At 38.3% G+C, this 72,089-nt stretch overlaps 2 long non-coding RNA genes and 1 pseudogene across 2 annotated transcripts in view; 1 reads left to right on the forward strand and 2 right to left on the reverse strand.

Moving 5' to 3' along the window:
* Positions 1-29,443: 29,443 nt before the first annotated feature.
* LOC145114276 (putative mitochondrial protein AtMg00300 pseudogene) lies at positions 29,444-30,001 on the forward strand (annotated as a pseudogene).
* A 38,161-nt stretch (positions 30,002-68,162) lies between these two features.
* On the reverse strand, positions 68,163-69,465 carry LOC145116214 (uncharacterized). The gene is made up of 2 exons (XR_013711924.1): positions 69,033-69,465; positions 68,163-68,564 (listed from the first exon to the last, which is right to left on the reverse strand). It is a non-coding gene; the product is annotated as an uncharacterized LOC145116214 (long non-coding RNA).
* A 1,981-nt stretch (positions 69,466-71,446) lies between these two features.
* LOC145116806 (uncharacterized) overlaps positions 71,447-72,089 on the reverse strand; it is an 800-nt gene continuing 157 nt past the window's right edge. The window contains exons 1-3 of the long non-coding RNA XR_013712316.1: positions 72,036-72,089; positions 71,810-71,913; positions 71,447-71,703 (exon numbers count right to left, since the gene is read on the reverse strand). The exon at positions 72,036-72,089 is cut by the window's right edge and continues 157 nt beyond it. This is a non-coding gene — a long non-coding RNA (uncharacterized LOC145116806). The remainder of the gene's footprint in view (positions 71,704-71,809; positions 71,914-72,035) is intronic.

The raw sequence follows: 72,089 nt of genomic DNA on the forward strand, positions 1-72,089 counted from the left end.
CCATAACTTGATGACAAGTTATGGAAGACTTTAAACTAATTAATAAAAAAAAATAACTTTTTTTTATTGTAACTTATGGAACTAATTAAGGTTACACTTTTTTTTTTAATTTAATGAAGAGACTCTTGAACCTCCATAACTTGAGGACAAGTTATGGAGTCATAAAACCATTTAATTAGAACTAGACTCTTCATTTTGTAACCTTTGCCAACTTTTATGAGTTTTATGATTCTTAAATGTGACTTTTCATATAACTTGAGGATAAGTTACAAAAACACACTTTGGAATCAACTCTTAGATTAAAATGGATTGAAAACAACTATTTCACACAACTTTTCTATTAATCTAAGAACCTCATAAGAACAAGATAATTCAAATCATCAATCTTCAAGAAATTAGCATGAACATACAAACTAATACAAATCTTGAAATTATGACAATTATCTTAGAAATTGGATTAGCATGAACATTACCACATCAAAAACAAGTTTATAAGTCCAAAAACATCTTAGGGTAATGTTCCTAGTCCAATTCCAGCCAAAACAATCGAATATATGCATCCAACTCGATTTTTCAGCTACTTTTGCAAGTATAACAAGAAAACAAGCCTAGGCTCTGATACCACTGTTGGGTTATGAGCATTCTAACACTCTTAAGTGTACATGCAACCCTAAATACCTTGGATCTATGTTTTCTCTATTATACATACAATTATGAACATCCAAGGTATTATCCTAATCTAGCATACAAAATAATAAATATAACAAGATAGAATACATACCTCTTTGATGTAGAATGTCTTCATGAAGCTTGAGTGCCTAGTGCCCCAAGTGTGACACCTCAAATGGTTCACACAACACCAAATACACTTGGAATGACTTGAGAGAAACTTGAACACACCTTGAAATCGTCTAGCCCTCACACTCACACATTAGTGCACGATTTCTTGAGCCATGGGATTCTTTTATATGGTGGCTATTAGGGTTACAGCATGTAACTCATAACTTTACCCATTCCTTATGCTCCATGGATTTTAACCTCCATGGAGTATCCATGGGTCACCCCATGGACTTAGTCCAACATAAGGAATCTTGGATCACAAGCCCACATATATAAGAATGAATGATTTACACAATCAACCTATATATTTAATTACTCTCCTTTTGATCACTTAATTAATTCCAAATTAATTCTTGATCAATACTAATTAAATAACCTTATTAATATATTAGAACTTATAATATATTAACCAAACTTAAGTGTTATTTCTCTCATTATAGTCTATCCAAATGCATGATGCCACGCAACCCAAATGGACCATGCCGGGTCGGGTCAAGTCTTACCAATTATAGTTATGGACTTAGACATTAATCCAACATGCAGTTAAACCTGGGCAGTTATATAATCATGTCTAGGGTCAATATAGCCTGATAAACTATATTCATTCGAGACATGACCAACATGTGCTTCGGAGTGACTGTGGTGTTGCAGCAAGCCTAAAACTTACCTAGATACCAGAGGAGTTCTAGAGCCAAACATAAGGATTAAAATACTATAGGAGTATTTTAGGATGCTATAACGACTAAGCCGGAAACTTACCCAAGAATCCATTATTCAAGGATCAATCATGTAGCTATAATACATTGGAAGTATTATTAGATTCGATGCCTATTAACTATTCCTTTACCATCACCTCGCGAAGATAGCATGGCTGGATTCCATCTTCCTGGCGACCCGTACTTTCCCAACCAAGGAGATGGTGGATGGATCGAGCCAGAGCCAGAAGGAAACCATGAAATCCCTTTGGACGATGGCTTTGCCGAACCCTTTCCTGAAGAGACTGACTCGGAACCCGAAGTCGAGAACTTACCCCCAGTGGCCCCAATACCAAATCCTAACCCTCGAGTTGAGTTCCAAGGTCCAACGCCTATGTGGGTCGGGAGTTTGAATAGGTGGAGCCACGAGTAAGACCAACCCCTCCCATACAACGGAAACCACAACTTCTACAATCTGAACGAAGGAGGACCCGCAGACAGAGCTCTTCCAATCCTGATACGCCGTTTGGCTCGCAATGTGGAGCTAGGTATGGCAACCCTTCAGCGAACTGTGGGGCTTGAAGCAGATTCGGACACCAGCACGGACCGCATTCGTCGCCTCGAGATTGCTCATGCGAGAGCTGCAAGGCACAATGAAGCTCTGCAACGAGAGTTAGCTACGACCCAAGCCGAAGTCACAGACCTCGGAGCACGCCAGTCAGTGTACGAGAGACGCCTGCTTCGTGTGTAACGCCAGCTGGCCGAATTAAGGTTTCACTTGAGGAGTACCCGTCGCCGATAAAGGAATACTCTACTCGTTCTTCCTTTTTGGTCTAAGGAATAACTTTCATGTTTATGTTCTGAGTAGCCCTTTTCCGTAGACATCTTTTCTAGATTCTATTATGTGAGGATAATTTAGACCTATTCTTAGGTCGAGGGTTCCGAAATATGTAATCTCAGTTTCAGCTGTTATGGCTACAATCACTTTTCGATTAAAGATTATCATTGTCAAAGTATATCTTAGATCGGTAACACGCAAATTAAGCAAATTTATCAAAGTCCTGCTGCTGTTTGCCTTTAAAGCATGTATTATAGGAGGTACTCCTACCTGAGACGATCATCCCTTTTTCTCCATCGATTTCATATCAGTCTCTATGAAAAGCTTCGATGTCCTAATCGGCATGGGACGATTGAGCCTCCCATCGTGTCGATGTCCTTTGCTTCGAGAAAGCGATTCGTCTCAACCATTCCTACAACGCGGTACTCACTAGTTTCAGTGATAAGACTGTTCGAACCTTCGTATCATTTCCTGCGCCAAAGCCCAGAAGTGTTGGCGAAAGGGATGCTATGCAATCCTGGCTCATGTTAAAGACCTCGAGAGCATCTCCAAAGTCTGTAACTTTCCCGATGTCATTCTCAAAGACATTCCAGGGATTCCTCCCGAGCGTCAAGTTAAATCCCGAATCGACTTGATTCCCGGAGCTACTCTTATAGCTAACCCTCCATATCGTTGAGAGTCGGCGAGGATGTGATAGTTACCCAGCCAGCTCAATGAGCTGAGCGTCAGAGAGTTCGTAAGGGTGTTGTATGTGAACTTTATTGTGTTCAAATCTTTTCTATCCTTGCCAAGACCACATCATGGGGATGTGGGTCGAATCAATGAGAGTCAGATAGCAAAACGGGAAATCTTATTGCATAGATAAACATTTAGGATACATCTAGAGGCAACCATAGTTGCTCACAAGCTTCTTTTCTTGACGTGTAGTAGATCATGCCTCCGAAGAAACGTAACCAACCCAACGGTAAGACACCAATCCTCCAGATGGACTCAGCTACGTTCCAAGTTACTGTTACAGCAGCGGTAGCAGCCGCCCTAACTGTTCTTAACGCTAACAACACAAATGTGGGTGGAAGGGTTAATGGCAATCCAAATCTTGGTGTTAACCAATCTCAACAACAAGTGACTACTAGAAAGGAAACACTTGATCTCCAACCTAACATCCTGAAACGAAAGTTCCAAGGAAGCTGTTCAACCCAAGGACCTACTGAAATGCAACGAACTGGGGCATTTAACACCCCAGCCAACCCTGCTGTTCCAACCCCAAACACACCCTACTGTGGAAATCTCCCGCACTGCAACAAATGCAATTACCACCATCACGGAGTCTGCCGAGAGCTGCATTGCACTAGATGCAACAGGAAGGGGCACACCTGCAGCAGTTGTAGGACCTTAGTCAAGTTCATCACTCCGACTACAAAAGTTGGGACAAGTCCAACCTGTTGCCTATGTGGTAGTGTAGGACATTTCAAAAGAAATTGTCCAATGGGCTAAGGATAGCCAGGAAGCTAGCTTTGCAAAGACCCTGACTCAACACATCACTTCCACTACCAACGCTAGCATGATTCGAGTGTGCTGTACATGTGGCGAAATGGGACATTTCAAAAGAGACTGCCCAACAGAGAAGAACAATGAGGAAACAGGAGGAGTCTGACCTCAGGGAATGAGGAAACATCAAAGAACCCTACTATGTTTTGGTACATTTTCAAAAACCTCAATAATTGTTCATAACTGTGATTACTTTCTCGTCGGGATTAAATCACAAAATCCTTATAAGTTTTAAGGCCCTAATGAACAAATTATGATAACTTAGTGAATACATTAGGGTCAGTTGTAGTTATACATGGCTTGTATACACCGAACGATCATAGAGAGATCTAGTAAGAACCATTTCATAAGAGTTCATAGTTTCAAAACGTCAGGACCCTCGTGTTAGTAGTACCCACCAATTTCGAATCAAACACAGAAAACACCAGAGACATTCATCCAGGGAGCCAATGTTCGAACAAAACGATCCTCCCGGACTAACTTAACGCGCGATTCTACGACGTCATCCTGTCTAGTTCGACTGAGTCTATGTTATACCAAACCCTTTTGTCTTAAATCATTCGATCGCGAAATTCCCGTCGCTCGTAACGACAAACTAGATGCGAACTTCGAAAGTTCATCTCTCTTCGAAACCCAAAAGTATTCATGCGAAGAGTATGAATCGGGACCAGCGAATACAACAGTGAAGATCCGCTGAAACATCTAGTGAGAGCCCGAATACAAAAAGGAGAGACTCACCTGTGTATACCTTCGAGAAGTAATCCGTTTTCATGAGATACCTGTAATCCTTACCTCCGACCGGGTTAGCAAGTTACCTCGACAACTTAGCAACGTACATCCTGTATTTCACATCTCGAACCTAAAGAAGTATCTGTCCGACGAGACACTTGTCATTCCCCTTGATGAGATCGAACTAGACGGAAGTCTACACTTCGTAGAGGAACCAGTTGAAATCATGGACCGGGAAGTCAAACGAACGAAACAAAGTCGCATCCCGATAGTGAAGGTTCGCTGGAATGCCAAGCGGGGACCTGAATTCATTTGGGAGCGTGAGGATTCAATGAAACAGAAGTACCCTCATCTTTTTCCAAGTCCATAATTTGTATCTCTATTCTTGATTTTCGGGACGAAATTCCCTCTAACGGAGGGATGATGTGACAACCCGAAACTTTTCCGTTTCCATTATGCGATTTTCGTTAATAAAATTTGAATTTTATTAATCTTCCATCGAACCTTTGATTTAGAAAATCATCTGGTGTTATATAATTAAACTTATATTCGCAAGTCAGAACCAAAACCGCGCGAAACTCGAATTATCCTCGGAAAAAAAATCATGTTCACGGCCTGACTGGAGTTCACGGCCGTAAACTTGTTTACGACCGTTAACTCGTTTGCGGCCAGCGTCGGGTGGACCCCACCCACCGACCACAAAACCCCTATAAATATGAGACCCCCACCCTCATTTGAACACCTTTGACCGGAAACTCTCTCTTTCTCTCTCTAAAACTCTTGACCGTAAGTACCTAGAAGGCCTTCAATCTTCGAGAAAACACCGAGAAACACCGTTTAGAGTTATTTCGTGGCATCTGGAACACATTTCTCTTCGAAATCAGCACCCTTGTTCTTGAGTTTACGGCCCATCTTCAAAGACCGTAAACCCGTTTACGGCCCATCTTCAAAGACCGTAAACCCAGTTCACGGCCGTAAACTCTTCACGGCCGCAAACTCTTCCTAAGTGGTGAAAGCTCGTTTTCTCGATTCAAGCAGGATTCCGTTAAGTGCCACGTACAACAACCCGAGGAATCTTCGTTTCGAGTGGACGTTTCCACACAACCACGGTGAGTTCATACCCCTACGCTTTTTCCGAGTTTTTCATGTTTTCAGGGGGGAATACAAGCAAAAGTACAAGGAAACTTGTGCTCAAAAAATATTATTTTGTTTAAGATAATTATATTTCCAGTATGTTTTTTTTACATGGAAAACAGTTTTTACCAAACGATTAAGAAATCAACTCATAGAAACAGTTTTCAAAACTAGGGTAACGAACTTGTGAATCATTTCGTAAAATGTAACATTTTATAAAGGATCCCTGCAAATCATAATTTTTTTTTCCATATTATTACTTGTAAATTTGTTAGTCTAGTTGGAGACACGTCCTTGGTAACACTCACCACCGAAACAGAATGTAGGACTAGCACTTATGACCAGAATCTCTTGTAGGGAGAGCGTGACTGTTGTGTATAGATCTATACGGGACTGACTATCCCGCACCTCGCTCCTAGCTACAGTAGGACCGACAGGTCTACGGGTGACAAAGTCATAAAGGATACTGGCCCCGATACGGGCCATATCAAGTTAATGTATGGTTATAAAACTCACAATGTAGATAACAGAGATTTACTTTTGTAATAATGAATAAAGTGAACTAACCTCAAAGTAATAACCGATTTGATTACTGGAGGGTATTAATAGTACCTTCAGGATTTAGTTCATCACGTTTTCTTTTATTAGTTTTATTTATGTAATAGGGCTAATATACCTCACTGGGAGTAACCAGGGTTTTTTTAAAAGAAAACTACGTTTATCGATATAAGTATGGTTGATACTTGTACACCTCAGTTTAGAACAGATAACCAACCACCAACTTTTAGGGAAGATATAGGATTTTCCCGGGATAACTCGGCCTTTCATAAACGGATTGTTTAACAAGTAACCAACGGATATTCATATTCATTTCACGACACCTTGGATTGTACATATATTGTATGAATCTGGAAGTCATGGAAGGAATGATTTTTCAAACACGTCTTTTATAAGAAAATATAGGATTTTCTTGAGGAACACTTTTCAAAAGGATTCAAAGAACATTTTTCCACCAAAACTAAATGCTTATGAACTCACCAGCTTTATGCTGATATTCTTTCAAAACTGCTTGTATTCTCAGGGAATTAGTAGACAGGTACTTCCAGGAATTTGGAGAAGTCGGAGCGTTAGAGTCACGTCTTTCCATTTTACTTTTGATATGAACAAAACTATGTATTAAACAATGTAAACCTTTTTCATATATGTATTCAATGTCTGGTTGTGTTTACTATGCTTGCTATGATACAATTGTTGTGATACTACGCATGACGTCAACCACCCCCGAACGTTTCCGTCGTTCTGGTTTGGGGGCATGACAGATTGGTATCAGAGCCCTTGTTTATAGCGAACTAAGTATACCGAACCTTACATGGTATACAATTATAAATACTAAAGGGCCTAAGTGCTCTAAACTAAAAGTATACTTTCAAAAATATAAGTATTTTATTAAAAAGTATACGAACATACATACATAACAGAACCAGAGTCGTATATAGAACAACACAAAAGTATTTGGATGTTAGGACACTGCGGTTAAACCTGGGCAGTTATGTAATCATGTCTAGGGTCAATATAGCCTGATAAACTATATTCATTCGAGACATGACCAACATGTGCTTCGGAGTGACTGTGGTGTTGCAGCAAGCCTAAAACTTACCTAGATACCAGAGGAGTTCTAGAGCCAAACATAAGGATTAAAATACTATAGGAGTATTTTAGGATGCTATAACGACTAAGCTGGAAACTTACCCAAGAATCCATTATTCAAGGATCAATCATGTAGCTATAATACATTAGAAGTATTATTAGATTCGATGCCTATTAACTATTCCTATACCATCACCTCGCGTAGATATCATGGCTGGATTCCATCTTCCTGGCGACCCGTATTTCCCAACCAAGGAGATGGTGGATGGATCGAGCCAGAGCCAGAAGGAAACCATGAAATCCCTTTGGACGATGGCTTTGCCGAACCCTTTCCTGAAGAGACTGACTCGGAACCCGAAGTCGAGAACTTACCCCCAGTGGCCCCAATACCAAATAGCTCAATCTCAAATCCCTCTTCATACACGACCACCAATAGCTCAATCTCAAATCCCAATACATCTTGGTGGACCCCGAATGAATAGAAAAATGTGACTTATGAGCCTCCTCCAACATAATCTGCCTGATCCCACCTGAAACTTGAACCCAGACCCGATCACACCGAGTCAATAACCCTCGACTATCCGTGAAAAATCTGTCAATCTCTTCTGGGTCCTCTCTTGCTTCCAGTTTTCCTTCCGAACTCCCTAGGCCTGAACCTCCCTGATCCATCCCAAAAGCGGAGAATCAATTGATATCCTCATACATGTCACCCTATCTAAAGACCCAGACGACTTGCGGCTAAATGTATCCACTACCACATTCGCTTTTCCCGAATGGTAAAGGATCTCGCAGTCATAATCCTTTACTACATCCAGCCACCTACGCTGCCTCACGTTCAAGTTCAGCTGATGCATAATGTGCCTCAGACTCTTGTGATTCATGTATACAGTACAACAGACCCCATATATATATAGTGTTTCCAAATCTTGAGGGCAAACACCACCGCCCCCAACTTCAGATCGTGCATTGGATACCGTGACTCATGTGGCTTTAGCTGCCGTGAAGCATAAGCAATTACCCATCCTTTCTCCATGAGGACCGCCCCTAAACTAGTGATGGATGCATCACAGAATACCACAAAATCCTCGAATTCCTCCGGGAGGGTCAATACCGGGGCCTCGCATAGCCTCTATCGAAGAGTCTCAAATGCCTACTGCTGCTCAGGGCCCCATCGAAAATCCACCATTTCCTTGTAACGCCCTGTTCCAAATTGACTCCTAGTCTGAGGCTGTGACCCGAAGGTCGGTAATTATAAGGATTATGGCTTTTGATAAGGTAAGATCTAGGCCTATTTGGGTGCGGTTGATGTATTAGAAGTGATCTGGGTGTTCGGTTCGTGTTTTGAGGCCTAGGGGTATTTCGGTAAAGTGGCCGTTTGGGATTTTGTGGAAAATGGACTTTTTTGGAAGGTCTTAAGGAAGGTATGATTTGATAGAAGTGCAGGGCTTCTCGTTACCTTTCCGTGGATATAAGGATCGTCGGAATCAGGTTTATAATGAAGAAGTTATGGCCTTCGGAAGTTTCATGGTTTTCAGGCTTAGCTGAGTGCACGGGGTGTACACAAAGCGTACGTGGGGCGTACTAGTGAAGAAGGCAGTATGCGGGGCGTACCTTGGAGTACGATGGGCGTACTGACCAGGATGGTCGCGAAGGTTCCCAGGAGTACATTGGGCGTACTCCAGTCAAATCAGAACCATACTTTAGGGTCTTGGACCCTATTTAAGCTCCTTATCTCATAACCTAACCCTAATATCTTCAGCCTCCACCCTCTAAAACCATAGAAATCGTCATATATCCTTCATGGTGACATTTTGAGCTTATGGAGTCCATTTTTGGGATGTTTGGCCCATTTTCAAGAAGATGGAGCTTGTTGCAAAGATGGGAATCAAGGAGAAGCTTATGGATCTGGACTTTGGGACTCATTCTCAGCTTGATGAAGGTATAAAGCTTTGAACTTGGTAATTCATCTCTTAGATCTACCATTTGTGAGTTTTAGTTCATTTTGGTCCCAAGGATGAAACTTTATGGTTAAAATCTGATTCTTAGGCTTAGAGTTGCCACTCTCAGTGTTAAATGAGTCCTTAAGGCAGAAAGTTACCATCTTGGAGGTCTTAATGGGTTCATGCATGAGTTAAGACCATTTTCATGGAAGTAAATTATCATTTTTGGAGTTTGAGCTTATGTGGGACATGCAAAGTCACCAAGTCCGTGACTTTATAGATTTAGACGTTAGGAGGAACTCAGATCTGTGGTTTGGACTTATGGCTTAAGGCATTAAGTGCTTAATGGCAGAAGTGAGACTAGAGGGTAGTACGTTGGGCGTACAAGCCAGTATGTGCAACGTACAAGCCATTATGTGAGTACGCGCAGCGTACTGCTGGGTACGCCCTGCGTACTCAGCCAAGTTTGATTTCGGACTTTGGGCTTCGGGTTGGGGCTATCTGTTTGGGCCTAGATTCTTGGGCCCTAATGAACCATCAGAGTGATTGTGTTCTGGACTAATTAAAGAATTAGATCTTAGGTTAAGGCCCAATAAGGAACGTGGGCCCAATTTGGAAAATTGGGCCATTCATGGGCCTTTTATGGATTTTATGGTTTTGGACTATGTGTTTTGGGCCCTGTTGTGTAACGCCCGTAGATCCGGGCTAGTCAATTTAGAGACGATAAACATCAAAAATGACTTTTTGATGGAAGATTATTTAGAAGGATTAATCTTAACCAAGTTGTAGTATATGTCTCAAGGTTTCCGAAAATATAAAGAATGCCGAAATCCGAGTTATAACGAAAAAGTTATGACCTGTCGAAGTTTCGCGACAGAACCGGCACGACACAGCGCGACGTAAATAGTGAATTTACGATAGAGCGATATTTGGATTTAGCAATCTAAATGAAAGTCGTAGAATACGTTAAACTGAGAGCGTGCATAAAAAGAACGTTTAAATCTGACTTCGTATGAGGAAGTTATGATTTTTCTAAGTTTCAGCTTAAAAGTATGCAGCCCGAAGTTCGATTTTGAGATCGAGTGATTTCTAGCCGAAACAATCTAAACGAGAATCGAAGATCTCGTCAATATTAGTGCAACGGTAAAAAGACAGACGAAAACGGACGTCGGATGAAGAAGTTATGGATTTATAACGGAGTTTTCCTATCCCGACCTACTAAAAATAATATAATAAAAATAAAGTCAAAATTAACCAACGGAGTCTAAACGAGAGTTATAGAGCATGATCTCACCTACGCGTGGATATAAAGAACGTCGAAAACGGAGCTCGTATGCGAAAGATATGAATTTATGAAGTTCGGAACACATTATTCGAGGCTGTGTCAGAACTCACGAGGTGAGCACGGTGCTCACGACTTGAGAACAGACTGGACGTTCTCCAGAGCAAGTGGACGAATGACGAACGCAGTGACCTACTGTGCTCACGACATGAACACTTAAAACTCATGACGTGAGTACAGAATGCTGGCCCTATAAATAGAATTCAAGGGGCAGTCGAGTTTGGTTGCTCAATCTCTTCTCTCTCACTCCCGATACTCTCTCTAAGCCCTATTTTAACCCCCCCCCCCCCCCCCCCCCCCCGAAGCCCCGGTATCATACCGAGACCCGAAGCAAGTCCCGAAGCACCGAAGATCCCGAAAAGAAAAGAGTTTCTGAGCCGAAGCCCTACCCGCAAGAAGCCCGGTGCGTGAAGATCTCCCGGTTTCGCCGAAGAACACTACTCTTAGAGTCGTAGTGCTGTCCGATCATCTTCTGACCAAGTGAGTGTATATTCATTTTCTTCTAACACATAGATATGAAGTATTCTTTATAAAATACGTGCTATGTGTTTATATATTATTTGTTTATTTGAACTAGTTGTTGAACGGATGTTTTGTACAGGTTTTAAGTTGTATATAAATGTATATATTTTATCTGTTGATATGTTGGGTAGACAGTTGGTGTGTGATAAATAAAATTATGAGAGGCCTCGATGTCGTTGTTGATCTAGTCATCTAGCAGAGTATGGATGACGACCACGGACTCATTCTAGACAGTCCAATGGAACACTAGCAGGCTCATAACCTGTAGGTGTTGTGAACGATGTGTTCACCGGTGTACTCTATCCCCCTCATGGTTGCCTTTAGGACATCTATTGCTAAGGAAGCCCCTTTGCAGTAATGTCCGTCCCAATGAAAATCCTAGATTAGGTCCCTTGTAATAGTTGTTGTTTTAGGGACATAAAGTGAGGATAACGGGAATGGGTAATCGGGTTATTGTTGGTTGGTGAAATTTAATATAACTATTTATTGTGGGTTGAAAGCCCTATATGCTCACCAGGCTCCCAAGCCTGACCCACTCAGTTTCTTTGTATTACAGGTAGTGGCACGAGAGCATAAGTTGGATGACTTATCAAGATCTTTTGATATTAGACCAGTTGTTATATGTAACTGTTGTATGGTCTATCTTTTGTTGTTTATGCTTTTGGTCTGTTTATCGGAACATGACATCCCGAATATTGTTATATAATGAAAATGCATCTCTTGATGAAATGCTCTGATAAACTTTATTTTATCATATTTTGTTTTGGGAACAAATTCCGCAACTCTTTTAAATCAATGGATTTACTCTGAAACTATTTTAAAAGCATAAATGAAACCGGTCTTTTCTGGCCGTGATTTTGGGGATGTCACAGTTGGTATCAGAGCATTAGTTTAAGCGAACTAGGAATATGGATTTATTTCTAGACTTAAACTTAGAATGCTAAGCGATGATTGTGAGTTGAGTGTGTCCATTATATTTTTGGTAGTACACCTAAATTGACACAGGCACTAGTTTATTTTAGGAGAGATGCCTAAAATACCTTTAAGTGCTAAATGTTATATGTTTGCCATATATGATATTATTTGTTCGGATCTATGGTCTATTGCCGACCGGGTCTGGAAACCTTATGTGTTCAGGATTCTAAGCGTACGACTACGATATTAGAACTAGCATGTAAACGTTTCGGAGTGATAAGGAGATTTATACGTCTATAGTAAATAAAGCTTTCTTATCTTAAAATTCTCGCCTAAGTACACCGAACGTCTGCTTGGATGTACAAAAGTTATGGTAAAGACTCGTAGAGAATTGAGTAAATGAAGGAAAGGAAAGGGTGATAGTGAATGACACCTATCGGAAGATATCGTAAGAGTGGTATCTTGCCTTTAGTTTATGTCTGATAAAATAACGGAACGTTTAGAGGAGTACGGTACGTCTGAGGTACACCTTCGATTGGCAGGATGGTGGGACGATTGGTGTAATTCTTGAAGTTGTCCCATCGTCTGGAATTTCCATCACCAACCGAGTTGAAGTAGAATTGATGATTGAAGATACGCATGGAAGAAGTCCTAGTAGAGTCTACGAAAATTTTTATGATTAATTGCACACGTTTGTATGTGTTAAATTTTTTTGTGATTCTAGGACTTGGGGACTGCGAGACAATACTTGGGACGAGTATGAGTAGGTGTGAATAGTAGTAGAGATCTATACTACTGGAAGCACAGGACTCACGCTTGGATCAGGGAAAGTCACAAGGTTACCAAGAAGCTAGTGATTGGTCTCGTTTTATTCAAGTATGTTGTTACCATTGTTTCGGTAGTGACTAAGAAGATGATTGATATTCTGACCCTAGCGGTCATATCAAATTGAGTCTGACTACGATGAGTTTGTTACGTGGTTCATAGAACCAAGTTCGAGGTAGCATCTGACTCAAGTCAGAAGATTGAAATCAATGCGATCGATAGCATCGCACTCGTTGTTAAGGAAGCTTGTAGCTAGAAATGCTACATGTAAAAATGTGATTATATCACATTGGAATATGAAGGAAGGCATATTCCATTCTGGAATTTGACTCTAAGAGACTTGAGTCTAAGCGTTGCATAATACGATGAGAGGTCATTAGAACACGACCCATCGGTCTATTACAATAGATAAAGGAAAGTACTTATTCTAAGAAGAAGAAGGAGTCCTCAGTAAGGATTTATTTTGTAACTTGAAGGTTACGATTGAAAGTCCAACATAGTACGAAGAGCAGATGCAGGATTGAGCACTACCTGCTATCGAGAAGTCCAAGAGTTAGATACTCTTTCGAGGAAACATAGAACTTACAGTTATTACCTAGGATGAAGAGATAACGTATGGAATCATTATACAAGTCATATTTCGTTGATGAATCCGGGACGTAATCATCCTAAGGGGGAGATAATTGTAACGCCCGTAGATCCGGGCTAGTCAATTTAGAGACGATAAGCATCAAAACTGACTTTTTGATGGAAGATTATTTAGAAAGATTAATCTTAACCAAGTTGTATTATATGTCTCAAGGTTTCCGAAAATATAAAGAATGCCGAAATCCGAGTTATAACGAAGAAGTTATGACTTGTCGAAGTTTCGCGACAGAACCGGCACGACACAGCGCGACGTAAATAGTGAATTTACGATAGAGCGATATTTGGATTTAGTGATCTAAATGAAAGTCGTAGAATACGTTAAACCGAGAGCGTGCATAAAAAGAACGTCTAAATCTGACTTCGTATGAGAAAGTTATGATTTTTCTAAGTTTCAACTTAGCAGTATGCAGCCCGAAGTTCGATTTTGAGATCGAGTGATTTCTAGCCGAAACAATCTAAACGAGAATTGAAGATCTCGTCAATATTAGTGCAACGGTAAAAAGACAGACGAAAACGGACGTTGGATGAAGAAGTTATGGATTTATAACGGAGTTTTCCTGTCCCGACCTACTAAAAATAATATAATAAAAATAAAGTCAAAATTAGCCAACGGAGTCTAAACAAGAGTTGTAGAGCATGATCTCACCTACGCGTGGATATAAAGAACGTCGAAAACGGAGCTCGTATGCGAAAGATATGAATTTCTGAAGTTCGGAACACATTATTCGAGGCTGTGTCAGAACTCACGAGGTGAGCACAGTGCTCACGACGTGAGAACAGGCTGGACGTCCTCCAGAGCAAGTGGACGAATGACGAACGCAGTGACCTACTGTGCTCACGACGTGAACACTTAAAACTCACGACGTGAGTACAGAATGCTGGCCCTATAAATAGAATTCAAGGGGCAGCCGAGTTTGGTTGCTCAATCTCTTCTCTCTCACTCCCGATACTCTCTCTAAGCCCTATTTTAACCCCCCACCCCCCGAAGCCCCGGTATCATCCCGAGACCCGAAGCGAGTCCCGAAGCACCGAAGATCCCGAAAAGAAAAGAGTTTCCGAGCCGAAGCCCTGCCCGCGAGAAGCCCGGTGCGTGAAGATCTCCCAGTTTCGCCGAAGAACACTACTCTTAAAGTCGTAGTGCTGTCCGATCATCTTCTGACCAAGTGAGTGTATATTCGTTTTCTTCTAACACATAGATATGAAGTATTCTTTATAAAATACATGCTATGTGTTTATATATTATTTGTTTATTTGAACTAGTTGTTGAACGGATGTTTTGTACAGGTTTTAAGCTGTATATAAAATGATAAGAGGCCTCGATGTCATTGTTGATCTAGTCATCTAGTAGAGTATGGATGACGACCACGGACTCATTCTAGACAGTCCAGTGGAACACTAGCAGGCTCATAACCTATAGGTGTTGTGAACGATGTGTTCACCGGTGTACTGTATCCCCCTCATAGTTGCCTTTAGGACATCTAATACTAAGGAAGCCCCTTTGCAGTAATGTCCGTCCCGATGAAAATGCTAGATTAGGTCCCTTGTAATAGTTGTTGTTTTAGGGACATAAAGTGAGGATAACGGGAATGGGTAATCGGGTTATTGTTGGTTGGTGAAATTAAATATAATTATTTATTGTGAGTTGAAAGCCCTATATGCTCACCAGGCTCCCAAGCCTGACCCACTCAGTTTCTTTGTATTACAGGTAGTTGCGTGAGAGCATAAGTTGGATGACTTATCAAGATCTTTTGATATTAGACCAGTTGTTATATATAACTGTTGTATGGTCTATCTTTTGTTGTTTATGCTTTTGGTCTGTTTATCGGAACATGACATCCCGAATATTGTTATATAATGAAAATGCATCTCTTGATGAAATGCTTTGATAAACTTTATTTTATCATATTTTGTTTTGGGAACAAATTCCGCAACTCTTTTAAATCAATGGATTTACACTGAAACTATTTTAAAAGCATAAATGAAACCGGTCTTTTTTTGCTGTGATTTTGGGGATGTCACATGTTGGGCCATCAGGTTTTGGGTTGATATTTATTTGTGGAGGCCCATTGTGGTTATGAGCCTAAATTGGAAAATTGGGCCATTGATTGGGTCTTAGGGAATTTTTGGTAATTGGGCCTTGTGGACTATTGGGTTTGGCCCCAATTTGGAAATTGGGCCATTAAAGGACTTATAGACATTATAATGTCGTGCTTTTGTTTTGGGATTGGGCCTTAGTTTTGGATCATACTGGGCCAGGGGTAGAATGTTCATTTTACCCCATGCATGGATTAAGGATTATGGTATGGGACCCAATTGCTAATTGGGTATATTGATTGGTAGTGGCAGCTCGGGAAGCTGGTGGGGCAGCAGCTAAGGAATTCATATGGAAAGCTTCTGCAGTGCGAGGTGAGTCTTCTCACCATACCAATGGGTATAAGGCACCAAGGCCGGCCTATTTATTTAGTTGTGATGATTGTTGTGGATGTGCTATTGATACATTATGTATTTATGTGAAGACCATGTGGGGGTTCCTATGGAAAATAGTTATATATGCAGTATGATAGTTGATTGTGTGGTATTTGGTATGCTAGTTTTCTTTGTGATACTTACATGGAAGACCCCGGGGGGTTCCCGAGGCAGTTGGACATAAGACCATGTGGGGGTTCCCATGGCTTCCAGGCTAAGACCATGTGGGGGTTCCCATGGCAGAGGGCTAAGACCACGTGGGGGTTCCAGTGGCACCCGATGTAAGACCGATAGTGGAAAACTCTCCCAGTACCAACCCCAGCAACGACAACGGCTGCGGTAGCTTTGGCATCAACAGCCTCAGTCAAATCAACATAACGCTCATCAAAGAACTCTACCATGGCAGTCTTAATAGACCCAAACATCTCTGGCAACTGAGATCGAAAGTGAGCAACAACCTCCTCCTGAAGGATTTCTTTTATCTTGTCCTCGCACACAACTGGCCCACCCTGACTGCCAGCTCCTGATCCCGATCCGAATCCAGCCTCAAATTGTCTCGTCATGACCATACTGAAAATAAACCAGGGAGGTATCAGATAACACACATATCATAACAGGGGAACCAACTCCCAACAAGGCCCTATGGGTTGTGAATTCCCCGTTACGCGTACGGGTCTTATGATTTCAGTAGTACGGGCCCATACTACCTTCTACACCTACCCGTATTTTTCTTAGAGGAGCATCACAAAAACCATAACAATACATACTAGCATACTCATACACTCAATCCTCACTCCCTAGAGGAAGGCTAAACATCACGAGACTGGCCGGCTAACCCCAAACATCTCATCCATGAAACTTCCACCAACCCTGTAGCACTCGTGTATGCTAGTCATACATAACCCTGGACCCTATAGACAGTCGAATATCTGATCCTACCCTAAGCCCTTCATCAAACAAGAACAGGAAATAAGGTCAAACCAAACATTCTCAGGCTATAGAATCTTAGTTATGTATAACCATGATGCATACACTAAGCAACTACAGTAATGATGTCAATTTCATATAAAGAAGAATCCTAAGCTATCAAGCATCATGTAATAATGCAATTCTATCATGCAATTCCTGAAGATCCCTAGCCTATCTCTAGCATGTTTTTCTAACATATCACAATAGCAAATAACAGTGTGGTAATTTGGGGTCTACTTACTGGCTCTGACTGATTGTACACATCACATCCTATTATTTGAAAAATACTTTGAAAATCATTTTTAAAATCTTTTCCTTAGTTTGAGACTGGATTCACACAAGTGGTCCTCCAATTCACTCAAACCAAGGTTCTGATACCAACTTGTAACATCCATAAAAATCATGAAAAATTTAAACTTTTAGAAACCGACCACTTTCACAAATTGTTTACGAACATAGCTTTCAAAAGTATTTCAACATCAGAGATCCCAAAAGATAAGTGCAAAATATGAGGATGTGTACGGTCACGCCTTTGCCTTCCCGCGGTCCTCTGAAGTACCTGAAACATAACCCAAAACCGTAAGCCAACGCTTAGTGAGTTCTCCCAAAATACCAACCCATAAACAAATAACAATTACAATTAACAACATATTACGGGTCCAATCAACCATCGGGTTGGAATGCCAATACACTATGGGTCCAATCATCCTCGGGATGGAATACACTCGAGCCCTTTCAACAATCAGGTTGGTATGCCCCAGCCTGTTGGCTTACGCACAAAGCAGTGAAGCCTCAGCCACCGACCAAACATGTGCACATATAACAAATAATCATATAATAGTCTATAGTCAGTTAAACAGATATACAGATCACTAAGCATAACATTATCCTATATAACAGGATACCAATCTAGCAGATCACTACAGTACAATAGCATGCATAACAGGATATCAATTCAATGGGTCGACCTTGGTGCGTTCAACCCGCAAGTACCGTGAGGACAACTTACCTTGTAAACCCATACAGATAGCAGAAACGAATATTGCTCCACGAGTCAACTCTACAGGTCACCTATACATAGGAAGAGACCCATGCCTTAGGTTTCATAACAAAATACTCAAAATGCCCCTTAAGATCAAACTGGGTCAAAAGTCAACGAAATGTCAACCAAGCTGAGTACGCCCAGCGTACTCAACTCCTACTCCCCGCGTACTCCACCCTTGACCAAAAGCGGGCAGTTGACCACCTACACCCAACGTATGCCATGGTACACCTAACATACGTAGTGGCCATGCAAAACTTCCATTAAGTGCTTAATTCAACAAGTCCAAACGTCCAAATCTAGATCTAAGCCTAAAAATGTGCTCCAAACCATAAAGTTTCCTACTTTATGGTCATGCATGCCTTAATAAGTCCCGAAACCAAAACCCTAGTTTGTCTTAACCACTTAAGACCTATATAATTTGCATGCAATCACCAAACGAGTCAAGATAGCATTTTTACGACTTAATGCACCTCAAATCTTCTGAAAGGACAGCTCATTTGGTCTTAGAGTAACTCATACTCATTAAGTCCAAGAAAAGGGACTAAAAACTCACAAAAAATTTCATGGCAAGATCTTAAGGAAATACAAGTCAATATCAAAGCTTTATACCTTCTAGAGCTTCCCAAGGAGGCAAATATCCTAGATCTACAAGCTTGCTTCCAAACCATGACTCCTCAATGTATCTTCTTTCTTCCTTCAACACACCAAGAACACACACTTAATCTCAAAACACACACTCAAGGGTTAGGGTTTGCAAAAACGTCAAAAGGGGAGTGGAGGTTGGAGAGGTGAGGGAAAATGAGGTTATAAGGATGGTTATATAGAGGCTCAACCCTAAAATTTTGGGTTTCCAAACCTGCGCGAGTACGCCTCGCACACGCTGATGTACGCCCAACATACTAGGGCGCGACCTAGCATGCTAAGCGTACGCATGGCCTACTCCCATTCCTCCCAAATTACAATTTTGCCACTAGGGATTCCAATGGACACTTCCTTCTACTTAGGGACAAAAACGTGATATAATAAATTTATAGGGTTGAATTGGAAGTACCTTAACACTGGGATGTTACAATTTATCAAGTTCAAAATTTTATACCTTCTGGAGGTTTCTTGAAAGGTGAAAAGCTCAGATCCACAACGCTTGAAACTTCTTACTAGCTTTCCAATCACTTTCTTACTTTAAATATAAACACCAAACACCAAAATGAGCTCAATATCTCACTAAGGATGGTTAGGGTTTGCAAGGATTCGAATGGGAGAATGGAGTCGGAAGGTGGGAGGGTATCAAGGAAGATAATGACATTATATAGGACTCAAACCCTAAATATTTGGGTTTTCATTTCTGTTGAGTACGCCATGCGTACTCACCAACACCTGTGTCACCCATTTAAAGGATTACACCCAACGTACACCCCAAGTGCGTCGGGCATAAGGGAAATACCTTATTGGCTGGGTGTTACATATCATTTGTATATACCACCTACTGATATGAATGATATACTTTTATAATCTATTAATCATAACTTATATTAATACATCATGTTAAATAACACTGATTTAAGAAACCATATATCATGTAAAATCATTCTAAGAAAAACATTATAAGATTAACCATCTATTATGAACCCAATACCACCAATTCCGATTAAAAGTTTTTGTCTTCGCTCCTAATCCTAATCCTTTTGAAAATCCAGTCTTGTATCCAAGTTTTTATGAGATCTTTAATGCAGAAGAGTATGCTTGTGCCAACTTGTTAAATGTGACTTGAGAATTTGTAGCATTTCTATGGAGCATTTGAGATCAATGGAGCACTTGAAACTCAATGTAGCACTTGGGGTTCATGGAGCATGTAACAAAGGAACATATCATCTGAGAATAGAATGGATCTCCTGACAAAGGAATGAATCTTCTAAAAGGAGGTATGGAGCACCTAGAAGTGGAATGGAGCATCCTATGCTTGGATGTGCCACTTGAGTAAAACAACCCGAAATCCCAGGAGCTAATCCAAAATCACCTACTCGATTGACAAGCATAGCTTTTATATAAGTCAAGGTGTGTCACTATTGGAACTTGATATGCAACGAAGTAAATTGATATGCCACTTGCTTCCTTGATATCCAAGGTATCTCTTGATGAGCCATATGCTATGAAGTCCCCTATGATGCTCAAGATTGTTCAAGGAAGCTCAAAAGTTGAAGATGCTCAAGGAATATTGCTTGATGTGCCACCATGATGGTTGATATTCCATGGTGATCTTGATGTACCACTCTTACATCATGATATGCCACTATGGATCATGATGCTGCATCATGTGTGTTGTTCATGCTCATTCAAGGATGAATGTTTTAGAAGCTACTGCATGGCTGATTATGATTGGTTGACACCATTCATGGGACTATGGGCCAATGGGCTTGGCCCATTATGGTTTTAGGTCTAATCCCTCAAGTATAAATAGGGATCCAGGCTAAGTCATTTTGCATATTGAATTCTAGAGTGATAGGTGAATCTTTGTGAAATTGTACTTGTAACCTCTGTTTGAGACCTTTGAAATAAAGAATACTCCCATCCTTCCCATGGACGTAGGTCACCTTGACCAAACCACGTAAATATTGTGTCTTGTATGCCTTTAGTTTTGCAAGTTATTCGTTTTACTTCCTAACAAGTGGTATCAGAGATACAGTTTGTGTTTCTCTTGATTGAAGATGACATCTCACAAGTTTGATTTGGAGAAGTTCAATGGTTCAAAAGACTTCACTTTGTGGAAGGTGAAGACGAGGGCTCTTCTGGTTCAGCAAGGATGTGCAGCGACACTGGAAGGAGAGGCAAATTTTCCAAAAGACATGGCGGCTAAAAAGAAGGTGGCGTTTTGATGAAGGCACATTGTGCCATTCCGTTGATTTTGACAGATGAAGTACCGAGGGAGGTCGTGGATCAAATAATTGCTTCTAGGCTCTAGAATAAACTTTGTGACAAGTCCCAGAACAACTCTCTAACGAACAGGTTGTATCATAAGCAAAGGTTGTACACTCTCAGAATGTCTGAAAGTACCCAAGTGAAAGATCATCTGGATAACTTCAATCGCATCATATTGGATCTACAAGGGTTTGATGTGAAGATTGAAGATGAAGATTAGGCGCTCATTCTCTTATGTTCTCTTCCGAACTCATATGAGAATTTCGTTGATACCATGCTCTATGGTAGAAAAACGATTACTGTGAATAATGTGAAGGACTCTCAAATGTCCAAGGAACTAAAAAGAAAAGCTTTAGTTGGAGAGGATGTGTATAGTTCCGGATTGTTTGCATGGATTGGAAGTACAAAAGATAGGAAAGGGGGAAACGGGGGAGATCACGTTCAAAATCGAAGTCTAAAGGTTCATCGAATGCTAAATGTTATAATTGCAAGGAGAAGGGACACTTTAAGCAAAACTGTCCACAACTAAAGAATAAGTTCAAGAGTGAATCAAGTAGCAATAACGATGTTGTTGTGGTTCAAGAAAGTTTTGATGAAGGGAACGATGGCGAGGTACTGACTGTAAGTACATCAAGTTATGTTGATGCTTGGGTCTTGTATTCTGGAGCATCTTATCACATGACGTATAATCATGACTGGTTCGACTCCTTTAAAGAGTGGGATGGAACAGTCAAGATGGGTGATGACTGGGTGAGCAGTATCAAGGGTAGTGGCACGATGCAGATCAATATGCATAACGACATGGTCAGGAAGTTAGATTGCTGGTACATTCCGAAACTTTGGAATAATTTAATTTCTCTTGGCACATTGGCTAAGAATGGGATGAGGTACGCTGGTGAAGGTGAATGGGTTAAAGTTGTTGGGTTTTTGAGCATTCTAACACTCCTATGGTGTACATGCAACCCTATAAACCTTGGATCTATGTTTTCTCTATTATACATGTAAATATTAATTATTCCAAGGTTTCATCCTAACTAGCATATTATGAAGCACCTATACTACAAAGTTCTAGTTAGATGACATACCTTTTGATGTAGCTTGATGTCTTCAAGCTTTAAGAGCTTAGCCCCAATAGTGTGGAAGCCTCAAATGGAATCACAAATCACCAAAACACCTTGGAAGAACTTGAGAGAATATGTATGCACACTAAAATCGGCCCACTCTTATTTTCACACACTTGTGCCAATTTTGTGAGCCAAGGACCCCTTTATATATTATGGAGGATTAGGGTTACATCCATGTAAACCCTAATACCCATGACCTTTCATTTACATAGGATCCATGGGTTAAAAGCTCCATGGACCATCCATGAAAGCTTAGCCCAACCTAAATGAACTTGGCCCATTCCATATATATAAGAGTCCATATTTAATTAGTTCTTTTTGATCACTTAATTAATTCTAAATTAATTCTTGATCAATACTAATTAAATAATATGATTCCATATTAATATATTAGAACTTATAATATATTAATATAAATCATAAATATACTATTCTCAAAAGACTATCCATATAAATTGTGCCGGTGAAGTGCAACCCAAATGGACCATGTCGGGTCGGGTCAAGTACATACCAAATATAGTTATGGACTTATACATTAATCCAACAGTCTCCCACTTGCATAAGTCTAAAACTATTATTGAGTATGACTTCAAAACCTAACTGGCAATCGTAGCTCTTAAAGCCGCTGTCGAACTCTGACCTTGTCAATGACTTGTCCATTAGATAAGGGATCATATATTCCTCCATTCTAGATATCATATGGACTGAGACATGGATTATAATCATTCTCTCTGTCCATTTGTTGTTTCTCGATTTTCGATTTATGATGACTGACTGATTGAACAAATCAAATCAGTCCTGGCTTGGCTAAGCACTCACATGTGTCATCGCTAAATCGTCGAGGGGCCCACATATATCGCTTTTATCCCGAAGGTAAAAGGAATGGATAAACTTCGACTCATATGGCTTGTTCTACTACTTGTTGAATCATACACAAAGGCACGTTTTATAACATCGAGTTACCAAATGCGTTTTCGTGCAATCAATGTATAACCAACTCATAGTAACAACTCATATCTCTAGGTTTGAAGAATATAAGATATTATCGTCTCATGATCACTCGTGATAAAATCCATGAAGTGATTCAAATGAGCGCGGGTTGAATCCAATACTCAGAACTTATGAGCACTCATGAGTGTTGTAGCACCACTTTGTCCACCAACTTGGACCTCTACAAACCAACCCATGACAGTCTTCATTCATATCTACTTCCAACATATGACCGACTGTGGATGGTTTGAATAACTTAATCATTCAGGAAGAGCGACTTAGTTATTTTGGAAGTCAAAACATGCAAAGTGAAACACAAGAATAAATGAATCAAATATGGTATCAAACCCTATGAATATAAATAAACACTTTTATTTATCACCATACTGATTACTCATTATTCATTGTTTCGGTTTTATCAACTTTATACTTGAATTAAAAACACTAGTTGTCCCATGCTGCAAGCATGTACACTATGTTTTTCTTAAACAATAGCTTTGCCATACACGAAGTATGCACTCTATGTTTGTCTATGATCCTTACTTTGTGAAATAAACCAATTGAACATAATTTCAATGATTCTAATTTCACACTCCCAAATCCTTATCGAAAAATGTGAGAATTTCAAATTCCTATCATTTATCGAAATCTGTTTAGATTTTAAACTTATATGCACTGACCCTCCTGTAATGAATATGTACAAAGTCACAAAGACTTGTCAACAGTCATTATAAGGTATTCCAATGGAGATCAACTCCATGGAAACTAAGTCTCATATTCAAAGTACATTGCTTTGGACATGCTTCTTGCATTAAGTTTTCTAATCTTACACAGATAACTTCCACCTATGGAGACAACTCCATATTCTCATTTTGACTATCACTTCTGAATAAGAGATGCCTCTTTTCAGAATATGTCAATATGGTCCTTCCAAAATTAGCACTATACTTCCAACTGTCCCTGAGCAACCAATCTTTGGTAAACCTCAGATTGTCCTCGGCAATTGCTTAATCATTTTAGTCATATCCAATTCTAGACCTTTTCCCTTCTTAATGCCTCTGGGCATTTGGAAAAATTTAGAAATGACAAATATTATGGCACATGCAATCGATCCTGTACCCAAAGCAAATGGTACACGATTCATGATGTCTCACATAAAGACATGATTCTAGACCAGTCTTTTGCTACAATATTTTTATTTGCCATGTTTTCAAAATTTGACTATGAAGAGGGATGCCGTAATCATATTCGAATTTTGAGAACGCAATATATAGAATTTCCTTAAGTTGAACCAATCCAACATGAAATTCATATATATTCTTGACTAAAGATGATTAAGGTCTCAATCTAAGCCTTTAGAACTGAAATGAAGTATATCCTCTCCCTTAATTATAGCAAAACAACTTTTCCAATCCCTGCAGCCTCACGAATTGAAACTTTTGTTTTCTATAATTAACATTGCTAACTTGCAACACTAACAATAATTATCATGCTCCCACTAACATGATGATTATTAGCATAACACTTATGCTCCCACTAGCTTTGACATGTACTCAGAAATCAGCTGGACTTCTAGAAATCAATACTTTATTGACTTTCTTACCAAAGTTCAGATTTCTGATACGAGATGCTTTGATAAAACTTTATCAAAATCATACACCTTTCCTTAGATAGCATGCATGTGTGTCTAAACAGTTTCAGAACTATGAAAAGGGATGCCGTAATCATAGTCTCAATTGTTTAGACCTTTTGCCATCTGCTTCAAATCTACTTGGTGGAAGTGTTTCCTCACCATCATTTTCATGAATCGGAGAGAAACCTTATGACCCTTAGATTTTATGGTGTATGTGTTCTTATCCATGTGAATCGTCAAAACCATAGTCACAAGACAAGGATAATGACAAATCCAAACTCATATGGACTGAACTTATGCAATCTTAACTTCTTGCCACCTGGCAGTACAGGGCCTGCCATTTCTTCCAATTTATTATGCAACCAATTAAGAACTTTCAGAACTCCTATGCAAAGCCAACTTTAACTGGAATGGGCACAGAATATGTCAACACGATAGGTTATAAACCTCAAGTCGTGTGCTAGTGAAGAACCTCAGGTTTTATTCTTGATTAGTTCTTGAAATTCTTTTTAGGATCTTTAAGACTCCCACTATCCTCTTGACATATAAGACTATCTTGCCAAATATTCAAGAGATAGTGCGGATTCTTTATCAAGACAAACACTTCACACAATTGGCCTTAGTTGGTCTTTGTTTTATCCAAAACATCACAACTTACCAATTTCAAATGTACAAGAGTAGGACACTTTTACTCTTACATTTGACAAGTGTTTTAAACCTTTCTTTAAGATATGTTACTCAAGTTACAATCTTGGAGTATGACTCTAAGAATTGTTTTGGAACGAAGTATGACTCATCTTCCTGATCTAACCATTTCAACAATTCATGACTCCTCTTCTTAGTCATAATAATGCACTAAGATGACCTTTAGAGGACTAATTGTGATATGATTTCTAAATCATTAAGATGATCACAAACATGATACTAAAGTACTCTCCCATCTTTTCAGATTTGAAAAACTTTTATCTTTCTGCCTAATTTGATTCTTCCCATTCGTTCTGCCATACATTGAGACTTTTCCAATGTTTCAGAATTATACTTAAACTTGTAAGTATAACCATATTTACTAAACTTTAGTAAATCAAATAGTCTTAACGAGCTTTGTGGTGGACATGACCAGTGCACAAGAATGTGTACTCGATCCCTTTAGTCCTTCACTTGACTCACACATCCATGTGAACATGTAATTAGTCTTGATTTTCCAATTCTTGAAAGTTCTCATTCATCATACTATTCAACTTGCATGATTCCAAGTTTCGGTCCAATTGAAACTTGGGTGATGAGGAACTTTCCTGATTTGGTAAATTTAGACACTACCACAAATGAAAGAATCAAATCCATTTTCCAATATTGCTGTCAGCGGAATCATATAAGCAACAATTTTCCATAAATACCATTGTAAGGATACTTCAAATAAATAAAATTAAACAATTTTATTTTATTTTAAAACTTTGCGGAAAAACTTATCCTTACAATCCACATGGAAAATTGTTGTTATCTATTCCTTAGCAATATATCATAACTTCTTAAGCAACTGCTCAAAATTCTGATGCGATCGAAATCCACCTTCGCGATCAGAATCAGCATATACTTCCTTTAAGATTTCTCTCTATTCTTTGATTCTTAATACATCAACATGTGACCCAGTCACATCATGTAATGAGGATCTCAGAATAGAACTTAACAAAGTTAGATAATGGGCTCTACCTGATGTAGAGTCAAACTTATTGACTTTAACATCCTTAGGTAAATTTGGCAGCTTTGCAATCAACGCCCCTTCCTTTGGCAAAATAAACATACGGACCCTTTGGTAATGGGACTATCTCAGACTTAGCCTTTCTCTTTACCATTTGGTCAACCGGGTTGACTATGGTCAATCCCTTTCCATTGGGAAGAGAATGCTTTTTCTGGATTTCCAGTGTCACCATTGTCACTGTCCATAAAGTTTTTTGGGAAGTTGATCTTCTAATCAAATTTGCTTTACTATCGTTCCAAATCATTGCTGATTCAGCAGCACCAAGCAAATAGATATGATCATTAAGGTTCATGTCATAGTCTGTTTCATAGTAGTCCCAAAGGAACTCACTATGTGACTTAGAAAGTGATTGAACATCCAACTTTCTTAAGACTTTGACACCCAACTCTCCCGGCTTGTCAATATGTGACTTCATCTCTAAGATGTGATCACACATAGACCTTGCTTGCCATTAGGGCTTGAGTGACCTTGAACTTGTGGGTTAGGGAGAATAATTGGAGGAGGTGGAGGAAGAGAAGTATGACTTCCATGAGCCAAACTCGGGAAGTCATATTCATTAGGAAAGCTTGGTTTGGGAAGATCATTGTTGTCTAAACCAGACATCAACAATGGGAGAAATTCACGTAAAGTTGATTTAAGTCCTTAATATAACACCCAATATGATATATTAAGGCTAGGACCCAACAAACTATTTTATAACTTGGAAGAGGGATGTCGTAATCCAAGCTATAAAATATTTGAAGGTAGGTGAATGACAATTCACCAATTTCCACCAAGATAAACGGAATGTATTATTAGGTTTTAATTGGTTTTGAAACTCCTAGATTCTTTTGAGATTCATTGAACTTTTCAATGGCATGTTTCAATCTCGAGTGTGCCCTTCAGGTTTTGTGACTGGGATGCCGAGGATCACAAAACAAGGTGTGAAGTAACCATGCAAATATACTTGGTACCCTTAATATTTACCCCTCAATCGATGTGCCGGTTAACCACACACGCTCCAACGATACTATGATAAACATTAAGTTACCCTTTGCCTACCTTGTTAAGTCCAGGTTAGTGTGTCGGTTAACCACACACGCTCCACTAACAGCTTAAACAAAGTGCAAAGTGTAATTTCATGGATTAGCACCTTATTCACATTTTTCTAAGTAACTAAGATTGGGAATTTATAAAAGGTTTAGTTACTTAGTATTTATCATTAATACTTTTAATGAAGGGAGAATTATAGTCCTTGTCCTACCTGTTCGGCTAACGACCCTCCACCAGTCAAGGAAGCGGTGGGTGAGAGTGGACACCCATTAAACTTCCATTTTATAGGCAGTAACCTTATACCCCCCTTATAGACCAGCTTCGTGAATGAGGCCTACTAATGGTAAGACGACTTGCTCTTATACATATAATATATTAAACTTTTAATATTATAATAATATAAGGGTGTATTTTAGACATTTAAAATACTTGGTGGTTTAATCTATTAATTAAACTATACTCTTAATTTAATTAAATTTAAACCATGTCATTATGGAATTATTAATTCTCTTTTAATTAAACACTTTAATTATCTATTAATAAAGTCCATAAGAGTTAATTGAATTATTCAATAAAAACATCATAATTCCAATTATTAAATTCAAAATAAAAACCATTTAATTAATTGTTTAAGTTATGAACCCAAGAGTTTTAGAATTCAATTCTTTTTTTTATCATAAAAAAACTTTTTCCAAATTCCAAAACTTGAGGGCAAGTTTTGTAACTCTTGAAAACTTTTGGATTCCATAACTTATGGAGTTAAATACTTGTTTTATGATGAAACTTTTCATGTTCCATAACTTAAGAACAAGTTATGGAATTCTTTAAAACATTAAGACTAAGTTTTGTAACTCCATAAAAAACTTTGAATCAATTTTTTTAAAAACCTTTTCATATCCATAACTTATGGAGGTTTCAAAAAACTCTTTAGATCAAACTTTTAAAACTAATAAAATAATCATATCATTTTATCTTTTACTAAATTTGACCTAATTCAACTCATATACCAAATGATTCAAATTTTACAAATAATTAGTTTTTCACAAAAACAAGTAATTATCTTAAAATTTGACAAACGACATGTTTTTTTTCCTTTTTTCCAACTTTGAAAATAAAACATTTGCATCAATATAACAGAAAACAACCCATGGCTCTGATACCACTGTTGGGTTTTTGAGCATTCTAACACTCCTATGGTGTACATGCAACCCTATAAACCTTGGATCTGTGTTTTCTCTATTATACATGCAAATATTAACTATTCCAAGGTTTCATCCTAACTAGCATATTATGAAGCACCTATACTACAAAGTTCTAGTTAGATGACATACCTTTTGATGTAGCTTGATGTCTTCAAGCTTTAAGAGCTTAGCCCCAATAGTGTGGAAGCCTCAAATGGAATCACAAATCACCAAAACACCTTGGAAGAACTTGAGAGAATATGTATTCACACTAAAATCGGCCCACTCTTATTTTCACACACTTATGCCAATTTTGTGAGCCAAGGACCCCTTTATATATTATGGAGGATTAGGGTTACATCCATGTAAACCCTAATACCCATGACCTTTCATTTACATAGGATCCATGGGTTAAAAGCTCCATGGACCATCCATGAAAGCTTAGCCCAACCTAAATGAACTTGGCCCATTCCATATATATAAGAGTCCATATTTAATTAGTTCTTTTTGATCACTTAATTAATTCTAAATTAATTCTTGATCAATACTAATTAAATAATATGATTCCATATTAATATATTAGAACTTATAATATATTAATATAAATCATAAATATACTATTCTCAAAAGACTATCCATATAAATTGTGCCGGTGAAGTGCAACCCAAATGGACCATGCCGGGTCGGGTCAAGTACATACCAAATATAGTTATGGACTTAGACATCAATCCAACAAAAGTCACCAAAGGTTCTCTGGTTATAATCAAAGGGAAGATGAATCGTGGAGGGATTTATATCCTAGAATGCAGTACGGTTATGGGAACGGTGGCTATCTCTCAATCCTTGAATGAAGGCGATGACAAGACAGAGTTGTGGCATCATAGGTTGGGGTACATAAGTGAGAAGGGAATGTCAGTTATAAGTAAACAAGGACTGCTTGGTGGAGAGGCTACTGGAAAGATAAAGTTTTGTGAAGCTTGTGTCAAGGGAAAGCACCGCAAAGTGAAGTTCAGTATCGGTCAACACACAAGTAAGAAAATCCTGGAATATGTTCACTCAGATCTGTGGGGCCCCGCACCAGTGAAGTCTCAAAGAGGATGCTCATACTTTGTGACGTCCATTGATGATCATTCAAGGAAGGTTTGGTTGTACTTTCTGAAGACCAAAGATGAGGTGTTTGGGAAGTTTAAGGAGTGGAAGATCATGGTTGAGAAAAGGACTGGAAAACATGTCAAAACTGTGAGGACTGACAATTGGTTGGAGTTCTGAAATGCTCAATTTGATAATTCCTGCAAGGCAGAAGGTATAGCGAGGCACCGCATTGTACGACACACACCATAGCAAAATGGAGTGGCAGAACGGATGAACCAAACACTCATGCAACATGCAAGGTGTATACAGATATTTGCTAACTTATCCAAGCAATTCTGGGTGGAAGCAGTTAACACTGCTTGCTATCTGGTGAATATATCACCATCAACTGCTATAGACTTCAAGACTCCTAAAGAGGTATGGTCCGGGAAACCCCCTAACTATTCTGGTTTACATATATTTAGATACCCCGCGTATGCTCATGTGAATGATGGTGAATTTGATCCAAGGGAAATGAAGTCCATATTTATAGGATATACAACATGAGTAAAAGGTTGTCGACTGTGGTGTACATAAGAAGGAAGAACTCCTAAATTTATCATGAGCAGATATGTAGCCTTTGATGAATCTGCCATGGGTAACCAAGGAGGAGGTGAAAGAAGTCAAGCAGGGAAAAAAAGACCAGGGTTCTAGCCATAAGGTGGAGTTTGTTGGATAAGGTGTCTAAGTCCATAACTATTTCTGGTATGTACTTGACCCAACCCGGCATGGTCCATTTGGGTTGTATGGCACCATGCAAATGGATAAACTAAAATGAGAGAAATAACACTTATGGTTTATTAATATATTATAAGTTCTAATATATTAATAATATTATTTAATTAGTTTGATCAAGAATTAATTTAGAATTAATTAAGTGATCAAAAGATAACTAATTAAATATATGGGTAGATTATGTAAATCTTCCATATTTTATATAGTGGGCTAAGAGGCTCCATGGATTATCAAGTTGGGTTCCACCCATATGATGCTCCATGGATGCTCCATGGGAGTTACAAACGCATGGGTCATGGAAATGAAGAGTCATGACACATTAGGGTTTACATGGTGTAACCCTATATGTGTCAACACTATATAAGAAACCCATTCTCCACCAAAATTGGCTACAACTAAGAAACAAGAGGGCTAGAGCCGATTTTGCAAGTGTAAGATTCTCTCAAAGTTTACTCCTTTGCATTCGGTGTTGTGTGAAGCATTTGAGGCATCACACTTGGGGTGCTAGGCTCACAAGGTTTCAAGGATCATAATCAACAACAAGGTAAGTTATTCTATCTTTCATTCAAGTTAAAAATGTTCCCCATGTATGCCAGATAGGAATATAACCTTGGAATTCAACTTTGCATGATAATTAGACAAACATAGATCCAAGGTTATTAGGGTTGCATGTACACTTAGGAAGTGTTAGAATGCTCAAAGCCCATCAGTGGTATCAGAGCCTAGGTTTGTTTGTTGTTTTTTTTTTGTGCAAGTTACTCGTCGAGTCTGTTATTGCACTCGACGAGTAGAGGCTGTAGTTTTCAGAATTTCGACATTTGTTGCTGGAAATGGACTAGAAACATTACCCTAAACTGTTTTGGTGTTTTAAAACTTGTTTTAGATGGTGTAATGTTTATGCTAATCCATTTACAATGGCAATTATCAAAATTACAAGTTTTTTAAGTGTAATTTTTGATTCTTGAAAGTGTTCATATTCATGTTCTTGAACTTATGAAGATTAGATGATCATAGGAATTGTTTGTAACCTTCATGGTAGTTTAATTCATGATCATAATGTGTTTTAATGAAGTCCATAACTTGTCCTCAAGTTATGGAAAACCAAAAGTCTCACTTTTATTAAAGTCATTAAAAGAACACAAGAGTTATAAAAAATGAAGAGTCTTCATTTTTATTACTCAATTAATTCATAAGTTATAAGAAATGAAAAGTTTTGGAAGTTTACAAACTTGCCCTCAAGTTTTGGAACAAGTAAAGTCTTGATTAAAACTTTAGTTCCAACCCTTAGAATTTTAAAAGTTAAAATTCAACCCTTATACTTTATAATATTATAAGTTACTAATATATATATGTATAAGATCAAGTCGTCTTACCGCTAGTACGCCTCATTCACGAAGCCGGTCTATAAGGTGGGTATAAGGTTGTTGCCTATAAAATGGCAACTTAATGGGTGTCCACTCTCACCCACCGCTTCCTTGATCGGTGGAGGGTCGTTAGCCGAACGGGTAAGACAAGGACTTATAAATTCTCATTAAAAGTATGATGAATATTATAAAGTAACTAAATGCTTTTATTAAATTCCCAATCTTAGTTACTTTAGGAAAATGTGAATAAGGTGCTAATCCATGAAATTACACTTTACACTTTGTTTAAGTCGTTGGTGGAGCGTGTGTGGTTAACCGGCACACTAACTTGGACTTAACAAGGTAGGTAAAGGGTGACTTAAGGTTTACCATAGCATCGGTGGAGCGTGTGTGGTTTACCGGCACATCGATTGAGTGATAAACCTTGAGGGTACCAAGTGATTTGCATGGTTACTTCACACCTCGTTTTGTGATCCTCGGTATCCCAGTCACAAAACTTGGAGGGCACACTCGAGATTGAAACATGCCTTTGAAAAGTTCATTGAATCTCAAAAGAATCTAGGAATTTCTAAGAACCAATTAAAAACCTAATATTTATATTTCGATTTTCATGGTGGAAATTGGTGAATCGTCATTCACCTACCTTTCAAATATGTTATAGCTTGGATTACGACATACCTCTTCTAAGTTATAATATATTGTGATTGGATCCTAGCCTTAATATTACATTTGGGTGTTTTATTAAGGACTCTCTTAATATCTAAACTAATCTTGTCCTCTTCTTTCAGATGTCTTCAAACAATGCTGCTTCTGGCTCTAATCCTAATGGCTCCTTTACCCTTATGAACTTGTGTGGGAAAGTCACTTTTGATGGATCCAACTTCAATGAATGGATCAGAAACATCAGGATGATTACCCGCTACGAGGACAAAGAATATGTCCTTGACAAGGAGCTTAAGGAGATTGATGAGACCACTGCAACTCCCCAGGAGATCGCTGACTTCCGGACACATGAAAGGGATGCTACAAAAGTGGCATGCATCATGTTGGCCACCATGACAACGGAACTCCAAAAGTCCTATGAGGACTTCTACCCTTTTGAAATGCACCAAGATCTGATGGAAAGATACCATCAAAGTGCACGACAAGAGAGGTATGAAATCATATGCTCTATCATAACAACCATGATGAAGCACGGGGAATCCGTCACGAGCCACATGCAGAAAATGTAAAGGTATGTGGATCGGTTGCTGAAGCTTAATGTGAACTTCCCTGAGGAGCTTGCAATAGATATCATTTTGCACTCCTTACCATCGTGCTATGATCAATTCCGCATGACATATCACGTGAATAAGGAAGAGGTCACACTCAGCAAACTTCATGGACTCCTCAAGACCGCAGAAACAGGTCTTAAGGGTAAGTCGGTTGTTAACACTCCTACTCCAAACTCCGCCCCGGTTTTGGCAATCGGGAAAGGTAGAGGGAAGAAGAGGAAGAGCTCTTCGAAGGGTACCAAGGCTAGGACCCTTGATGGATCTTATTCAAGTGGAACCAAGAAAGGTTTCGTCACTCCTTCTTCTGATCCTAAAGAGGCTGAATGCTTCTATTGCCATGAAAAGTCACATTGGAAGCGGAACTGCCCAAAGTACCAGAAAGATGTGAAGGATGGGAAAGTTAAACCCAACCATGCAGGTATTTACACTATTTTATCTAATAACTCACCCCATTCTAACTCTTGGGTCCTTGATACCGATTGTGGTATTCATATCTGTTCTGATTTGCAGGGACTAAGAAGAAGTGAGAATGTGGAGCATGGAAGAATAAACTTAATCATGGGGAATAGGAAAGCTTTACCTGTCACCAAGATTGGAGTTTATACTTTATCGTTAAGAAGTGGGTTTAGTTTAGATTTGAATAAATGTTGTTATTCGCCAGAAATGGCAAGAAATATTATTTCCTTTCATGCATTGTATAAACAAGGTTTCACCTTTTCATTTGATAATAAAGTTGGTTCGATTAATGCTTTCTTTAATAATGTTCTTTATTTTAAAGCATTACCTTGTGATGGTGTGTATGAAACTGTATCTGTGGTTGATAACTTAGGAAATAATGTATTGTGTATTGATTTTGTTAATGATAATAACTTGGATAAAGCATCATTATGGCATTGTCGTCTTGGACATATAATCAAGAAACGCATAGGCCAACTCCAAAAGGATGGAGTATTGGAGTCATTTGACCTAAAGTCAGATGATAGTTGCGAATCATGCTTACTTGGAAAATGACAAAGTCACCCTTCACAGGTTCTTGTGAGAGGGGTGAAGGTTTGTTGGATCTTATACACACGGATGTGTGTGGGCCCTTCAAACATGCCACAAGGGATGCTAATCGTTATTATTTGACTTTTACTGATGATTACAGTAGATATGGATATGTCTACTTAATCAAGCATAAGTCAGAGACTTTTGAGAGGTTTAAAGAGTTTAAACAGGAAGTCGAGAATCAATTGGGCAGGAACATTAAGATGCTTCGATCCGATCGAGGTGGTGAGTATCTTAGTTCAGAGTTCCTCGACTATCTTAGGGAATGTGGGATTGTCTCACAATTGACACCTCCCAGGACACCACAATTGAATGGTGTAGCTGAGAGGCGTAATCGAACCTTGTTGGATATAGTTCGTTCCATGATGAGTCGAGCTTCGCTACCAATCTCATTTTAGGGGTATGCCTTAGAGACTGCCGCCCATATCCTTAATCTAGTTCCCACAAAGAAAGTTGCCAAAACTCCTCATGAGATGTGGACTGGTAAAGTACCCAAACTAGACCACATTAAGATTTGGGGTTGCGAGGCTTTCGTGAGACGCGAGACTCATGATAAGCTCGAACCTCGAAGTGAGAGGTGTATTTTCATCGTCTACCCACAGAAATCCTTTGGTTACCTCTTCTACAGACCTAGTGAGAATGTGGTCTTTGTAGCTAGGAGGGCTTTCTTTCGAGAGAGAGAGTTCATAAGCCAAGGAGACAGTGGGAGGCAAGTTGACCTTGAAGAAATTCAAGAGTCAAGTGGTGAAGGAACTTCAAACCCTAGCACTCAACTTGAGGAGGAAACTCCTGTTGAGCCATTTGACAAGTCTGTACCTCTGAGGCGTTCCATAAGGGTTAGGAATGCACCTGAGCATTACTATGGGTTCCATATTACTGCGGAAGGTGATACACTTATCAGTGATGAGACACTGATAGGTCTGGATGAACCTAACAGTTACGCGGAAGCCATGGCAGGCCCTGAGTCAGCCAAGTGGAAAGAGGCAATGGACAGCGAGATACAGTCCATGTATGACAATCAAGTTTGGAACTTGGTTGAGAATGTACCAGGTCGTAAGACTGTAGGGTGCAAATGGATCTTCAAGAAGAAGACCGACATGGATGGTAATGTACACACTTATAAGGCACGACTGGTTGCAAAGGGTTTCATACAAACTCTGGGAGTTGATTATGATGAGACCTTTTCTCCAGTGGCCAAGATTAAGTCTATTAGGGTTCTGTTAGCCATAGCCGCATTTCATGACTATGAAATATGGCAAATGGATGTCAAAACCGCTTTCCTTAATGGAAAGTTGGTTGAGGATGTTTACATGAGTCAGCCAGAGGGTTTTGTCAAGACAGAGTACCCTAATAGAGTGTGTAAGCTTGAGAAATCCATTTATGGGTTAAAGCAAGCACCTCGCAGATGGAATCTTTGCTTTGATGAGAAAGTCAAGGAATTTGGCTTTTCTAGGAGTGAAGATGAATCTTGTGTATATGTCAAGGCTAGTGGGAGTATAGTTAGCTTTTTGGTATTGTATGTGGATGACATACTACTCATAGGAAATGACATCCCAACTCTGCAGGAAGTTAAGTCCTGGCTTGGGAAGTGTTTCTCTATGAAGGACCTAGGAGAAGCTGCCTATATTCTAGGGATAAGGATCTTGAGAGACCGGAGTAAAAGACTAATTGGACTTAGTCAGAGTACTTACTTGGATAAGGTGTTGAAGAGATTCGGCATGCAGGACTCCAAGAAAGGAGAGTTACCCATCCAGAGTAATGCCAGATTGAGTAAGACACAATGCCCTAGTACTGAGGCTGAAATAGCAGAAATGAGTCGAATACCTTATGCTTCGGCTGTAGGATCGATCATGTATGCTATGACGTGTACTCGACCTGATGTAGCCTTTGCTTTGAGCATGGTTAGCAGGTATCAGGGGAACCCTAGCAAGGCACACTGGACTGCGGTAAAGAATATCCTCAAGTACCTACGGAGGACTAAGGACTGGGTCCTTACCCTCGGTGGGAGTGAAGACTTGAGAGTTGTAGGGTATAGTGATGCTAGCTTTCAGACTGATAGGGATAATTTCCGCTCTCAGTCAGGCTGGGTCTTTACCTTAAATGGAGGAGCAATTTCTTGGAAGAGTTCCAAGCAAGAGACAGTGGCTGATTCAACTTGCGAATCAGAGTATATAGTAGCTAGCGAGGCAGCAAAGGAGGCGATATGGCTGAAGAACTTCATTGGAGACCTTGTAGTTGTACAGGCTATTAAAGAGCCAATGGAAATTTTCTGTGATAGTGAAAGTGCAGTTGCCTTAGCCAAGGAACCAAGGGATCACGGGAGATCCAGACACATCGACAGAAAATACCATTTCATCAGACATCGAATAGAAGAAGGACTCCTCGTGGCAAAGAGGGTATCATCGGATGAGAATCCAGCAGATCCCCTCACGAAAGGACTGACTCGGGTTAAGCATCTCCAGCATGCTCGGAGCATAGGGCTGAAGGATGATATTAGATTTAGTAGTTAGATAATCTTGAAATTTGCAAAGTGTAATTGACATTAGATGATGAATAAAAGGTGTTTTATTTATGAGTAAAGTGTTGCTATCTCTTGTCGATCGTTTACTATATTTATTTTGCATGTTTTGACTTCCAGAATAATTATGTTTGGTATATCATATTATTCGAACCTCCACAGTTGGTCATATGTCGGAAGTAGGTATGAATCAAGACTGTCATGATTGGTTGCAGAGGTCTAAGTTGTTGGACATGGCTACAACACTCATGAGTGCTCATAAGTTTTGAGCATTGGACTCAACCCACGCTCACTGGAATCACTTCATGGAATTTATCTCGAGTGATCGTGAGACGGTAATATCATATAAGTCTTCAAACCTAGATATATGATTTGTTACTTATGAGTTGGTTATGCATTGATTGTACGAAAACGCATTGGTAACTCGATGTTATAAAATGTGCTCTTGTGTATAATTCAATGAGTGGTAGAACAAACATATGAGTCGAAGTTTATCTGTTCCTTCTTGGATTAGAAGCTGATATCTGGGCCCCTCGATGATTTTGTTTTGACCTTCGTACCGGGCCCGGTCAGAACTAAGTTGATGTGTTCAATTAAGTTCTTTGTCAAACAAATCGGAAATCGGGAAACAAACTGCTGGACAATAAGTAAGACATTGTTCCATGTATTTGTCCGGCTGATATCTAGAATAGAGGATTATATGATCATTTATCTTAAATGGCGTATCATCATCTTCTCAGTTCCGAGAGACCTTGAAAGAGCTACGATTGCCGATCGGTTCCTGAAGTATTGCAGTTATAGTTATTAGACTTATCCAAGTGGGAGACTGTTGGATAAGGTGTCTAAGTCCATAACTATTTCTGGTATGTACTTGACCCGACTCGGCATGGTCCATTTGGGTTGCATGGCACCATGCAAATGGATAAACTAAAATGAGAGAAATAACACTTATGGTTTATTAATATATTATAAGTTCTAATATATTAATAATATTATTTAATTAGTTTGATCAAGAATTAATTTAGAATTAATTAAGTGATCAAAAGATAACTAATTAAATATATGGGTAGATTATGTAAATCTTCCATATCTTATATAGTGGGCTAAGAGGCTCCATGGATTATCAAGTTGGGTTCCACCCATAGGATGCTCCATGGATGCTCCATGGGAGTTACAAACCCATGGGTCATGGAAATGAAGAGTCATGACACATTAGGGTTTACATGGTGTAACCCTAGATGTGTCAACACTATATAAGAAATCCATTCTCCACCAAAATTGGCTACAACTAAGAAACAAGAGGGCTAGAGCCGATTTTGCAAGTGTAAGATTCTCTCAAAGTTTACTCATTTGCATTCGGTGTTGTGTGAAGCATTTGAGGCATCACACTTGGGGTGCTAGGCTCACAAGGTTTCAAGGATCATAATCAACAACAAGGTAAGTTATTCTATCTTTCATTCAAGTTAAAAATGTTCCCCATGTATGCTAGATAGGAATATAACCTTGGAATTCAACTTTGCATGATAATTAGACAAACATAGATCCAAGGTTATTAGGGTTGCATGTACACTTAGGAAGTGTTAGAATGCTCAAAACCCATCAGAGTTTGCATCTCAAACTCTAAACAGAGTTGTGATAAGTGACAAAGAACAAGGCATCAGTGAACAACATGGACAAGATGAAACCCAAGAGCTACCCATGGGATCTTCTTCCAGTGGTACTGATGCCGGGAAGGACGATGGGTCTGAATCTATAGCAACCAGCAGATCAAAAAGGGTTATTCGACAACTTGCTAGATATGTGGGATGTGTCAATTCTGGTGACCTTGACTCCATTGCTTTTGCTTTAGCAACTACATAAGACATTGAAACTGAGGAGCCTTAATCATATAAAGAGGCAGCGTCGAGTAATGAAGCAACAAATTGGTTGATGGCCATGAATGAAGAAATGAAATCATTAGAGAAGAATGAAACATTCCATTACCAAAGGGAGCAAAACCAGTGAGATGCAAATGGATCTTTAAGAAGAAGGAAGGGATAACAGGAGTTGAATCGGCTAGTTTCAAGGCAAGGTTGGTGGCGAAATGGTTTTCTCATAAAGAAGGAATTCATTATCATGAGGTGTTCTCACCGGACGTGAAGCACAAGACAATTCAGGTTCTTTTGGCCATGGTGAGTGCATGTGATTTGGAAATCGAACAACTTGGTGTGAAAACTGCATTTCTTCATGTGAACTTAGAAGAGAAGATTTATATGTCCCAGCCAGAAGGGTTCCTTGATTCTAAGAAGGATCATGTATGTTTGCTGAAGAAATCTTTATATGGCTTGACGCAGTCTCCAAGACAATGGTATAAGAGATTTGATTCATTCATGATCTCGCATGGCTACACTCGGAACCAGTTTAACAATTGTGCTTACTTAAAGGAATTACCACCAGATTTATACATATATTTTTTGCTATATATTGATGATATGCTCATCTCAACCAAGGACATGGCTGGAATAAATGAATTGAAGGTGACCCTGAAGAATGAGTTTGAAATGAAGGATTTGGGAGCAGTAAAGAAGATATTGGGGATGCAGATTCAAAGGGACAGAAGAGTGGGGCGGTTATGTATTTCTCAACAAATGTACATTGAGAAAGTTATGCAATTTTTCAACTGTGACCAGTCCAAACCAGTTGGAACTCTGTTGGTAGCTCACTTTAAACTTGGTCCATATACTATACCCACAACTAATGAAGAAATGAAGTACATGAACATGGTTCCTTACTCTAGTGTTGTTGGAAGTATCATGTATGCAATGGTCTGTACCAGACCTGATTTCGCTCATTCAGTTAATGTGGTAAGTAGGTTTATGATCTATCTAGGTAAGGCTCATTGGAAAGTTGTCAAGTGGATAATACAATACTTGAAGGGAACGACTGATGTTTGCTTGATGTATGGAGCCAATTCGAAAAATGACTTGGTTGGATATGTTGACTCTGATCATGGAGGTGATTTGTTGAAGCGCAGGTCACATACATGTTATATTTTCACTTTGTTCAAATGTGCCATTAGTTGGAAGTCAACGTTACAAGATATTGTGGCTTTGTCTACAACTAAATTAAAGTACATGTCTATGACGGAAGGAATAAAGGAAGAGATATGGTTACATGGGCTTATTCAGAGTCTTGGTATGAAGGTGGAGAAGCCTGCATTGTACTGTGACAGTCAGAGCGCGTTAAAACTTTCAAAGAATCCTATGTATCAAGAGAAGAAGAAGCATATTGATGTCAGATTAAATTTCATTCGTGACATTCTGGAAACAGATAGGTTCTCAATATTGAAGATTGATACCAAGGTGAATCTAGTAGACATGTTAACAAATTCGTTACCCACAAAGAAGTTCAAGCTTTGCTTGGACTTGGTTGATGTTCGCAGGAGGTAAACCCCTTTGGGGCTAGATGGTAGGAAGGGGAGGAAGTTCTTGTTTTAGGTGGAGTTCAGAGGATGCTCAATTCAAAATAGAGATTGTTAAATGTGACTTGAGCATTTGGATAATTCGTATGGAGCATTTGAGTTCAATGAAGCACTTGAAACTCAATGGAGCAGTTGGGGTTTATGGAGCATGTAACAAAGGAAAATATCATCTGAGAATAGGATGCATCTCCTGAAAAAGGTACGGATCAAGTGACAAAGGAACGAATCTTCTAAAAGGAGGTATGGAGCACCTAGAAGTGGAATGGAACATCCTATGCTTGGATGCGCCACTTAGAAGTCAATGTGCACCACTATTGGAACTTGATATGCCACAAAGTAATTTGATATGCCACCTGGTTCCTTGATATGCCAAGGTATCCCTTGATGAGCCGTATGCTATGAAGTCCATTATGATGCTCAAGATTGTTTAAGGAAGCTCAGAAGTTGAAGATGCTCAAGGATTATTGATTGATGTGCCACCATGATGGTTGATATGTCATGGTGATCTTGATGTGCCACTCTTGCATCTTGATATGCCACTATGGATCATGATGCTCCATCATGTGTGTTGCTGATGCTCATGCAAGGATGAATGTTCCAGAAGCTGGTGCATGACGGATTGAGTGCATGACGGATTGAGATTGGTTGACACCATTCATGGGCATATGGGCCAATGGGCATGGCCCATTAGGGTTTTAGGTCTAATCCCTCAAGTATAAATAGGGATCCATGCTAAGTCATTTTGTATCTTGAATTCTAGAGTGATAGACGAATTTATGTGAAATTGTACTTGTAACCTCTGTTTGAGAACTCTGAAATAAAAAATACTCCCCTCCCGCCCGTCGACGTAGATCACCTTGACCGAACCACGTAAATATTGTGTCTTGTGTCCTTTTAGTTTTGCAAGTAATCCGCTTTACTTCCTAACACAATTTCAATGCCAAAATCAATGGTGTACAAGAAACTAAGAATCCCTAGAAGGAAATCGATAAATGGAAGTTAACGTAGGGATTTCTCCATCTCTATTTAACAGAGGCTGTTTACGAGACAATATAACAAAAGCTACAATGTTTGTGTTAGATGAGAAGTAGGCGGGATGGAGACCACAGTGGCGATAGATGGTCTGAGATGACAATGCAACAAAACAACAATGTCTGAATGGATTGAGAAAAAGTTTCAAACAAAACAACAACAAGTGTGATGACGGCAACTGTGGCTGTCAAATATCATTCTGATGATTTTACTAGACACGATGGCAGCCAAAAACGGTGCGATAATGCATTACAAACTCGAAATTTGTGGGGCGGCGATGGAACATGGTGCCTATATTTTCGATTTTCGCAAGTCTCGATGAAGATGGCTCTAGAGACACTAGTATGCCAGTTGTCGGTGGTTGTTGATGGAGAAGGTCGTCGAAGAGCTAGAAGCGGATGGAGGTAGAGGGCATACACAAGTTCAGTTTGAGAGAACACAAGGGTTGTGCAGATCTGGTTTTTTTCCCTTTGATTCATCATCCCTGGAAAAGGCAGAATCTTTCCCAGGGTTTAAATGGAGAAGATGACGTTAAAGAGAGAGAGAGAGAGAGAGAGAGAGAGAGAGAGAGAGAGAGAGAATGAAAGAGAAGAAGTTTGGGGTGATGAAAAGAGTGTATGCCAACATGTATTACTGTTTACTTTTTTATTTTTATAAAATAAAAACAAATCCATGTGGACTATGTAAACGATGAAACCGGGACTAAATAGAAAAAAAAAAAGCTTATTATCTTTTTTAACATGCTATTTGTTTAAGGGCTTAAAAGGCACAAAAAAATTTCAATGACCATTTAAAACCAAAATCATGAGTTGGTTGCGTTTTTATGACACTAGCATAAATCAAGTATTTTTCATTTGAAAAAGATGGCATAAGTCAAGTACCAAAAGATCTAACAGATAAAAATACAAGGGTCATACGGAATATTTTTCTTTTCCACTAGTGATACGGAGACTAAAGTACCGTGATATTTCCTACAATAAATCTCGAATACATGTCATTAACAGAAACAAATTCAGTTAGAATTAGCCAAAAAGGTAAATGTGTAAATGGTACTAATTTATAAAAACCTCTTTTTGCAACTTGTGTTCCACTCCCCCATAAGGAGTTGTCTTTTGCAATTTTGGTTCTATTATAGCTGATTTTTACAATTTTGGTCTTAAGAACTTATCTTTTGCAATGTTAATAAACAAAAATCTCAATACAATGCTATAAATTGGATAGGATTTTCAAAATACAATACCCTAACAAAAATATTGGGAGCATAGTGTTGCAATATTAATAAAAAAACTAGGATGATATAATAAATAAATAAATAAATGTTGGAACACTGATAAATTTTACATTTAGGCTATAGGATGTCATACCACACTCACCATACTATTACGGTGTTGCGTTATCGTCATATCACTTTTCTCATCACCCCACAAAACTGGTGGGTGTCATACCACACCTTACCATATATTTTTTTTAATTGAATGTAATCGATAAAAATATAATTTATAAAAATTATAAAAGAAAAATATTTCATTACTTTAATTAAAAACGATTAAAATGATAAAACAATAATTTAAATAAAGCGACTACATGGATAAAACGACAATTAAAATAAAACGGCTACAAAATAAGACTAATCATAATATTTTTTTCATAATTTCCGCTCTAGCCCTCAAATCCATATAAAGCTCGTTGTCGGTGAGATGATCGAATGGTTTTGTTCAAAATTCCAAATCACACGTTCTTTGTTTCTCCTCACGAGTTCTTTCTTTCGCCTCTTGCTCTTTCTTTTTCTCCTCCAACTTTTCTTTCTCAAAATTCAAACGAGTTTCGAAATTCAAATTATAAATTTCGAAACTAGAAGCGACCTTTTGAATGTCAACTCCTCTTCCGACACCCGATGTATTCGATGAAGACCCTTTCTTTTTCTTCCTATCTCGCCCCATCGGTTGAACTACCTCTTCGAGTTCGAGCTCATCCAAGTCATGCAAATCAACCCAAAATGCTCATCCGATGAAGTAGTGTAACTCATCTTCGAAACTTTTGTTCTTTCTCACCACCTTCTTCTTCTTTCTCGTTCTCGTTTATACATTGCAGAGACGCGAATAAAAATCTCCAAACATCAATAAATTTGAAATATTTTTAGTATCATTGTTTGCGCATTTCCAATTTGTGATACCTCAGAAATGTCGACCCATGATTATGCTAACTTTATCTCTTCGCCCGGTTACCATTGTTGAGCCGGCGCCTTCTCTTTTACCAAAATCAGAGCATTTCCTTTCCCGCGTCGTTTGGGGTTGGATGGTTTGGCTTGTGTTTCGAGAACAACACCGGGTTGGGTTTCAGTAAACGGTTCAGGTTTGGTTACCGGTTCAGGATTTGGTTGTGTTTCCTAAACAAATTCAACATCCGGGACGTATTCGGGAAGCGGGGAATTTTTTTGAAAGATGGTCGGGCTAAGAGGTTGTATTGGTAATAGTATTGGTAGTAAACTTGTTGGGGACGGACAGAGGCGGAGCCAGGTTTTTGGAATAAAGGGGCTTAAATCGTAATAAGATGCTAAAATGCATTTTTATATATGAATAACTTAATAGAGTCAGTGAATTTGAAAGAGAAATTGATAAAGAAAACCGTTTAAGGAGGATGTTCTAGCACAAGATCATTAATGTTTTTGTTATAAGAAGCAATTGAAGGGTCCAGTTAGTGGTTTGGTCTAGGCTTTCTATTTTAATTGTTCTTTTGAGTCTTTATGATGTAATAGTAGGTTATTTTGGTGTTTACGGCTTTGTAGTGTGTTTACGGCCGTAAACCCCTTTACGGTCGTAAACCCTGTTTCCGGCCCAAGTCTCCTATAAATAGAGGTTGTGTAGGTCATTATCTGTTGTTGATCCTAGAGAGTTCACGGTCGCTGTAAACAAGTTGTACCTGACGTTTTTCAGTTATAAAGCGTGTGCAAGCTTGTTTCTATTCTACTTCTACTCCAATTCTTGTTCTATTTGATTGTTTGATTGTTTGATCACTGGTAAGATCCGTTTTCAGGACCTTACAATTGGTATCAGAGCAAAACCGGTGTCAAAGCATCATTCAATCGAGTTTTCGGACCGTTTAAACTAATATTCATTATTGTTCGAGATTGGGTTTGGTACTTTCACTGCTAAAAGGGATCGAATCTGATAAAAATTCGTGTTTACGTAAATTTCTGGGAGTTTACTGCCAAGTGATTACGGCCGTAAACTCAGTTTACAGCCGTAAACTCAAGAATCTTCAAAGACCGTAAACTTTGTTCTTGGACCGTAAACAGAGCATCTTCAATAACCGAAAACTCATCTTCAAAGACCATAATCAGTGCATCTTTATTGACCGTAAACTACTGGACCGGAAATCCGACCGTAAACTCAGTTTACGGCCGTAAACTATCTGACCGGAAACTCATTTTTGACAATCTTCTTGTTTTAATTTTTGATTTAAAATTTAATAATCAATGGATTCTCAAAGTCAAACACATCATCATGAACTGTATTCTGTCATGGGCACAACCACACGTATTCCAAGACTGCTGTCTGCAGATGGTTTTCCTGAATGGAAATACCAGATTGAGAAGTATATTAAAATGAAAGACTTCAAAGTTTGGAGAAGCATCATCAAGGGTCATGTCCGAATTATCACCACTGTTGCAGGACAAGTGATTGACAAAGCAGTTGAGAACTATACAGATGAAGATTTTAAGAAAGTTGAAGAACAGGAAAGGGCTTTGGCCACTCTGACCATGGCTTTGTCTCCTGATATAGCTCAAGGTTTCAGAGAGTATACTTCAGCTAAAGCTTTGTGGGAAGCCTTGATTGAGGTGTATGAAGGAAATGAAGACATGAAGGAAAGCCGCCAGGATATGTTGCGACAGAAATTCAACATGTTTAACTACATTCCTGGAGAAACCCTGGAGGCACAGCTGCAGCGATTCACAATCCTCACTACTAAGATGAACAAATCTGGGATCTTCTTGACCAAGTCCGAGATAAATAAAAAGCTACTGAATGCTCTTCCAAAGTCATTGGGACATGAATGTAGCTGTTATTAAGAAGACCAAGGATCTGAATCGCCTCACTCTTGCTGAAACAATGGCGATCATCAAAGCTTGTGATATTGATGATAAACAGCGAGAGATTAACCATGTGAACTCGTATTCAACTGCAAATCTCGGAATTTCATCTAACAATGCCCTTTCATCAATAAGTTCTTCCTCAGGTCAAGCATTTGCTGTTCAACAACCTCATATTTAAACCTTTACTACTGCGTCATCCATGCCTCATTCTCAAAGCCAGTCGTTTGTCACTCCACAAGCTGTTCCCTCCTCCAATGTGCCAGTTGTAGCCTCTTCCTCAAACACAAAGGAAAGTGATGACAATCTTGCTCTCGCCACCGGACTTGTTAACTGCTATAATGCTTTTGTAGCTGGAGAGCTTCCACCTCAGTTGTCATTTGCTGCTCTGGATCAGATTCATCCAAAAGATGTGGAAGAGATGGACATTACGTGGCAAATTGCTATGGCAGTATTCAGGGCGAAGCAGTTTGCTAAGAAGACATGGAAGAATAACTGGGGGATGAATGCTGATAAAAAGGTAGGGTTCAACAAGGGAAAGCTGCGATGTTTCAACTGTCACGAGCCAGGTCATTTTGCTCGTGAGTGCCCGAAACCGGATCGACGATTGAACAATGACAGGACGATGGTTGTGGTGGGAAACAATCGTGGAGGTGTTGTGGTCAACGGTGAGACTGCTATGGTTGCTCAATCATTTGACTGGGAGGACCAGATTCAGGCTCTGAATATTTCAAGACCTGAAAATGCTCACCTAGTCCAAATCAATGTTGATGCTCCCGTGAAGAATGTTGCAGCTGATCCTGAAGAAAAGGTGATGGAGCTGCAGTTTGCACTGATGGTATCTTCTATTTCTGAACCCAAGAAAAGTGAGGTAAGTTTACCTTCTTGTTCTCAGGCATGTATTGATTATGTTAAAATTCTTCGTGACGAAATAGAATCATTGCGTAGAGAAGTAGAGGATCTTAGATATGAGGGCTATCAACTTAGAAAAGGACAAAAACCCCTAAAGGCCCAGTTAGAAACAAAAATAAAGGACTTTAGGAGATTTCAGGAAGACTACAGTAACAAATGTGAAAATTATGATTATATCAAGAGACAGAATGTTGAGTTAATTACTGAGCTTGATACATTAAAAGGGCAATTTGAAACTGCAAATTTTGATTTTAAAAGGTTTGATGTATCAAGCGAGGTAGTTGCCAACATGATTGACTATTGCCTGCAGTTCAAACGAAACCAGCAAAAGGGTTTAGGATACGATAATGTACCTCCTCTTTTTAAACATACATATCAGTATCACCCTTTGACTAAAGAGGAGATTGCCAAAGAACCATTCATGGTTTATCGCAAGCCATCTGGTTTTGTTTCAGGAGGATATATTAATGTTGAAAGTACTAACCTTTCTACTTCCCCTGCAGATCAATCCTTAGATCAGTCAAAGCACGAAGTTGAAGGATCTGTTTCTGATAACAAAACTGAGTCTGAACCTGATGTTTTTGTTTCTAATGAAAAACCTTTTATTTCTGATGTTGAAAATGACAATGTTTTTTGTGATACTTCCGCATCTGCTCCTGCTGAATTAAATGTTTTTTAAGTGTTTGATGAATTATTTGATAATCCTGATGTTTGTGATGCTCCTAATGAAAACTCACCAATTCCACAAGTCACACCATCTGATGCACCCTCACTTATCTCACAACCTGTTTCTTACACATGTTCTTGTGGGAAAAGTAAGGGTGTCAGTAAAGAAAATAAATCTGAGAAAGGCAGTACCAGTTTTAATAATAATAAACAGATTTGTTTTAATTGTGGTATTGGTGGTCATATAGCTAGGAATTGTCAAAATAGGATTTTTGTACATTATATGTCACCAAGAGGAGAGAACGAATCTAGAGGAAGGTCTTTAACTAGAAAGTCCTCAAGAACTCGTTCTCGGGTGATGATTGGAAGGATGATCGAAGTAGAAAAAGGGCGGTTTTTCAAAAGAATAAAAGGGTTTTTCATAACAAAGTCCCAAACAGTTTGTCAAAACCGAACAAGGCTCCGCCAAGATCGGTTTCGTCAAAGAGCAGTTCTAGATCTTCAACCACTTCTGGTAGAACTTCCAGATGCTCAATGCAAACTGATAAGAAACATATTTCAAAACCACATGTGTCTGTTAGGAAACCTAAATATCATTGGATGCCCAAATTAACTTCCAATCAATCATCAGCATCCTCTGAAAAGATTAGAAATGATGATTCAGAATTGAAGATTTTGAAAGATCAATCAGAGAAAGTGAAGAGCCAACCTAGGACAGTGATGACCTGGGTTCCCAAATCTAAATGATCCCGCTCATTTTGCAGGGACAGTTACGTAGGAATGTTGTCAGACCTTGGTACGTCGACAGCGGCTGCTCCCGGCATATGACAGGAGACATCTCCCAACTGAGCGACATTCAATCCTTTAATGGGGGATATGTTTCCTTTGCGGGTGGAGAAGGTGGCAAGATCACTCAGAGAGGAACCGTAACAAATGGAGTGCTGAGTTTTGAGAACGTCAACTTTGCTCCCGAGTTAAAACACGGTTTGTTGAGTGTGTCTCAGATTTGTGACAAAGGTTACTCTACACATTTCACCGACAAAGAGTGCATGATTCTCAAGCCAGGCATTGTCATCCCAGAAGAGTGGATTCTTGTCAAATCAAAGCGGGATGGAAATGCGTATATTATTGATATGAACAGCAACATTCATGAACAAGTCACTTGCCTCTTTTCGAAGGTCTCAGAACAGAACACAATGTTGTGGCACCGAAGACTCGGTCATGCTAACACTAAGAACCTAAATTGTCTTGCAAATAATGAGATGGTCCGAGGCTTACCCGTCAGAGACTTTATAACTTTTGAGAAGTGTGTGTCATGTTCCCAGGGAAAACATCATAGAAAACCACACATGCCAAAACAAGTTAACTCAATCAGTCAGGTGCTCCAGTTATTACATATGGACTTATTTGGTTCGGTCAACGTCCTAAGCATCAACAGAAGTTCATACTGTCTGGTTGTGATCGATGATTTCTCTCATTTTACGTGGGTCTTCTTCTTATCCAACAAAGCTGGGGTTGCTGATCTGATAAAGAAGTTCATCGTGATGATTGAGAACCAAACCAACAACCTGGTGAAGGCGCTTCGTACTGATAATGGAACAGAATTCAAGAATGCAGTTCTTGATCATTTTTGCGCAGAAAAGGGAATTGTGCGTCAATACAGCTCTGCTCACACGCCTCAACAAAATGGTGTTGCTGAGAGGAGAAATAGAACATTAAAAGACGCTGCAAGGACGATGTTGTGTGACTCCAAGTTACCTGTTTTCTTTTGGGCTGAGGCGATTAACACTGCTTGCTACGTGCAGAATCGTGTTTTAATCAACAAAGCTCAGATAAAGACACCGTACGAGATTCTATATGGTCATAAGCCTTCAGTCAGTCATTTCCGTGTATTTGGCTGCCCTTGCACCCTTCTTCACCTGGAGTCCAACCCGAAGTTCAATGCCAAAGCCGATGATTGCTATTTCATAGGATATGCTGCACGCACCGCGTATAGGGTTTACAATAAGAAGACGAAGCAGATTGTAGAATCCTTCGACGTGCGCTGACTGGAGGAGAATGAGACGGATGCTCGAGTGGGCCCTGATTGGTTGTTTGATTACACATCGCTCTTCAAGTCCATTAATGTGTCTTCAGATGGTTCATCTGGGTCTTCCTCTGGTTCGAAGATTGTTTCTGAAGACGAAGACGAAGAAGTTGTTTACAGACCTCCAACGGTATCCTCTTCACCACCTGAGGGGGAGTCATTTGCTCCACCTGAGGGGGAGTCATCTGTTCCACTTGGTAGTCCAGAGTCTCCAGTTCAAAATGATACTCCAGATGCTGATGCTAGACCTCTTACCCCTGTTGAAAGAGAGTTCATGTCTAGAGATGCTTCCGCTGTCACTCTAACTTTTATGGAACTACTCTTTCCTGAAGAAATTGCTAATGAGTTTGTAGCAGATTCATCTAATGTGGAACAATCAACAAATGATGGAGGTTTCAACATTCATAATCTTCCCGTTTCACTCAATGATATCAGCCAAGAGATACCTTCAAGAATTCAACGCGATCATCCGATCGAAAACATCATTGGTCAGCTGGGTGATGGAGTTAGAACCAGAAGTCAGAGTGGAGATGTCAATACATGTATCTATTCTTGCTTTATCTCTCAAATAGAGCCCAAGAATGTTGAAATGGCTTTGAATGAGCCCAGCCGGGTAGGTGCTATGCATGAAGAGCTCAATCAATTTGAAAAGCTCGGGGTTTGGAAATTGGTTGAGTTACCAAAGGGCAAAAAGTATCTTGACACACGCTGGGTCTATCGAAACAAGCAGGATGATTCTGGCGTTATAGTGAGCAATAAAGCAAGATTGGTGGTTCGCGGGTTTCGACAAGTCGAGGGTCTTGATTATACTGAGGTTTATGCTCCAGTGGCTCGCTTGGAGGCTATTCGTATCTTCCTTGCATATGCTTCCTACATGAACTTCACGGTTTACCAAATAGATGTCAAGACAGCCTTCTTGTATGGCAAGGTGAAGGAAGAAATCTACGTTGATCAGCCCCCTGGGTTCGTTAACTCGAAGTTTCCTAATCATGTCTACAACTTGGACAAGGCGTTGTATAGGTTACATCAAGCTCCTCGAGCGTGGTATGCGACTCTCACAAAGCACTTGCTTGATCATGGATACTCTCGTGGCACTATCGATCAAACTTTATTCATCAAGCATGTTGGTAATGATCAGATTCTAGTCCAGATCTACGTTGACGACATTATCTTCGGGTCTACCAGTCCACAGCTATGCACAGAGTTTGAAGGCGTTATGAAAAAGAGGTTTGAGATGAGTTCGTTGGGTGAAATGACCATGTTTCTGGAGCTTCAGGTCAAACAAAATTCAACCGGAATCCTGCTCCATCAAGCTAAGTATGTGGAGGATATTCTTGAGAAGTTCGGGTTTCAAGACGCAAAACCTGCATCGACGCCGATGGTCGAAAGACCCCTGTTGAATCCAGATACTGATGGCGAATCCGTAGATCAGACACACTACAGATCGATGATCGGATCGTTGATGTATCTTACTGCAAGCCGTCCAGACATCATGTTTGCAGTTTGTCAATGCGCACGTTATCAGGCTAATCCTAAACTTTCACATCTTATTGTTGTCAAAAGAATTTTTCGGTATATTAAAGGCAGTCCAAAATTGGGTCTTTGGTATCCGAAAAATTCCGAATTTGATTTATATGCTTTTTCTGACAGTAATTATGGAGGTTGTGAGCTTGACAGGAAATCTACATCATGAGGGTGTCATTACGGTTTGAATTATCTAGAAACCCCCATCTACTGTGATAATGAGGCTGCGATTCAAATTGCTAAAAATCCTGTCCAACATTCCAAAACCAATCACATTGATATCAAAATTCATTTTATCAGAGACTGTTATGAGCGCTCGCTCATCCGGCTGGAACAGGTTCCCTCTGCTAATAATGTGGCAGATCTGTTCACCAAGCCTTTTAACAAAGCTCGATTCGATGTGCTTATGGGATTTTTGAAAATGATTGGTTTTGATGATTAAATTTTTGTTTTAGGTTAGGTTAGTTTAAATTTGCGCATTTTAGTGATTTCATTCTCACCCATGCACAAATTTAGGGGGAGAAATAAACAAAAATTTCAAATTTCAAAAATCCAAAAACATTAAAAAAAATCAGAATATCAAAAATATGTTGCTAATAGTTTTGCTAGTAGGTGATGTGACGGGAAGTGATATTATCAAGTGATAACAGGCAATCTGAATCTACGTAACGTACTAAAACTAAATCGTCTACGCTCTGTGATTCGATGCGCTGGTAGGCACGAAAGATTCTAAATGGACTTGACTAGGCAGAGTTGAACTTAAGGAATTCAAAGACTTGACAAATCTTGACCTAGTTAAATCCATTTAGCTTGACAATACGACGCTCGGATAGGTTGAGCAGGGAGATATACATGGGAATCTACTGGTCACATTAAAAGAACTCGTATCTAGAATTGTGGATTAACTTTTCCTCGATGTGCGTATTCTGTCCTTAATTCCGGTATTGATGGGGTGACTGGGGAATTCCGATAAATTAGGTCTGTAGAAGATTATTTTCTTTCTTTCTGTCTGTTAGTCACATGTTGCCTCCTCTGCGTGATCGAGAGATCCGACCTGGACTGTAACATATGCAACTCTATTTCTCTTCATCTTCTATCTATGCAATTCTTTCTATCTGTTAGCCATATACTGTCTCCTTTGCGTGACTTTCAATCCGACCTGTGATCGAGGTCGTTGTCTCAATCAAAAATAACCTCAAAACCACTCGATAGCTAGGGTAAGTAAGGGTCGAATCCACGAGGAGTTTGTAGTCAAACTTTGTGTTAAAATAGTCAACGAAAAACTACTACTAGCAATTGTCACGAAATTATTTGAACTAAAAGTTGATGAAAAAGCTAAAAACTTGGTAATGCAAGAACTACTAAAACAAACTACTATCAATGAGAAAAAAAACAAGATACTTCCGGTTCAATTGTTCAGATGGTTGGACTTACACGTTTTTCTTCCCTTAAATTCCAATTTAATTACCTAGACATAATTAAGGTTGATTAACTTGCAACAAATAATTTTGAGAACACTATATGTTATTTCAACTAGTTGTCTTACTCCCTATGTCTAATTGGATTAGGAACAACTAGTGGTTTGGCGATAATGTGTCTTACGATTACCTATTACAATGTTGAGTATATAATACTACAAATTCGGAATAATGTATGTGGGTTCAACTGATCATCTTAGCTCCTAAACTACTTGAATTCAGAATGATTAGTGAATTAACAATACACTATCTTAGTTGCAATATCACACAATAAGAAAACCCAACTCCAATTACTGTAAGTAAAAATCATAACTTTAAGAATGAAACAATAACTGAAATTGACTAGAATAAAAGTAATAATCAAAACATGTTCATCCTAACATCCTACAACGTTCCCGGAAGTAACCTAGGTGGTTTAGCCTTCCATATGATTAACAAAACACACAACTTCAATATAAACAATGGAATTAATGCTAAAGTTCACAAACCAACTTGAAATCATAAAATCAATGAAGTCTAATGATCAATCAACTATGGAACGATGAAACCTTGGGGATGAAATAATCAAATTTGGAGCTTGATTGAATTGATGTAGATCCGTCGGTTGAACGATCTTCAAACGTTGAATGATAATGAATTTGGTGATTTTTCGTCTTGGATTTGGAAATTAATTATCAAAAACGTGTTTGGAGAAGCTTTGAATGTGTTTGGAACCCTCCAAAACTGTGGAAAATCGCAGGGAAGAAGTCCAAAGTCGATTAGGGTTTAATCTCCCTTAAATAGGTGCTAAAAAACTGATTTTCGGAGCTGTTTTCCACGTCGGCGTCCTAGTAGGCATCTTAGACGTCATATAGGACGTCTTGGCGTCCTTCGTGGCGTTTTACATGTCTTCTGTCGTCCTTGATTTGCACTTGAAAATGGCCTAAAACGGCTAGGCGTCCTAGGGGGCGTCTTAGACGCGTCCTAGGACGTCCTTCATCTTTTGTGCCTCTTTTGGTGATGAAAACGGTAGAATCAGCAAAAATACAAAACATGAAAGTTGTAGGAAATTTTGTCTAGTTTCTAGAACTTCTTCAATCATGTCAATCAGAGCTCTAGATCTTGAGATATGATCAAAACATTGAAGAGTGGTCAAATTTCTCAGCACCATTTTTCTTTTTCATTCCTTTATCAATTCGTCTCTCATGCTTGTTAGCTTCCTTTTGCTCGTTTTTCTTGCGGGTTCCGCCCACTTTTAGTACAATATATTGACCTGCATATGAAGTTCAACAACTCATCAAAGTAGTGCCATTCTTGGACAGTTATACATCAATTCAACAGATTTATGAAAATTTAGTATATACACAAAATAGACTTATCAAACCTCCCCAACTTTATTCCAAACTCGTCCCGAGATTGGCCTGAAATAATCAGCGTAGTCTTACTCTCTTATCTTAAGAAAATCTCAATGGAATCACGAATTCCGTACTTTTTATCACAATATTTTCAATAGCACAATATATTGATTTCGGGGATTATTAGTTTCATATCCGGACTTTTAAACTCAAAACACATGTTATGCTTATTTTACTTTGTTGTTTGAAACCCTCCACTTTTTTGAACCCTTTCCAATAATCAACCTCATGAGTAATCAGTTGAACTCATTGTCAAAGTCCCCTTTTCAAGGTTCACTAACATAGTTAGCGCGGTCGGCAACACTTAATGGACCAACCCATACACTCCCGCTATCGAGGGGTCACATATTGTTTCACACAATATCTTCAACTTGAACTTGTCTTCATATTTATCTTGATTGAGCATTCTTCTAGTTCTTTGATGGCTTCATCGGATTTGATCATCTTTGTATTTGACTTGAGCTTGAATATAGATACTTGGAAGTTCTTTAATGTCTTTTGATGCTTTTTGGTTGTGTGAAAACAATAATAGTCCCCTCCCAACCCCAAAGGCGCAGGAGTAAGTAAGACCAAGTACTCAGAGCGTGATGGCACATATTGTTCGGTTGGGTCCTCAATTGAAAGATCGTAGGCTCGAGCCAAAAACCTTCATTTTTCAAACACTTGGGTATTTCACATAACAATTTTTAAATAAATATAAATATTTCCAAACCGGCTGAGCAACCCACAAAATCAATATTAAATATATATTATGACTCAATGTATGAAACTCCTATCATTTTCCATCTTGATGAGTTACATTCAAGATATAGAGAAGCTACTAACTCATCACATATTTCATGGTGACCAACTCGGGAAAATAAGATAATAAATAAAAAAAATTAAGATAACATTCATTTATCCCAAAATGATTACCTAATAAAAAACATCAAAACTAATAAAACTAATACAAATGAGGAGGACGACACACCTGATGGTACCGGTGGTAGAATAGGTTTTGATTATTGAAAAACTTCACTAACTTGAGGCATTTTCATAATGTTCCGTTATGCCCGAACGAAAACCGAAAAAAATATGATTCTTTTTTTTAAATTTGTCAATTTTTCTTCAATCTTCAGTTTTCTTATTGTGTACACCCTCCCCAACTTTGAATCTTGCATCGTCCTCGATGCATCCAAAGACAAATTCCTAAAATAAAAAAAACAAAAAAAAAACTACAAGCACACAAATCAAATCAAATAAAAACAAATCACACTAAGTAGCCCTCAATTTCGTAGGGGTCCACGATTGCACTTGGCACGTGCAACAAGCCTTTTAAACCCCTAGGTTACCCCTAGTGGACGAGTGAAGTCTCGTGAGGGTTTGCAGTGAACACACCCACAAAGTTCCAAAATTGCCAAGTTTAATGTCATTAGCGGGACGGGTTACCTTGAGTGATGACTACAGAGGATCATATATTCGTGAACTTTTTTGAAAGTTAACAGTGAGATCATTTATCTTATTTTTAGAAACTGGAGGTAAGCATGTCAATAGATCAGTCCCCTTAGTTTCATTGATGAGCCCATATTCTTTTGTTTTACCTGGATCAAATGGAATGCCTTCTTTCACCATGTGGAATCCTAACCTTTTATCTTTAGTCCTTCCACAGGAATGTTTAAACCTTGTTTTAAAGAACCACATACAATTTTTCTTTCGGATAAAGTTCTTTAGTAGAGGCTTGATATCATGGAACACTTTTATTTTTGATTTGCAGACACGTGTTGTATAATGCTTTTTGTTCCAAAACTTTCTTTCCAGGTGCTGACTCCCACTACTATCCAATGATCTTGACCTGTTACATGAGAAAATTTTCTCCAAATCGAGGGTCGTGTGAGAGAGCATATTTGCGGTATGCTCATACACATAATCAAGAATAGTATTGATTACACATAGGTTACCACTGATTGGAGAATCATTAGTAGGTCTAAACAAAAGGAATCTAACCTTTTGGTTTCTAAATATCAAATTAATCGCACCTTCTCGACAACTAATTTTAGCATCGATACTTTCTAAAAAGGGACGATCAATGGTTACATTTGGTTGTTTGTTTTTTACCAATATTTTAGAACCCATCACATTAAAAAGTTGTGGTTCAAGTTTTTTCAAAGTTGTTGGGCAAGGGGTGGTATTAGCCTCCACAAACCCCTCCCCAACTTTATAAGCTTCTAACTCATGAAACTCTTCATTAGACTTTTCCAATTCAATTACAACTTCTTTGATTTCAAACATCCTTTGGGTATCATTATCATTTAAAGGTACATCATCCTCCACCACAACCTCAAGTTCGGGTGGTGTAGGATTATGCACAATGTTATCATTGCATAGAAAACTTACCTCATTTACTTTAGTAGTGCCCGAAGGTTTACCCGGTGATTGTTGCTTTAGCTGCTCCGTTATTTGTTTTAGTTGATCTTCAATCGCCAAAAATGATTTGGAGTTGACTTCCTCCTTGTTGAAGGTTTCATTCAACATCTCTAGCATTTGATCCAACTTTTTGCTGAATGAAGATTTGTCTGATTCTTGGTTGTTTGGGAAGCAAGATGATTCATGGTATTGGCTTTGAGCTGAATTGTCAGTCCACCAATAATCATCATCATATCGATCATCGTATGGATCATCATCATATGGATCATTATAGTATTGATATTGGCCCATATTTTCTCTCTCCCACCACACATCTTGATCCATGTAAATATATTCATCCATCACCAGTGCACCTACACAAAAACAGTAAAAGAGTGAAGATTTTGAACTAAAAATAAAACTAAAAAAAACAAAAATTAATGACTACTTCAACACAATAGTTTAAGCGCACAATCTCCCCGGCAACGGCGCCAAATTTTGATTGTAATGATCTTGACCTGGATTTCCACTCCCCCACCACATATCTTGGTTAATATAAATGTATTCCTCCATTCACGACAGCCCCTAAACAAAAACAGTAAAATAGTGAAGATTCTAAACTAAAAATAAAACAAAATATAATAAAACTTAAAGACTACTTCAACATAATTGTTTAAGCGCACAATCTCCCCGGCAACGGCGCCAAATTTTGATCGAGGTCGTTGTCTCAATAAAAAATAACCTCAAAACCACTAGATAGCTAGGGTAAGTAAGGGTCGAATCCACGAGGAGTTTGTGGTCAAACTTTATGTTAAAATAGTCAACGAAAAACTACTACTAGCAATTGTCACGAAATTATTTGAACTAAAAGTTGATGAAAAAGCTAAAAACTTGGTAATGCAAGAACTACTAAAACAAACTACTATCAATGAGAAAAAAAACAAGATACTTCCGGTTCAATTGTTCAGATGGTTGGACTTACACGTTTTTCTTCCCTTAAATTCCAATTTAATTACCTAGACATAATTAAGGTTGATTAACTTGCAACAAATAATTTTGAGAACACTATATGTTATTTCAACTAGTTGTCTTACTCCCTATGTCTAATTGGATTAGGAACAACTAGTGGTTTGGCGATAATGTGTCTTACGATTACCTATTACAATGTTGAGTATATAATACTATAAATTCGGAATAATGTATGTGGGTTCAACTGATCATCTTAGCTCCTAAACTACTTGAATTCAGAATGATTAGTGAATTAACAATACACTATCTTAGTTGCAATATCACACAATAAGAAAACCCAACTCCAATTACTGTAAGTAAAAATCATAACTTTAAGAATGAAACAATAACTGAAATTGACTAGAATAAAAGTAATAATCAAAACGTGTTCATCCTAACATCCTACAACGTTCCCGGAAGTAACCTAGGTGGTTTAGCCTTCCATATGATTAACAAAACACACAACTTCAATATAAACAATGGAATTAATGCTAAAGTTCACAAACCAACTTGAAATCATAAAATCAATGAAGTCTAATGATCAATCAACTATGGAATGATGAAACCTTGGGGATGAAATAATCAAATTTGGAGCTTGATTGAATTGATGTAGATCCGTCGGTTGAACGATCTTCAAACGTTGAATGATAATGAATTTGGTGATTTTTCGTCTTGGATTTGGAAATTAATTATCAAAAACGTGTTTAGAGAAGCTTTGAATGTGTTTGGAACCCTCCAAAACTGTGGAAAATCGCAGGGAAGAAGTCCAAAGTCGATTAGGGTTTAATCTCCCTTAAATAGGTGCTAAAAAACTGATTTTCGGAGCTGTTTTCCGCGTCGACGTCCTAGTAGGCGTCTTAGACGTCATATAGGACGTCTTGGCGTCCTTCATGGCGTTTTACATGTCTTCTGTCATCCTTGATTTGCACTTGAAAATGGCCTAAAACGGCTAGGCGTCCTAGGGGGCGTCTTAGACGCGTCCTAGGACGTCCTTCATCTTTTGTGCCTCTTTTGGTGATGAAAACGGTAGAATCAGCAAAAATACAAAACATGAAAGTTGTAGGAAATTTTGTCTAGTTTCTAGAACGTCTTCAATCATGTCAATCGGAGCTTAGATCTTGAGATATGATCAAAACATTGAAGAGTGGTCAAATTTCTCAGCACCATTTTTCTTCTTCATTCCTTTATCAATTCGTCTCTCATGCTTGTTAGCTTCCTTTTGCTCGTTTTTCTTGCGGGCTCCGCCCAATTTTAGTACAATATATTGACCTGCATATGAAGTTCAACAACTCATCAAAGTAGTGCCATTCTTGGACAATTATACATCAATTCAACAGATTTATGACAATTTAGTATATACACAAAATAGACTTATCAACCTGGTACACAGTATATGCATCATTCTTCTTCTCAATCCCTCTAAAACTTCAGTTAGTCATATGTTTCACCCTCTGCGTGATTGGAAGAGATCTGACCTGGGTGTATAACATATGCATTCTAAATCTATCTTCTCTCTTAATAATTGTCTGCTCACCCGATGTAAGGAGTATTCTGGAAGTCCTTGATTACTGGACCATATCAGGAAGCGGGAAACATGTTCTAGTACAATTAAAATTGAACACTTACAGATTGTCTGTAGATCTCGCTGCTCAATTTAGGTGGACAACAATATCCCTGGTCGTCGTCAGCTAAATGGTCCCTAGGAAATTTATCTAAGAATATAGGAGCTAAATGTCTTGTCTTTCTTAGCTTGTCCAAATTTATCACAAATTTTTCGTGTTTAAGTGGATCACAATAACAACGATCGACCAGACATAGACATGAAGGTAGAGGTACCGACAAGTGGATTAAGGCTGTCTAACAACTTTGATCACAGTGTCACAAAATTATATTCAGTGTTTGTTGAGATAAATCAAGTCTTCTTTTATTTTTATTTTTATTTTTTAATTTTAATTTTAATTTTATTTTTATTTTATTTTTATAATTTTCAAAATTTTAAATTTTAAATTTTAGAAATTATTTTTATTTTTATTTTATTTTTTAGTTTATGTTAATTTTAATTTTAATTTTTAATTCTCAAAAGGTTTTATTTTTGAAAATTTTTGGGATTTGGACTGTGCCTTACACTGTGCGGATAACTGCTAAAATCGAACAAGGTATATAAAGAGGGTTTACAGCCAAAATCAAGTCCCACTCCTCATTTTTCGATTTCCGGCCATAAACTCTCTCCCTCTCTTTCTCATCTCGAAAAAAATTTCCTCGTTTTTTTGTGAAATTGTTCGGTGAATCTCAAAGGTATGTGAAAACCGACCGTGAATATGTGTTTTGTTCATCAAATCGACGGATTTTAGGGCTTTAATTGAAGAAAATCATTTTTCAGAGCTTACGGCCAGAGCTTACGACCGTAAACTCCGTTTCCAGCCATGAGCTTACGGCCATGGGTTTACGACCGTAAACCCTAATTTGACCGTAAACTCCATTTGGTCAAAATTATTTTTGGGGCCAAAATTAAATTGATTAAATAAGAAAAACTTAAATCTTAATTGTTCAAATATCTTTGTTTCTTACGTGGCCAGTTTTAGTGCAGATCAAATGGCAAACTTGAAATTCGCTGACATGCACAATTTGGCTATTGTACTGGCGGATCCTCCTGTTGCACATGGAGATTTCAAGTCGATGATCCACAGGTTGAGGGAATGCTGTTTGGCTTCTGCTATCACGGTGAATCCTGTCGTTTATCAGAACATCATCAGGGAATTCTGGAAGACTGCCAAGATAAAAAGGGATAATGATGGAGCAGTTACTGTTGAAGCAGTCGTGAAGGGATGCAAGATTGAGATAACTGAAGAATTCATCAGAGAAGCTTTGCTAATTGATGATCAACCTGGTTTTCCTACTGAGATTGGGATCGAAGACGTCCAAAAGATTCTTAAAAAGATGGGTTATGACGGCATCTTTCCTCCTACTGTGAAGAAGCTTCTGCCACCGTACTGGAGATTTTTGGCTCATGTCTTTGTGAGCTGCATTTATGGCAGAAGGTCTGGTGCTGACGAGATCTCACTGAGGAATATGGGAGCCATTGCTTCACTTGCTGCAGGGATAGACTTCAATTTCTCGAAGTTTATCTTAGACGAATTCGTGGTGAACATCAACGCAATAACCCGGGATACTTTCTTAATGTATCCCGGATTTATCCAAATGTTCATTGACATACAATTCCCCGAGATAGTCAAGGAGGGAGACACCTTAGACATGAAGTCTCTAGGTCCACATACTGTTGGGTTAATCAAGCAGAATCGCAAAGGAAAGGTTGTATTCCAAGGAAAGTATCCGCTTGTGAAGTTTGGAAAATTTGCTGAGTTGAACGAAGCATCCGAGTCTCATGGATCTTCTGACAAGTTATCTTCTGAGCCTACGTCTTCAGAGAGGGTGATTTCAGAAGATGACGTTATCACAGTGTCAGATCACGATGAAGAAGAAGATACAACAGTTCCTAATGCATCTGTGGCTGAGGAACATGATCTGACATCAGTACGTGTTCAAAGTGACTTCAGTGAAGGAACTAAGGAAACTGCATATGCAAACACTGAAGATGCTCATGATTCATTCGAGGATCTCGATCTTACTGGCTATGACAAGGGTGATATTTCCTTGAATTTTGGAAGCAATGAAAATCTTTTGTCCAATGAAAACCTCGACGTGTTTTTTGACAATATCCATGATGTTGCTCATCCAGCAACGGATATACGGGAAACGGAAGATGTTCTCGAATCAACGCCTCCTACTAACAAACAAGTGGTTGACACATCAACTCCTATGGAGACAGTGTCAGGGATTCCTCCCCTTGATATTGTTTCTCCTACCACAGAACCACTTCAGAGTGATCATACAACAACTCAGACCTCTCAACCTCTTCTAAAAAGAAGAAGACGTGATCCCCGTCAGGGAATTCTTGTTTCTGATATACTTCAAGGCCTCCCAACACAATTATCAACCACTACTCCTATTGTTTCATCAGGACCTATCAATGAAGGACCTAGCACCACCTATGAAGCTGGTGGTTCTTCAACTCCCGCTCGATTCTTTCCTCCCAGGCCTGATCATGACGTTGCCTCTGTGAGGTTTGCCATGCATTTGGCTCAAGAACAAAGCTCAATGCCTTCCTCCCGAGCCAAGTGAATTTCTATTGGAGAAGGTCACTCAGGAGGAGATAATCCCACACTTCTTGGTCTTCAATCGGAAATAAATGTGCTTAATCAGAAGAATATTGAGCTTGACATTCAGGTGGCTGATCTTTTAACTGAAAACTCCAAGCTCAAGATTCAAGTTGCTGATCTTGAAGAAGACAAGGTGTTAAAGACAAAGCAAATTACTGATCTTCAGACTCATTTCGGTCTTCTCATTGCAAGTTACTACGACTTGAAGAAGAAGTTGGAAGAAGAACTTAGAGATAAGTTCAAGTCGTCCGTTGATGAGCGTAGAATTTATATCCCTAATCAAGATGTCCCCGTTGTTCCAGCATCTGCTCAAACTCCTCGAGTTGTGGATCGATTTGATAAGGAACCAGCTCAAGCTCCAAATGTGGTAGCTCTGAAACGTGCCAAATTGGACAAAGCAGCTGAGAAAGGTCAACTGTTGTTTAAAAGGAGCTCGGATCAAAATGCTCCTGGGGATCAACCTAACATCACTGTTACAGATCTTGGAGAGAAAAGTTTTAGAGATGTATATGGTGATAGGTCAGGGATTGTTTCATGGGGCTTTCACAACACTTTAAATATGTGGATCGTGAGACGGAAAAGTGGCAACACAGAACTATATAAAGATGCTCATGATTTCCATTCCTGGACCAGGGTTGATCTTCAAAATTATCGAAAGCTCATTTTGCAAATCCTTCACAAAATCCCAAGGCAACACAATTCAAGCATTTTTTGGAAGATCAAGTGGTAAAGGGTTTTCCTTCAATGAAGACTGCAGAGTCTATTATTAAACTATACCCAAGTGTACTTGATCCCAAAACCAATCTTCCTGTTCGATCTGTGATGTGGCCTGCTACCAATCAAGTAAAACAGATTCCTGTACTTCAGAATCATCCAGATGGATCTTTAAAGTCCATGCTTTACTGGGTGTTTGATGAAACTACAGCCTCTGCTGTCATAAAGCTTGAAAATGGATGCATTCGTTTATATGACAAAAGAGATTTGCTTCAGTTTGGGAAATAGGATATTCATCAGTTGAACCTTCATCAGATCAAGGTTGCAGAAGATATTTTTGAGCCAGCTGCTAAAGAATATACGTCTATGGTTGCCGATATCATTAACAAAAGGATGTGGAACGGGGCAATGGGGAAGTCAGACGTGATGGTGGTCGACTAAGATTGAGTCCAAGCTAGCACCAAACCAAGGGGGAGATTGAAGGGTCCAGTTAGTGGTTTGGTCTAGGCTTTCTATTTTAATTGTTCTTTTGAGTCTTTATGATGTAATAGTAGGTTATTTTGGTGTTTACGACTTTGTAGTGTGTTTACGGCCGTAAACCCTGTTTCCGGCCCAAGTGTCCTATAAATAGAGGTTGTGTAGGTCATTATCTGTTGTTGATCCTAGAGAGTTCACGGTCGCTGTAAACAAGTTGTACCCGACGTTTTTCAGTTATAAAGCGTGTGCAAGCTTGTTTCTATTCTACTTCTACTCCAATTCTTGTTCTATTTGATTGTTTGATTGTTTGATCACTGGTAAGATCCGTTTTCAGGACCTTACAGCAATCAACCAACTAAATTCCCTTGATTTCTTAAGTTAGGTCGTTCATATGACCTCTTAAAGCATATGTTCGAAACGCGAGCCATTTAATAGCCTCAATAGAGACTTTGCAGCGTAGCCTACCATCACGTTTGTGACTTGGATAACTTAATATCGAAGGTCGTTCTCCGGGATCACGGATTAAAGAATCTAAGTTTACCTCTCTTAAATTTGAAGTGTCATTTTTTCTGGTTCAACATTAATTGGTTATTCAAAATTACTATTCCCTTGTCGTGTATTATGAACATTTTCTCTAATATTATCACTAAACATATGTAATTATGGGTCATAAATAACTTCTTTTCATTTGAAAATAAAATTAATAGTTTTTTTCTTGTTCAAGATTTACCTACCTTAGGATTATATGATTTACCATATAATTATAAAAAACTAATAATAATAAATAATTTACAAATTATATTGTTAAAAAAATAACTAAAAATTATATAAAACTAAATGTGCACAATAACTAATAAGAATTATACTGTATATTATTTAGAAAGTTATATATTAATTAGAAAGTTGTTATGAACAATATTCTTTTGGAATTTTGAAATTTTGCCACTAAACTTTATCATTTTGGAGTTTTGCCACAAAGCTTTTAGATATTAACAAATTTTATCCTTATAATTTTGAAATTTACAGAAAAGATCATTGTGAGGTTTGTCTTTTACAGAAACAAAACAATCTATATGTTTAATATTTTTTTATGTTGTCAGGCTTGGCCCCTTTGTCGAAAATAAATTATAAAATTGTCCCTGTAATTTACACAAAATGTCATTGTGCATTTTTTTTACAAAAACAGTTATATGATTAAAAAAATTACAAAAATAATCCATACCTAATAGAAAATTTACAAATTATTCCCCCAGCAGGCCCCCACAATATATTGTCAAGTTTCGTGTCCTACACTTTTTTTTGTTTTAACAATTTTGCCACATGAGTTTGTATATTTGCAGGTTTTCTGTTTACACAATTTGCGCCCCCATCTCTAGCGAAACCTCGTATGTGTCCCCCGCGAAGCGGGATGAGACAATTTCTAGTTAAATATCAAAAAGTAAAAAGGATTCACATGTATATTAACATAACAAAGTTATAAATAAAATTTTGAAAACTTAAAAATATTATATGAAATTTATGTGTAAATCCAAGGTGGGTGTAATAAGAAATTTGAATAGAATAATGTAATAGTCTAAAGACGCTTGGGTATGGGTCACCTTAACATCGTGGAGGCCGATGTGGCACCTCCACAACGACGTTAAGGCCAAATGTACACCACCCCCGAAACCCGTTGTTTATACCTTGTTTCCATGATAATGTAGCTCAATGGGAAGAACAACCAATAGGACCATTTTTTAACTCACATTACTTAAAAAAAACAAAAAATAATATTTTTTCCTATAAATTGGTGTGGTGGTGTCGTGGGTATTTCCTAAAAAAATAGTGTGGTGTTAAGGATGATATGACATATGAGGTGACAATTTTTTGATGTTATAACACCAACCCATACCCACCAGCCTAATAATGGTTTTCAACGGCAATAATGATTCATCTAATTATAAATTTAGTATTTAAAATAACCCTTCTTCTATTGCAGCATATGTGGGTGGCTGAAAGAAAAGGCGTTAGGAGTGAGAGAAAGAGAGTAGGTGCCAATTAGAGATGCACACGAAAACCGGATCCGGGTATAGGATCCGATCCGATCTGGAAACCGGATTTGGTCAAAATCGGTTTTGACCGAACCGGTTCGGATTAAACCGGTGACCGGATTCAAACCGGTTTGGTGCTTCGGACGTAGTATCGGATTGGACCCCGGATCGTAAACCGGATTCGACTCAAACCGGATCCAAAACCGGATTCAAACCGTTTTTTTTTTTACCGTTAAAAACGGGCATTTTCAATTTTTTTTCTAACCGTTGGAACCCTCAAAAAACGGCTAGTTTGACTTTTCTTGACTTTTTGGCCCTTCTAAACACATATAAATACATGTCATTTGCTACATTTCCATTTTACACAAATTTCTACTAGTTTATACTTCTATTTTCATAATACTCCAAAAAATGAGCTCGATAAATTCTACCGCGGGTCAAGATTCGGATGCAACGGTGGTTAAAATCATACCAACCACTCGGAATAAAGAAGTGTGGGAACATTGTGATTTGTGTTTATTGTCGAACGGGAAGGAAAAAACGAGATGCAAGATGTGCGGGATGTTTTTGGGAAAAGATGGCAATAATACGTTGATGAGTCATACAACAAAAACTTGTCCGGTTGTAAAAGGTCAATGCGATCCGGATCAACCAAATATTACTCCCGACGGGTCGATCTTTATTTACAACAATTATGACATTCGTGAAAACTTTTGCAAGTTCGTGATTCAAGAGGGCTTGCCTTTCAACCACTTCGACAACCCACGATTAACAAGGATTTTGCTGGAAAAAATGCAACCACAATACCGGCAAGTAAGTCGCACTTCTCTTAGACGTGATGCTTTAAAGTATTGGGGTATAGCCAAAAAAGATATGCAATTGAGATTTTTAAATATAAAAACCGGTGTTTCTTTAACTTGTGATGTTTGGTCATCCACCGGAAGTTGACCCAAAAGCTATCTTGCTGTCACGGCACATTGGATAGATCCCTCTACTTGGGTAATGAACAAACGAGTCATTGCTTTTGAACTTTTTGCGCATCCTCACACAGGGGCACGATTATTTGCAATTTTAGTAAGCGTTATAGAGACTTATAATTTACGCGACAAAATCTTCTCTATTTCGTTTGACAATGCAAGTAATAATATCGTCACCGCAAAAAGATTAATTGCAAAATATAAACCTATTTTGGATGGCTAATTTTTTCATAATAGATGTGTTTGTCACATTATTAATCTTGCGGTACAAGATGGTTTAAAAATGATAGATTGGACGATTGAAAAATTCAAAACTGTGTTAACTAGAGTTTTTGGAAAAAATAAAGCTAAAATGGAAAAATATAGAAAGTTTACCATTTCCATTAACGTAACTGCATATAATCCTCATTGGGATGTTGACACTACATGGAGTTCGACGTGCATGATGTTTGAAGGTTTGACACGTCAAAGAATCGCTTTGCAATTATTTTACGACACAATTTCAAAAGGAAAAAACCCGATTTCGGATTTTGATTGGGATTTGATGGAAGAGTTTGTGGAAATGTTAAAAGTTTTTAAATAATCAACCACTTTTTTATCGGACGTGTATTACCGTACTAGTCCGTTGTTACTAAATGAATTATGGTTGATGTCCGCGTAATTGGAGCGTTTTGAACAAAGAAGTGAAATATTTGTTTTGGTTACGAGACCAATGAGACAAAAATTAGTCAAATATTTCAAAGAAATGCCACCACTTTTTACTTGCGCCGCGGCATTAAACCCATGTATCAATGTTACGGGTGTAGAGACTTTGATTGCCAAAATTTCTATGTCTTTAAATTTGCACAAAGATGACTCAAACTACATCCGTAACCAAATACACAATTTTAATAATACTTTTACTAATTTGTTTGACATTTACGCTACAAACTATGGCAATATGTGAAACACTTTTGCAAGTGTAACCGAATCTACTAGTGGTGCATCGGGTAGTAGTGGGGGTCGAACAGATTTTCATATCGACCTCTATAACTACCTTTTGGAGGAACAAAACAAAAGAGCACGCACATTAACCCCTAGTAGCAAACTTGGAATTTATATGGGGTCAAACTTTTTAAAATTCATGAGTGCACCACAATTTAAAATTTTGGATCTTTTGGCTTGGTGGAGAGAAAAGGAAGCACAATTTCCTATTCTCTCCATCATGGCCCACGATTTACTAACCGTCCAAGCTTCCACGGTAGCTTCGGATTCCGCTTTTTCTTTTAGTGGTAGAGTTTTATCAAAGTTGAGGACCAATCTTACCCCGGTTGCGGTAGAGGTTTGCGTTTGCTTGAAGGATTACTTGGATTCGGTGGAACGTATACAACACTTGGCATCACTAGAAGGCCCACTACCACAAAATGTTGAACCAGAGATCATGGATGAAGAATATGCACAAGGCTTATCAACACCTCCGGAAGACGAAGACGATGACAATGAAGACGAAGACGAAGATGAAGAATATGGTATTGATAAGACCCCTAACTATTTGCGTGGCGGTTGAAGAATATTTTAGTGAAGGCGACACGAAGTGGAAGACCACAAAAACTATTTCTATTTGGCTAAATGTTATAACGCCACATTATTATTATTATTATTAGTTAACTAGTTTGTAAACTCTTTCTAATTCGACATTTGATGTATGTTTTAACTATTTTAATGAACCTATGTTGCATTTTGTGTTATATATGAGGTCGAAAAAATGTTTTTTTTGAAAAAAAAATTGCAAAAATCGGATCAGATTTCGGATCGGATTAAACCGATTCGGATTCAGGGGAGGGAAAACCGGTCAAAACTGGTTTAAAACTGGATCGGATCTTCGCTGAAACCGGATTGCCTTTGATGTCATCGAACCGGATCGGATCGAATCCGAGGTTTGTGCATCTCTAGTGCCAATACTTAAATTTAGATTGGGATGTATAAGAGCATTTGATATACCTTTTTAGAGCTTTTTACTATTTGTTTGGATGGTCAAGATGATTCAATATCATTGAAGAATGTAAGTTATTTGTTAATTATTATTGATCATTTAATATATATTCAACGGTCCATATACTATGAAAATTTGAACATCTAACTTTTTTATCTTTAATAATATCTCATATTACCCCTTCAAGTTCTTTGGGTATACGTGTAACGGGCCCATTCGTGACTTAGGTGGCGGCTTGGCCACAGTCATTCACACCACCCTCGGTGCACGGCTGTGGCGCTTAGTTGTGTTTACCACAAGAGGGCACGATACAATCAACTTCTTTTCTTCTAATCATGTCTTTTCTTCTCTATACCTCTCTCTTCGTTGCAGGTATAACATCGAAGAAGATTGTATTAACATGAAAGCAAATGGTGATGAGTAGAGGGAAACTATGCCAAACAACATGTCCCCGTACCCCTAGCCCAATTATATTTTAATTTTAAAAATTTTTACTTTTTAAATATTTAATTATTCTGTTTATATATATCTACTTTTATTCTATTATCATATAACTAAGGGCATTATCATTTTTTATTTTTCTAATATCTACTTTTAATACATTTATACAAGTAAAAGCATTGAATATTTATTAATAAGCATTCTATGAATTACACAAAAATTATTGCATATTTAAACTTTATTTTCTTTATTATGAAATTACATTTAGATGTCCCAGCCAAAAGTAAGGGGCTGTTTGGTAGAGTCTGAATTTTTAAGATCTGAATTTTTAAAAGGTTTGAATTTCTAAGAAGGTCTGAATTTTTAAGATCTGAATTTATAACATACTGTTTGGTTGGAACATCTGAATTGCAATTCTGAATGATAAAAATGACCATTTTACCCTTCTGTATAATTTTTGTTTATTTCAATATTTTTGTTTTAAAAAATAACTGAACAAACTCTTTGAATGATTATAAAATATATATATAAACACAATACATAATCCAAATCAAACAAAAATATTTTCAAATCCACCAAATAATACTAAAATTCAAATAAAATCCAAACATAAATATTTTCAAACACTAACACAAAAACTATTCCAATTTGTTCTTTCTAAAATTAACTGAACCTATCCTTCCGTTTTGATGCCTTTCCTATCTTGGATTTCTTCATGTGTGAGATTCGTTGCATATGATCAACATCAATCTTTGAAGCAATCCTATAGCCTTCTGCAACACAAATTGGATGAATGTCAGGTTCCAACCATACTGAACAACTACAATTGATAAGCCATATCCATGTTACATCATGTAGAACAAAAGACCAATCAATCTTTGAAGCAATCCTGTAGTTGGGCTTCTGAAATCACACAAGACAGAGATATGCGTGCATATTATGTAAGAAGGAAATCCAATAAGCATATTCAAAAAAATCACATCATTAGAAATACCCTCGCTCTAAATCATGAAATCAGATTTGTCAAGATCAGTCACGACATCCAAATGTCAAGTAAAATTGGGAAAAGGGAGAAAGGTCATTTTGCGAGTCTGTGGACTAACCTTCAACAAATCAAAACAAAATTCATAACGAAAATCTAGAAGTAGAATATAAAATCACAAATTGGTTGACGGAGGTGAACGCATCACCGAGGATGAGAAGGAAACACCAGCGGTAGGGTCGCCGAAATCGCCCGAGCGCTAGGGCTCAGAAGGTTAAGAAGGTGTTTGCATTAGGGAAAGAATATGATTTCAAGCAAATAATCCGATCTCTACCAACATCACAACCATTCCCACGAATATAATCGAGTTTTAGGGAAAAAAAACTTACCAAGAAAGGTGTTTTGACGAGGAAGGTGGCGCTACCGGCGGAGATAGAGGAGGCGGCGCAATCGGCGGAGATGGAGACGGCGAAATCGTTGGTGGAGGGAGGCAGCTCGGAGAGGAAGTGAAAGGGAGAAGGGGGTGCCGGTCTCGTGAAGTATGAGGTGAAGAAAAGACGCAGGTGGAGAAAAGAGCGTTGTAATCTTGGGGGTACAAAGGGGAAAGACGCGTTCTTTTAAAATTTCAGACATTGTTCTACCTCTGAAAGTTTAAGTGGCATTTACAAAATTAAGAGGCAAAAAATAATAGGCTACCAAACGGTCTGAATCTGAATTTTTAAAAGACTGCCTCTTAATTTTCAAATTAAGAGGCAAACAAACAGCTCCTAAGTCTGGTTTGAAATGAAATATAAAGAATACAAGTAGTATAGTGGATCGGTGTGTAACCGTTCTAAAAAAAATTGAAACCCAAACTAGACAATGTATGAAATTTGATTCACGTTATCATTTTAACGATAACCTTCGTAACCAAAACGTCAATATCCATAATTTTTATATTAATATTTTAGAGATAAAGTTTCACTTGCACAAAATATATTATAAACCATATAGTAGTTTTTATATTAATACTTTTAGAGATAAAGTTTCACTCGCATAAAATATATTATAAAGGTTTAATACAAACCATAATAAAACCATAAATACTTATAGTAAACTTTAATCCAAACAACTAGTTTAAATTATTTGTTATTGAAATTGATGTTGGTAAAAACAGATGGTTAAAAGCAATGCTGTGTATCGTTGATCCGTTGAATATAATAAAAAATTTGATATTTATGTAATTGCTAGATTCCTTAAAGGCTTAGACTAATCAAATTATTGGGCCATCGGGGTGGCAGGTGGGCTAAGATGATAAAAAAACGATTAAGTGATGAAATTCAATGTCATGAAAGGAAGAATAATCTTTAGGTAAATCAAATAAGAATTGTTGGGGAGGTAAAACACATGCTAGCCCCCACATTGCCTCCGCCCCTCGGGACGGGGTTGTGGTTGGGGCGAAATCATGGATGAATCAAGTTGAGGTCGGTAAACGGATGTTTTCGATCTTCGAACATTTAGACGTGATTTGCTCCGAGCGGTAAATTGAGAATTGTTTGGATTCATTTTAAAACAAAAAAGGTTTGAAAAGTTTTAGAATTGAGAGAGTTGTGTGTGATATATGTTTGAGATATGGGTTGAATTTATAATTGAATTATTAAGAAAAAAAATTAAAAATATAAAAGATTTTGAAAAATAACCGTTTGCCAACTGTCACAAAGCATAAATGGTCACAAAATGCATGCTTTAAGGTCGTCGCCTGCGGTGAGCATACCGCAGTTTTTTTTTTTGGAAAGGGAACTTCCCTAACGAGGGTTTCCGGGCCAGCTTTCGCGCACCGACTAATTCCCCGCTGCAAACATGAGGCTTTGCCTCATGCCTTGGAGTCACTGCAGGCGAACCTCCATGGCCACAAGGGCTGAGTAGTGCCAGGATTTGAACATGGGTCAATAGGTTATCCACCATATCTTCCACATGCCTTACCAAGTCACCACAACCCAAATGGTTAGCATACCGCAGTTTCGAAGGGGGGGAACGGTGTTGTGTGCACCACACATTGAGATGCCAAACCAGCCACCATAGTATGCAGGAGAGAGTATACCGACCGGTCTTAGCCTATTTTTAGCAGCGTAAAATGCAACAAATAGCAACAAATTAACATTCATTTATTTGTTTATTATACCATTTCGTTTTGGTTGTGCTTTTGAAAAAATCATCCCCATATAGTAATACTATATTCCAATATCGGTAAAAAAACAGAAAGTACAATAATATTTCCGGCAATCTACCCTTTAAAAAATTAAAATTACCTCAATCAAGAAGGTAGAGAAACCCCTCTTTCAACTTAAAATGCCATTCAATAAGAATGTTACGTCAATAGTTATATACACATATGATGCTTATTATTAAGTAAAGAAAGTCTGTAAATAAATTCTTTGGTCGCACATGTTGACCTCTAAACCTACGTACATTATGTCAAAGAAAATAGAATAATAAGAAACAGTTTATAAAATATAATGGAAAAAAATAGTATGGGTTTCGTTGTTAAAAAAACATTGCTACATTCGACACGTTCCATGCCACGTCACGTGAACCTCAATCCTAACTATGCAACAAGATCATCAGGCAACCTACATAGTCCCACTCTCCAGTAGAATCAGGAACAACCCTTAAATCTCATTAAAAGTACAACACTTTAATTACGAAAAAACTGAAAACAAAATACTTTGATAACTGATAGAAAAAAAAAATGAAAATGAAATTATATTAACCAAATAAGATTACCATCAGAGAAATAAACATCGGTCATAGGAATAAAAGCAAATAAAAGGCAAGAGTTACAAAATTTGCAAAATATGGACAACCATATAAAGAGTACATCAACTAAGTTGCATCCTACAATACTAAATTGAGTTCATTGGTGCATTTTATCAAATAGCTAATAGGCAGAAAAAGCTCCCAATTAGAAACAGGTTTAAATCAATCAAGATGCAATAGAGATGGAAAAGAAGTGATGATTTCATTAGGAATGCTAATGGGTTAACCTTCAAATTTTCGTCGCCATTAGCACAAGCCTGATCCCTGAGAGAAAAAATATCGTTAGAGAATGCCAACTTAATTTTAAATTAATATTAAAGCAGACTAATAATGAAATTGGATCAAAACTGAAATTGGATCAAATAAAAACCTTAACTTCGCTTTGTAATTTAGGATCATGGGTTTTATGCAGACTAATCATGAAGAAGCTCTAGTTCTTGAATCTTAAGGAGAAATTGAAGGTCTTTGAGGTACCTAGAACCGAACCCAAGAAAACAAAATCAACTATCTTCCGCATAAGAAAAATAAAAAATTAAATACAATTTGAATTTTACGACAAATTCACATCAAATTCACATCCCCTGAACAAAACTTACAAACGAAAAAGGGAATGATACATTTTGTTTTGGGCATGCCCTAAATACCCAATT

This window comes from Lactuca virosa, chromosome 5 (assembly GCF_052849685.1).
Source record: "Lactuca virosa cultivar CGN04683 chromosome 5, Lactuca_virosa_CGN04683_v6, whole genome shotgun sequence".
Lineage (NCBI taxonomy): Eukaryota > Viridiplantae > Streptophyta > Magnoliopsida > Asterales > Asteraceae > Lactuca > Lactuca virosa.